General features: G+C 40.2%; 1 protein-coding gene and 1 pseudogene across 1 annotated transcript; one reads left to right on the forward strand and one right to left on the reverse strand.

Annotated features, from left to right (window-relative positions):
* Positions 1-3,763: 3,763 nt before the first annotated feature.
* LOC120236394 (cytochrome b reductase 1) lies at positions 3,764-31,368 on the forward strand. The gene is made up of 4 exons (XM_039239170.1): positions 3,764-4,072; positions 19,215-19,423; positions 29,870-30,024; positions 30,558-31,368. Exons 1-4 carry the CDS (start codon positions 3,880-3,882, stop codon positions 30,853-30,855), a joined length of 855 nt encoding a protein of 284 aa, XP_039095101.1. The 5' UTR covers positions 3,764-3,879; the 3' UTR covers positions 30,856-31,368.
* On the reverse strand, positions 10,942-18,357 carry LOC120236404 (annotated as a pseudogene).
* Positions 31,369-72,089: the final 40,721 nt, after the last annotated feature.

Raw genomic sequence — 72,089 nt, forward strand, 5'->3', positions numbered from 1 at the left:
CCTGCCCTCGAATATCTTTCAGTGCACTGGCCAAAGCCAATTGGAAGCTAATGGGCAAGAAGCCTACCAGGGCAGAAGGCAAGCCAAAGAAGGATGGAGAATGGAGAGGCAGAGTAACCAACACACAGTCAATATTTGCATATAAAATCAGTCCACTTACCCAACAAGGCAAACCACTATGCACATCTCATTATACATTAGAATAGTGGACTCTGTATGCACCAAGAGATATGTCACCATTACTCATGGAAATTCAACAGATAAATGGCATATAGAACACTTGGATCCTAATCTCATGACACATGGAGTTTGGATTTGCTTTTCCCATTCCTTAACATCCTATCTCCTTACTCTGCATTCTATGTCTGGTAGGAACAAAATTTTTAAAAAGCCTGTCAATATGTACATGTTTGTAGCATCACAGGTTTTTAGGAAGGCTATCATGTTCATTTCCCACTCTCCCACCCCCCCCCCCCATGCACATCAGGAATCCCTTTGATAGCATTGCTGACAGGTTATCTAGTCCGACTTTGGTGACAAATTGTTTACTGTCTCCCAAGGGGAACTCCTAGTATTGAATAACTCTTGTTTTAAGAAAATTAATACTAAGCCGTGATAATATTTATTAAAAAATTTCCTCTTTTGAGTGACAAGTTTTATCAAAGTGCGATCCTTAAAGGATATTAAGATAAGAAACAAAGACCAGGCTTGAAAATCCCCTGAGCGAACAAAACCAGTTTAGTTATACAAACAAAGATTAATTTAGCTCATTTTGCAAGACTGACTTGACAAAGGTCGTTTCTTGCTTATGCTTCTGGAAATCATAAGCAAAACTTGAACTGTTTCCTGAGATTGATATAACCACTGATCAATTATCTACTTTTAAAAAAATTTGAATATTAAGACCAGTCACTGTGGAAGCACCTGTGTGGCTTAGTCTGTTAAGTACCCAACTCTTGATGTTGTCTCAGGTTATGATTTCATGGCCTTGAGATCGAGCCCCACATGAGGCTCTGTGCTGAGCATGGGGTCTGTTTGGGATTCTCTCTCTCTGGCCCTCCCTCCCTCTCTCTCAAAATAAATAAATTTAAAAAACACAAACATTAACTAACTGTGAAAAAGAATCAAATCGCTGCTTTCTAAGTATATAAGCTGCTTTATAACAATATGCCTGTACCCCTGAACCTCTTTCCCTGTTTTGGTTTAAATGCTTCTATTTTGCAAACTGCCTTTTGGTGTGTGTACAATAAATAAACCTTTAGTAATCACTGCTTCCATGACTCATTGGTTTTCCGTTCTTTCTGAACTTTTGAGAACAGCTTAAAAGTTGAAAGTCTCTCAGTTTAGCTTCTGACTTCAAGATGATTGAATACCATCCATACCACTTGGCCACATTTTCATTCTCCTGAAATGTTTTGTTAAATGGAATCTGGAAAAACAGATGATTCTTCTTTTTCTTCTCCTTCTCCTTCAGCTCCATGTCCAGGATAGAGCCCAAAGCAGAGCCCAAAGCTTGAACTCACGACCCTGAGATCAAGACCTGAGCTGAGATCAAGAGTCAAACTCTTAACCAACTGAGCAACCCAGCTCCCCTCTCACGCCTCAGAATCCCAGAGATTCTTATTTCCTGCTTCTGTGGAGAAAAATAAACTCACGAGTGAAGTGCAGATGTTGAGTTAAGGGGGTGAAGAACTGGGAACAAGGAGTAGACACTTTAAGGGAGGAGAATAGGGACACAATGACATTGTTAAAAGATTGCTAAAGATCACAAAGGAAAAGCAGCAGCATAAAATTAAACAGGGAACGTTTGCAGCACTTGGGAACCAGAAAAATCTGAAAAAATAAAACCAGAAGATTCAGTGATAGTTTGTTTATTCCTACAGGTTTACTCATACCTTTTCCCACTCTGTTGTATGTCCTGGGAGGCTGACCTATACGGACTGTATCAATTATCCTCTGGCTTCTGATTAGGGTCAGCCATTTGGGACTCTGGACAGGAGATTGGAGGGGAAGAAAGTACAGCTAGAATATTCATCTTGACTCTCATTCTCCCTGTGGGGTCGCTGCAGGCTGGCTGCGTCCCTCATCTCAAGGCTATAACCTCAGTCAGGCTGAGGACTCTTTACACAGCTCTCTCTTTCTCTCTTTCTGGATTCCAGTAACCCTCTTTCCTTCAGGAATGGGCACGGCAAAACCCTTGTGGTTTCCCACACCCTGCCCACAACTTTGTAAATAGCTGTGTTCATTATTAAGTTGCCCCTTGGAGTGTGCCACCTGTTTCTAGCCAGGACCCTGATACACACAGTTTGATTCATTTCCCCCAAAAAACTTTACTGAGTAACTCTCCAGGGGGCTGTTTGGGGAGTGGAGACAGCCACAGGAACAGATGTTTATATCACATCTTGATAAATGATGCAGCCAGGCATTGGATGGGGAGGTGAATGGGTGGAGGCATAAAACAGTCAGAGGCAGGAGCAGATTCAGAGAAGGTTTCTTGGTAGAGATGGGGTCAGGAAAATTTAGAAGCAAGGATGTGGGTATAGTGGTCAGTAGCTGGGTGAGAAGTTTACAACCATGGACATCAGGGGCAGTAAGGGTGTGAAAGGATGAGAGTGGAGGGTTAGGTTGGGCCAGACCTTTAGAAAGCCTTGTACTGTGGGGAAGGGTCCTCCCTTTCCATTTGCTTATTCTTCCTCTCTTTCTCTCTCCACCAAGGGAAAAATAATGACATAGGTGAAGTCTGCAGCCTTCTACTTTTAACCCTAATCCCGCCCTACTACTAGGGCTTGACTCTCCTACTTCCTGGGCTGAAAACCGATCTTTTCTGTTGAAAATCACTTCCATACAGCACCTGCACATTCTTAGGGCTTTCAGAATGGCAACAAGACATGATAGTAAACCAGTCCTTGGAAACGAGCTACAGAAGAGGGCTAGAAGTGAATGTTCCCAAATGCATTCTAGAAGCCCTAACAACCAGAATCTCCTCCTTTTTTTAAAAAAAAAAAAATTTTTTTTTTTAACGTTTATTTTTGAGACAGAGAGAGACAGAGCACGAGCTGGGGAGGGGCAGAGAGACAGAGGGGAGACACAGAATCTGAAACAGGCTCCAGGCTCTGAGCTGGCTGTCAGCACAGAGCCCATCGCGGGGCTGGAACCCACGGACCGGGCGATCATGGCCTGAGCCGAAGTCGGCCGCTTAACCAACTACTGAGCCACCCAGGCGCCCCAGAGTCACCTCTTCTTTAACAGCAACAGAGAGCACCACCACGTTTCTTGTCGAATGGAGAACCGCTGTTACGGTTACAAATAGGTTTGTACAGGTGAGCGCATTCAAGAGCCGTTATTTCTCACACTATGTAGGCAAGTCCAGGTTCCAGGTGATGTCTGTCTGCCTTCCCTCTCTAAAGCTCAAACTGCAGGCAGTTTGCTTTGCTAGGTAGGGCCTCCTAGGCGCATTCCTGGCATTGAAGACGGTCAATCCTCGACTCTGAGGCTCAGGAGGCTTCCTTAATCCAAATCAACACACAGTCCCATCTCTTCTCATAACCTAGAGTGAGCACCACTGCCTTCGCCTCCCCACAAATAAGAGACGAGGGCAGAGTCCAAAGCAAGCGGTGGGGACGGAATCCTCCGAGCGCTCTCGCTCTCAGCAACGAACTGGATCGGTTACCGGATTCCGGACCAGGGGGCGGCCCGAGATCTCGGGGGGTGGGGCGGATTTCTGAGCGCGAGCTGCCCACCCTCGGGAGGCCCCACACGCCCGCAGGCGCGCGGCGAAGCCCCTCCTCCCGGGCGGAGACGGCTCCCAGGAGTGCCCGGAGCCCGCCGCCGCCGCCTGGCAGTTTCTGTCGCTGCCGAGGCGCGGAGTATGGGGCTCTGATGGCCATGGACGGCTACAGGGGCTTTTTGGGGCTGCTGGTGTCGGCGCTGCTCGTCGGCTTCCTGTCCGTGCTCTTCACCCTCATCTGGGTCCTCCACTACCGGGAGGGACTCGGCTGGGATGGGACCGCGCTCGAGTTTAACTGGCACCCGGTGCTCGTGGTCACTGGCTTCGTCTTCATCCAGGGCATCGGTACTGGGCACCTCCCGGGAGGCAGCGGGGAGGGACGCGCCGGCCGGGGTCCCTGACCGATTCCGGCCGAGGGGGGGCTGACGGCGTCGGGCGACGGGGTGCGAGGCGAAGCTTGGCTAGCGCGGGGCGCGCGGGGCCGAGGACCGGGAGCGGAGACGGCGGGGCGTGGCGGCGGGACGGAGCTGGGAGCCGCGGGCGCGCGAAGCCTGCCCGGGGCCGACGTGGGCGAGCGGGGAGTGGCGGCGCGGCGGCGGCGCGCGGGGCCCGGGCACCGCCGCGAGATGCTTCGCGGGGGGCGGCGGGGCGCGGCTGCCGCTTAGCGGGTGGCCCGGCGCGCCGGCCCCACTGGGTTAACTCTTTGCTGCGAGTGGCCGGGGCGCACGTGAGGCATCCCCCTGACACCAGAAAGCGGAGCAGAGGAGGGAGGCCGCAGTGCCGAGCGTCCTTAGCCCCCTAGCCCCGAAAATCGCCCCCCTGTGGACGGAGCCTGCGCAGTCAGGGGGGCCGAGACGCTCTTTAGGCGAGGCCTTCTCCGAACTTTCTTCACGGCTGCAGAGTAGAAGGGGAAGGCGGGAAAAGGTGGGGCGAGAATTGGTCTCCCGTGGTCTCATCCTCAGCCTTGAGTGAAAGGGTGAGCGAAGCATCATCTCTGGTTTCGCCTCTCCTAGAGCGTTCGTTTCAGTCCAGCCCTGGAAGCTGCCAGGACACAAAAGGGTGTTAGGCTGCCCTGCCTGGGCCGCGGACGGACTTGAACCCAACTTGTTTTTGTGGCTTCCGACTAGCGAAAGTTCCCCCCGCCGGGCTTCCTGTTGGGCGCTGGCGGCGAAGCGGGGTGGGGGCTGCCAGGTAGGGCTTGCGGCTGCCTGGCTCCCGGGGACCCTTGTGCTTGAGACAACACTGGGGTTTGCTGTGTGCACGTTTGGCCCCACAAGAGTGCAGCTCCGGGCCTGCACTCGCTCCCTGGGATGCGATTAGCCCGGAGGGAGGTTCCAGTTGATGACAGATTTTGTTTTTCTTTTTTTCTCCTGTCCACCCCCCTCCTCCCTCAATCCATGACAGTTTTTATTGTGGTCGTATAGTGCTGCTCACAGCGTCCTGACGATTTCCTTCCTCTGCTGTTTGGCTGGAGGAACCTCCAGCTAGTGGTGCAAGCGCCATTTATTTGTAGCCACTTTTCAAAAAGTGAAGTCAAGGCCTGGCTGACAAAGTATTTAGAAGAGGATAGAAAACGGTGAGCTGGGGTTATACCTCAGAAAACAAGGGACACAAGTGTAAATAAAGGCTTCAGAAAGAGGTGCCCCCGGGCTGAAACCTCTAGCCTTGGCTTGGAGCAGGCTGCCTCTTCTCCACCAATGTCTGGCTCTCTAATTCAAAGAAGCTAACAAAAAAGCTCCGACCTCATTCCTGAAGAAAAGATTTTTGTTTCCGTTCCAAACTTGTGCTGCAGCCTCAGCAGGTGTGGCCAGCATTCTCCCGCTCTGGGATATAGTGGCAGACAAGTTGCTAATGCTTCCCTTACCTGGGTTGTGATAGTCATGGGGGTGCGAGCGCCACCTTCCACCAAGTTATTTCCTTACGTAAGTCCCACATATTTTGCCACTGACCTAAAATAAGAAAAACATACTCAAGTTCCAAAGTCACTGTCATCAAAAACACTCTTTCCTTTGTGGTGCAGCCCTTAACTTTGGCTAGAGCTGTCAACATCTCCTGTTTGCTCAAAGTAGTGGAAACAGTCTCTTCATCTTTTCCAACCAGCCCTGCAGAACAGCTTCTAATACCAAGAAAGTTTCCAGAGTCTTCTTATAATTTAGGGTCAGGGAAACATAGATGATATTAGTTGTCTCCTGACTTACCAGAGAGGAGACAGTCACAAAACTATCGCTGATATTTATTGAGTGCTTTCTGTATGCCCACTAAGTGCACTCTTTCACAGTTATGTAGAATAAACAAGGGCACAGAGCAGTTAATATGCTCATTTGTTGCAGAGTGTTCTTAAGAGAAGCAAAAACTCTTCATCTCATATACACTTTGAAATGGTTTATCCGTGTTAGAGCCCATTAGAGTTTTCCTAAAAATGTAGTTTCTTGAAACTTTGGACATTCCTTAATCTGTTTATACTCACTTTTGAGCAAAAATGTGTGAATGGATATTTTGGAAATGTTCATCTGTTGCTTTTATGCAAACCTTGCATTTCTTAAGCTAAGTTACGGGGTTTGTATTAGTTTTGGAATGTTTGTCCTGTCAACATTCCCCATCCTGTTTATTATGTGGATTCCAGACTTGCAAAGCACTTTAATCATATAATGCATTTCAGTGGCAGAAACATAAGCTTTTTCATACATACAGGCACATGCATTGTATAACTGAGTTCTTGTGAATCTTGGTTCACCCAGCACTTCCTCCTATCCAGCAGTAGGAGGGAAACACCCTTTACAGACGAACCATGTTAAAACAGACGTTTTTACTGTCTCAGTGAGGAAATTTTTAGGTTTTGCTATTTCAGATCTCTAGTAATGAATACGATAAAATTGAGTTTGTGATGCACAGATATTTAGAGATGAGGAAGGGAAGGCTAAAGTCCAGTTATTACTCTGAACATGAAATGCCTTACAGATATAATACATGGACAATAGACAATATTTAAAACCATTTGAGAACAAGTAAAGAGTCCTGTGAAGCACTGTAAGTCCTGTCAGAAGTAAGCTCTGGAGTAAGCATAAAAGTTATAAAATAAATGCCTGTGTGTTGCGGGGGTGGTGGTGGTGAGGTATGCGCACACCTAAATACACATTGTCCAGATATATTTTGAGAAATCTATGTATTCTAAAATAGACTATAATAGACAATAAGATATCTAAAACTGAAATAAAAATTTAAACTAGTGGGAAACCTAGCGAACATGAATGAAGAAGAGTTTCAAAGAGAACTTTAGAAGGGGCTTTGTGCTTCTCTTAAAAGGATTGTTTCCCATGAAATAAGTATACTGCCAGGAAATCAGAGAAACAGCCCTTGAAAAGAAAGCCACAGAAAAGACTGAAATAAATAAACCCTCTCAAAGTGGCAGTTGACCTTTTAAAAGGTTCAGCAAGGTGGAATGTGTTATTTGGTAAAAGGTAGAAAATTCAAGTATATAAATTTGGTGAATAGAAGCCTCGGCAATTCTACACTCCTTCCTTTCCACAGGCAGAACTGTTTACTGTATAAACTGAAGGAAGAGAAATTGAATAGTATGGTGATCTCAAGTTGGCTTTGTGAGAGAATCTAACTACATTTAAGTAACATTTAAAAGACTAAGAAAAAGAAATTGAGTAGGTCTGGAATTAAGACTGTTGGCATAGCCTATTAATGTATCTCAAAGTGACCAAATCCAAGTCCACTTAAATGTATTTGAAAAGGCTTTTGGCGTAGAACCTGGCAAAGAAGATAATGGACAAAGTGCCCCAGATACCATCTCCAAAACCAGCCTTGAAGACACCATTAATAATGAAACCTACCAAGTTTAGGGAAGAGAGGGTTTTTACAAAGCATAAAGACACAATTCAAGGCAACCCAAAACACGTTTTGTTTTTTTTGTTATACATAAATACATGCAGATCTCTTTGTAATGTAACTAATAAAAATGTTTTAGTACTAGGCTTAAGAAATAAATGTTCACTGTTGTATATCTGGCACCTAGAATAACAACTAGGTCTGGCAAATGGTAGGCCAATAAATAGTAATTGAATAAATGAGTGATTAGTTCTGTACCATCATTAAATTCTTAGTAACAAAATGCAATTTTACTCATTTTATAATGATAATAATAGCATCTAAAGTAAATGTGCCCTCCCTCCCCCCTTTAGTGATTATCCTGTTTAGCCAGTTTGGCAACACTGGTTTATTAGGGAAGAATGGGCATCATATTATATTGGAAATGCATCTTTATTCTGAAGCCCTCAGGGTCATTAGAATGTTGCTAAGTATGACCTGTGCCTCCTCTTGCCAACCTACAGGCTTCATCACTTCAGTTCTCTCTTCCTCCTGCATCTCCCCCTGTTGGATTATTTCCAACATGTTTCTCCCCCCGTTGGATTATTTCCAACATGTTATAATCTCTATCATCTTAAAAACAACCACACTCTTAACCCATCCTTCTGGATGTTCATACAGTCATCCTGGATTCCTCTTTTCCTGTCACACGTCTCACTCAGTCCTTCAAATAATCATATAGATGCCAGACTTAAAACACAGCATTACCCAGATTCTTACCACTGACTATTTTAGTTATTTATTCACTCAGTGGCTTTTTCTACTAGAATGTAAGCTCCTTTGAAGCTCCTTTGTCTGTTTTCTTCACTGCTGTATCCATGGTGTATAGAACATTACCTAACTTGTAGTCAGCATTCAATAAATATTTACTAAATTAATGCAAGTTTGGTCAGTCCTCTAAACCAGGGGCCATACCTACAGGGATGGCTTATAAAGTAACTATGTGAAGTGGATTAGGTGTGTGGCACCCATTAGAATGTCTTCCTATGTTCAACTAATCATTCAGACACACAGACTGCCAAGACCACACTGGGCACCAGCCTACTCAGAGGATTTAGGATAGGAACCAGAGCTTGCTAGTGTGACAGCATCGGGTATTCTTTTTCTTTCTATTTTGTGTGTCTGTGATTTTTTAAAAAAATGTTTATTAATTTATTTTGAGAGGGGGAGAGAGAGTACAAGTGGGGAGAGGCAGAGAGAGAGGGAGAGAGAGAATCCCAAACAGGCTCTGAACTGTCAGCAAAACCCGATGTGGGGCTCAATCCCACAAACCACGAGATCATGACCTGAGTGGAAACCAAGAATCTGACACTTAACTGACTGAGCCACCCAGGTGCCCCAAACAGACATCCTTTCTGCAATGGTTCATGTAGCAGCCATATATCTCTCCATAAACTAGCCTCTCTCCAGGTGACAGTTTATTCCCCGGAGATGAGATCTGCATTGGAGGGATCAGAGCTTAAGGTCCCCATGTCCCAAAGGAACCAGTATCTCTTGCAATACTCCATAGACCTGGCTTCCACTCTTCCTGCAGGGGATATATAGTGAGTTGAACAGTGTCCCCCAAAAAGATATGCCCAAGTCCTATTCTTATGGACCTGTGGATGTGACCATGGTGTCTTTACAGATGTAAAGTTATGGATCTCAAGATGAGATCATCCTGATTTAGAGTGGGCCCTAAATCTAATGACTTGTGTCCTTAGAAAAGAGAAGATCTGAGACACAGAGAGGGGAAGGCAATATGAAGATGGAGACAGAGATTGGAATGATGTGTCAACAAGCCAAGCAACACCACGAGTTGCTAGTAGCCACCAGAAGCTAGGAGAGAGGTATGGACCGGATTCTCCCTTAAAGCCTCCAGAAGGAACTAGTTCAGTCAACACCGTGATTTTGGCCTTCAGAACTGTGACAGAATACATTTCTGTTATTGGAAGCCACTCAGTTTTTTGGTATTTTGTTATGGTAGCCCTAGGAAACCAAAACAGGGTATAACAGTTATCATTGCACTCTGGGAAGCCCAGAGTTTGGCATTCTTATCAGGTGTTTATAGATTTTTCATTGTTTTTCCCAGTCTAGACACAGTTTACCAATCATGGGGTTATTTTCATTGTAAGCAATGTTTCCTAATAACATTCGTGTCAAGCCACTTTATCCGTTAACTAAGACCATTAACCAAAGGTCACATCCTCATGCAGCTCAAGGCAAATGCCTTCTGTGTGTGCGTGTTGAGGGCGGAGGGAGGACTGTAAAGAATTGGAGAGTGTCTACTCTTGACAAAATAGGAAACCTCTTAGCTGCAGCAGATGGTGGCTGTATGGGGATGCCAGCCCAAAGTGGCTAGAGCTTCCCATTATCCAGGAGAATACAGATTTTTAAAAACAAGTTTAATCTAAAAGTAAACTAGCCACAAAACCAAAACAAAACCCCCTGTGCTGATCAAACAAAACACATCTATGGACCAAATTCAGTCTATACCTCCCAGGTTACAAGTGACTTTGGCTAGAGCTTTCTGTCTTGACTTCATGGGATTGAAATTTTTCCACTTAAAAATTAGAATACTGTTCTCTTTTAAGAAAATAGACCAGAAATATTTGTCATAACTTTTTTTCTTCCTGTAGAAACTTTCTTAAAAGGTCAAAATAAGCTTTGAAAGAACAGTACAGACTTTGGCTGTACTTTTCCAAGTTTGTTCATTCATCCAGTTTTCATATATCATTCTATTTAATTAACATACATTTATTAAGCACGTATTGTATGCCAGACACTGTCTAAAACAAATAAGTAAAATGCAGCCATGCCTACAAGCTGTTCCCACTTGAGTTTGTTAGAGCTGAGTTAACAGTTTTCTTTTAGAAAACTTGAGCGCTAAATATTTATAGCTGGCTAGGATTCGACATTCAGGTCCTAATTTTAGAGATTCTCTGACGAGGGCCAGACAAAAAGGTGATAATTAGAGCCAGTATATTTCTCATTTGTTATAAAATTGATGTGAAGCATAGGAAAATATAGCTCGTGTTTCTAACAATGCAGAATTTCTGGATACTTAAATATCTAGCAATTAATTGAATTTTTCTCTCTTCACACACTCTTTGGTACCAAGTAGCCACCTTTGTGGTAATTTCAGTCTCTTCAAAAGGATGCTTCAGTGCCAAGATACTAAAACCAATCTCCCAAATCATCTAAGTTGCTTCCTACATTTTGATTCTCTAAAGGTTTTTCAGTTTCATGATATTCGTGCTATTGAGACAGTTTGAATACACAGACATGTTCCAAAGATCAGATTGATTGATTGATTGCAGTGGCAGGTAGATTTTTTTTGGACTGGGACACACTGGGCACCCTCATCGTGGCAGGGAGTGGGGGTGAGATGGAAGAGAAAAATCTGATGGTCGCTTGTGGTAGAACGGAGAATTCTGGCTGTGCTGGATGAAGGAGCCAAGGGCCAGGTTGGCTGGTAGCTGTAAAGCCCAACTTTCCTGCCGGTTGCTTCTGCACAGGTCGCTGGGGAGAGGCAGAGTCCAGGGGCTGGACGCAGAGCTTGGGGGTGCATGCGGTGCAGGGAGGAAGAGTCAGGAAAACCAGTCTGTTGGTTAGTATGTTGCATCTGTTTTTGTAAGGGCTTTTGTCAGGACAGGTCGCCACCAGCCTGGAGGAACCCCACCTGGGTGGGCTGACAGCAGCTGTGCACTGCATAGGGCTGTGGCTGTCACAGGTACTGCACTGCCGGAAACGCCGCAGGTGCTCTGAGCTGCTGGCTAGGGCCGGCTAAGCGGGACCATAGCGAGCTGGGCAGTCCCGTAAGCACTGCCGAGACTACCTGTGTATTGGCCACCCTCTGGGTGTCCCTGCGAAAGCCGCTACTGAGCTCGCTTCGCGCACGGTTGTAAGCACTTGGGGTCCGAACATCTGTTTGGCTCTGTCAGCCACTATGAGGGTGGTGCCTGGGAGATTGTGCCCTCCAGGGGCCCCGTGCAGGCTAAGAGGAGCTCCTGTGTGAGCGGTCAGGCTCTGCTGGTACGCAGCTAATGTCAGCCTGGTCAGGTCACTGGGCTCCTGAAGCCTCCATTTCTCATCCTCATGTAAAACTTTCTTGAGCTGCCGGAAAAGCTGTTGCTTCTCTTCTTGTAGGGCCCAAAGCTTCTCCTGCAACCGAGATTTGTTCCTTGTTTTTCTCTAGAGACATTCTTTCTACCATATCCTTTTTCTTCCTTCGCCCTGAGCTTCCTTCGTCTTCTGTTCCATCATCTTGTCCACCTCTTCCCCCGCCTGCTGCTTGCAATCGCGCTCCATCTTGTGTGCTGCTGCAACGCCCCGGCCACGGCGTTGGGAAGCTTGGGGCGCTCCGGGAGCGCAGGCACGGTGCTTCTGGGGACGCTCCGGCCGTGGGCGCCCGGCTCTGTCACGGACTGCCAGAGCTCGGGCTGGGCCTACCCGGAGGCGGGCGTCCAGGCGGGGGTCGCGCCCGGTCTGCCCAGGCAGAAGCCCGCAGGTCTGCCCGCCGCCCGCCGCCGCAGCCCTGGTCACGTGCCCCGGCACCCGCCCGCCGGCCCGCGCCCTGGCCGGCCCAGCCCTGCGTGCTCTGCTAGCGCAGCTCTAGCGGCCCGGGTTTCAGGCATTTGTGCTGCAAAGCTCAGGTTCTCTTTGATAGCTACCGCAGGAATCTTTCCAAGAAGATTATTTTAAAGGATTCTCTGGTTTTACATTTAAACTGGAGGTCTTTGTCTAGAGTCTGGTACATTCTTGGGTGAAAGGGAAATTAGTTAATCCTGCTCTGAGTTTACACCAAGGATGTCAAAATAATACTTTATTCAAAGAGTTAATAAGATAAGCGTAATGCATACACCATATTTACATAGAGTTTACAAGTGTTTTAAAATTCCACTGTACTTCAAACAGTAATTTACCCCTATTTTATTTTGGGGTTCACTTAAAGTGTATGTCAAGCTGTTAAGTGGTCCCAGGTGTAGAATACCTTTTACTGTTTTGAAAGGAACATTTGGTCTTACATGAGCTAACACTTGGATCAGCAGTACAGATTGTCTTGAGTTTTTGATTTGTGCATTTTAAAAAAGGATCTGTTCATTTTCTGGGAAATAATGAATTACTGTACTTTTTAATTTTTTTAATTTTTTAAGTATTTGTTTTTGAGAAAGAGACAGAGCACAAGTTGGGGAAGGTCAGAGGGAGACACAGAATCTGAAGCAGGCTCCAGTCTCTGAGGTGTCAGCACAGAGGCAGATAAGGGGCTTGAACCCACACTCTGTGATATCATGACCTGAGCCCAAGTCAGGTGCGTAACCGGCTGAGCCACCCAGGCCCCCCTACTGTACTTTAAAAAATTTATTTATTCAGCTCACATTTAATGAAGTCCTACTATGTACCAGGCTGTGTGCTAAATGCTAAGATATGACATTGAACAAAATAGACATGCTTCTACCTTCATGAATCACAAGATTTAAATACAGAAAAACTAGAGTCAAATTGTTTTCTATGTTTGGAGACATTTCTCCCTCCAAGTGCCCCTCTCTTCACATGCACTTTGACATATCTAAATTTGCATTGCATGTAAATAGTTTATGGATGGAAAGCTGGTGTCAAACCAGAGATTACATCTTAGAGAATATATATTTTCACATAGTCCTGAATTGATTATGGAGCTAGGAGCTGTGAAATTTTCTAATTAAATTCAGTTCAAGTTACTATATTTTCACCTTCATTTGTCCAAGAAATAATTATACACAGATGTTGATTTCCTTTTCCCTTTCCTTCTTTGCTTTCTTTTTTCTTTCTTCTTTCTTACTGGTGTGTTCCACCACCAATAATTTTTCTTCTAAAGAAGATTTAAAATGTATTTCTCAAATATATATATATGTTCATGTTTCCCTTCATTTTCTGCAAGGAAATGGTCTTGCCAACTAGGGCCTCTAACAGAAAACCCTTGTTTCAGTTACAAGTAGCTGTTTGATGCCATTTCCCCTCCTCATGGGCTTATGAGACGTTTTTCTTCCTTTTCACTGAACCTCAGGAATGGTGTCTAGGTAAATGCCAAGCCAAAGAAGCAAGAAATATTTAAATTCCACTCTCCAGGCAGTTTTTATAGCTGTTGAGAGTAGCTTCTTGTTTAAGAAATGTGGTTTGATTTATTAAGACTGCCATTTTCTCCATGAGTCCACCATATTTTGGTTATTTATGCATCTTTAAAAACATGTAAACACCTTATGCAAATGTAACATTATGCAGTTATCCCTCATTTATCTAGAGAACACTTTGAATGATAGTCAACTATTTATATTTAGCAGAACTTCCACATAACCCGGAGAGGCAGAAACTCCAGGCCTCTCTCACATAAGAGCCCCCCTCCAGTTTCCACAGGCTGCCAACTTAGTGGTTGAGATTAATTCACGATTGGGTTCGTGAGCTTACAAAAATATTGTTTTAACTTGGAAACTAATAGGAACTCTTTCAGTCATACGGAAAGTAACATAACAGATCCCCATGTATCCATCAACCTGATTTAACAGATGTTCTGATTTTTGTCAACATAAAATGTATAAACTAGAACTCAAAGGTGGTAGGAAGAAAAGATTATACAGGATAATGGAAGGAGAGTAAGCACCTTAACCTAAGCAAGAAACTAAAAGAGGAGATTGAAGAACTCTAAACTAGACCCACGAGCTAAAACACTGTAATTGCCTGGGCCCATGTGGGTGGGAGGCAAGCACGTCTCCTGCCCTAGAAGTCCCTTAGGTCTTTCTCTACAGGACGATATATTTTACTGGTAACCCCCAATCATCAATAAAAGATTAAATTGTGTTCCATTCATGCTACTGCTGGAGAAGGAAAGCTCGTGTGCAACCAGTCTCAAAATATTTGAGTAAATGTGCAAGGTTTAAAAATCCAGTTTTAACATTCAAGGGGCAAAGACTTTAATTTTATGAGAAACTAAACACATTCCTTTGTGATGTCTGTAGTATTTAGAAGAGTAAAAGTTCTTCACTGAACATTTTTTGTAGGTAAGTTTTTATTGAAGAATCACACACATGCAGAAAAGCACCTAAATCATAAGTTACATGTTTTTATAACATGAACACACTCATTGACCCGGACGATGAAACAATATCCTAGGCACCTGGGAATCTTCCTGGTAACCGTTGTAACTTCTCTCAGTCATGATAATTACTCCTGACTTCTAATATCAGAAGTTAGTTTTGATTTTGGAAAATTTTGATACAAGAGGATCCAGATTGGAGGAAAAAAGCTGTTGTGATTTAGTGTTCATAACTTGCTTTTCAAGGAAGCATCATCCACATATTTTCTTTTCATATGTAAATGTTCAGGTTCCCTTATTATCCAGTTCCAGTGTCTGGATAATAGGATGATGATGATAATAATGATGATAAGGATGATGATGATGATGGCAATAATAATATTATTTTTAAAATGCGAATTGAGATTAAGCAAGCTACTTAACATTCCTTTGCCTTAGCTTTCTCCTCTATATAATGGTAATAGTAGTCATACCTTCCTCACAGAGTTGAGGTAAAAATTATGATGTAAACATATAGAGCATTTAGCATGCTAAGCGTTCAATGTGTGTGTGTGTGTGTGTGTGTGTGTGTGTGTGTGTAATGATGTTAACCTAGAAGAGGGTGAGATGTATTTTTTTTTACACAAATAGTTTATTGTCAAATTAGTTTCCACATAACACCCAGTGCTCATCCCCACAAGTGCCCTCCTCCATGCCCATCCCCCCTCCCCCCCACATCTATCAGTCCTCAGTTTTTGTCAGCATTCAAGAGTCTCTCATGGTTTGCCTCTCTCCCTTTCCACCACCATTTCCCCCCTTCTTCTCCCCCTTGTTCCTCTGTTAAGTTCCTCCTAATCCTCCTATACATGCAAACATAGGATATTTGTCCTTCTCTGCCTGACTTATTTCACTCAGCATAACACCCTCAAGGTCCATCCATGTTGCTACACATGGCCAGATTTCGTTGTTTCTCATTGCCATGTAGTATTCCATGGTATAGATAAAGAGGGTGAGATGTATTACTAGATTTTCATATTATCCACATTTTTATTTTACCACTGCCTGATCACACAGATTGCAAAAGGCTCCACTGTGTGGATGAAAGGTCACAAAGTCATTGGGTAAAGAGACATTTGCTTTCCTTGAAAACTGGAGAATCGTATATGGTATGCCTCTGACTCCAAGGAGAAAATGAATAAGGAAGGGAAACAGTGTCTCTGAGTTGACTTGAGTTTGACTTCTAGACTTTGATCAGCCTGCAGAAAGTATCTTACATTTATTTAAAAAATACTTAGGGGCGCCTGGGGGCTCAGTCGGTTGGGCATCCGACTTCGGCTCAGGTCATGATCTCATGGTTCGTGGGTTCGAGCCCCGCGTCAGGCTCTGTGCTGACAGCTCAGAGCCTGGAGCCTGCTTCCGATTTTGTGTGTCTCTCTCTCTGCCCTTCCCCCTCTCATGCTCACTCACTCTCTCTCTCTCTCAAAAATAAATAAACATTAAAAAAATACTTAAAGATCACACACAAATAAAATTAGTGAAATCTGAATTGGGTCAGTGGATTATACTGATGTCTTATTTCTTGGTTCTGATATTGTACTATGGTTATATAGGATGTCACCATTGGTAGTATCGGATGTTATCAGCTGTATGAAGAGTATATGGGATCTCTCTGTATTATTTCATACAACTGCATGTAAATCTACAATTATCTCAAAATCAGAGTTAAAAATCATACCAGTGGAGCTACATGCTTTGAGTCCAGGGCTATCCTAGGCTCAGGATACAAGGAGAAACAGCAAAATACATTCCTGCCCTCAGAGAGGCTGAAGTAAGGATGAGAAGGGACATTGAACTAGATTTTAAAAGTATAGTTGAGGGGCGCCTGGGTGGCTCAGTTGGTTAAGCATCTGACTTCGGCTCAGGTCATGATCTCATGGTTTGTGGGTTCGAGCCCTGCGTCGGGCTCTGTGCTGACAGCCAGCTCAGAGACTGGAGCCTATTTCAAATTCTGTGTCTCCCTCTCTCTCTAACCCTCCCCTGCTCACGCTGTCTCTCTCTCTCTCTCTCTCTCTCAGAAATAAATAAAATATTTTTTAAAAAAAAAGTATAGTTGAATCTTGAACAACATGGGTTTGAACTGTGCAGGTCCACTTACAGGCTGATTTTTTGGATAAACATAGGACACTACTGTATTTTCCTTATGATTTTCTTAACATTTTCTTTTCTCTAGCTTACTTCATTCTAGGAATACAGTCTATAATACATATACAAAATATGTGTTAATCAACTGTTTATGTTATTGGTAAGGTTTATGTTAGTAGTGAAGTTTTTGGGGAGTCAAAAGTTATATATGGATTTTCAAGTGAGTAGGGGTCATTGCCCCTAATGTTGCTCAAGGGTCGACTGGTATACCTGGTTGCACTAAATGGCTTGGAAAGACTCACTGAATACAGTAATGGTTATCCAAAAAGTCTCCATATCCTCGAGGAAATATAGTGAATCAACATTTATAAGATATCCATATATGCACTAAAGTTAGTAAGTAGCAATCCTTCACAGTTTGGATTAGATAAAAAGAATACTGTCTTAATGGTGAGGGCTGTCAAGTGTTGTAGAATGGAACCACAGAATAGGAAAATCAATATCTTTTGCTGGAAGCCTTAAAGAGGCTGAAATCACATCTGTCTTTGTAGGTTTATATGTGTTTCTATTTGAGAATGGACTAGATAATGCCATACATTTCTGTGATCCTATGAAGTTCTCTATATTTAAATTATAAATGTCTTTAGTGGGAATATGCTTCTTTTTTCTTACTAGAACTAAGCAATATACACAATACACTGCTGATGTAATGGAATCTGCCTTCCAAAGGAAGTATTTTTCAAACTTTATCCACCTGCCATACATTTTCAGATGTAAGTTTTCCTGACATGGACTGGAGGGGGTGAGAATGAGGGTAGGGGCAGGATATTGTCTTCAGAACAAAAATTGCATGCTGCTTAATGTGGCTATATAATCTATTGCTTACACCAGCATGCTTAAAAAATGCTACTCAAAAATGTTTTTGTTGAAGTTTAATCTATATGCAGAAAAGTATACATACAATGTATAGCTTGATGAATCTTCCCTCCGTGAACACCTATGTAACCAGGATTCAGACTGAGAAACAGAATATTAGCAGAAAGCTAGAAATCATACAAGGGTATGTTCCTTTCCAGTCACTATACCACTTCCTCACAAGGGCAACCACTATCCTGACTTTCCTTACTGCAGAGATGAGTTTGGCCTGTTTTTATAGTTCATATAAATTGAATCCATACAGTCTATACTTGTTATGTCTGGTTTCTTGGCACCGACATTATAGGTTGATCCACATCATTGGGTGATGTTCTAGTTATAGATCATTCATTCTCTTTGCTGTATATTATTCTGTGATGTGAATATATCACAGTTTATTTATTCCTTCTAATAACAATGGGCATTTGGGGAGTTTCTAGTTTTGGGGCACTACAAATAGTGGTGCTAATAGTCTAGTGAATGTCTTTTGGTGAACATATGTACATATTCCTTTGAGGCATATACCCAGGAGTAGAATTGCTGGATCATAAATTATACATAAGTTTAGCTTGAGTGAATACTGCTAATTTGCCAGAGTGTTTGTTCCCATTTAAACTCCCATCAGCAGAACAGAAGAGCTCTGATTGCTTACATCCTCTCCAATACTCGGCATTTTTCATGTTTAGCCATTCAGATATGTGGTGGACCTATTCTCACATGATTTTAATTTGTGTCTATTGACTAATGAAGTTGACATCTTGCCTATGTTTATCTCTCTATGTTTGGATATACCTTTTTGTAAAATATGTGGATATACTCTTGTTCAGTTAAATCTTTGTGCATGTATATATATGTATGTATGTATGTATATGTATATATATTCCTTAGTCTGTCTTTTTTTTTTTTTTTATCAAACTATGACTCATATGAAGAAACCAGGCCATAAGACTAACAATTTAGTTTTGGATGTGTTGAGTTTGAGATATTTGGAGGCATCTCTATAGAAATGTTAAGAAGCTGATGGATTATGTGGGTCTGGAGGTAAGAAGAAAGTTCTGGGCTGAAGGGGCACCTGGGTGGCTCAGTCGGTTAAACATCTGACTCTTGATCTCCGCTCAGGTCTTAATCTCAGGGTTGTGAGTTCAACCCCTATGTTGGCCACCATGCTGGGCATGGAGCGTACTTTAAAAAAAAAAAAAGTTTGGGTTGAAGATTAGAATTTTGGAGTCCCTGCCCTGTAGGTAGCATCTCAGTGAAAGAGTGAATGAGATCACCCACAGAGAGTGTAGAAGGAGGAAAAAGTCTTAGAATTGACCCTGAGAGCCACTGGGATTGGTTCAAAGTTGGAAATAAAGAAGATGCTGTTAAAAGAGCCCAAGAAGGGATGCCTGAGAGACAGAGAAGAGGGGAAAAGCAGAAGTCAGGGGAAAAGGGTTTCATGGAAGGGAGTGTTCCGTGCATCAAACTGTTCAACTTGTGTTAATTAAAAAACAACAATACCACATTCTGTCCCCTTTTGCCTCTTTCTAGCCATCATCGTATACAGACTGCCATGGACCTGGAAATGCAGCAAGCTCCTGATGAAATCCATCCATGCAGGGTTACACACCATTGCTGCCATTCTTGCAATTATCTCTCTGGTGGCTGTTTTTGATTTCCACAATGCCAAGAATATCCCCAACATGTACAGTCTACACAGCTGGGTCGGACTGACAGTCGTCATACTCTACATCTTAAAGGTCAATGTCTCAGTGTATTTATAAGCATGATATGAAAAGTAAAACAGTTCAGATACTGTAGATGTGTTCTACACGTTCATATTCTTCGAACTAATCTTCTCATTCCTTTTAGGCCTTGTTCCATTTTGTTTCCATTGTAAGTATTCTTCCCTGAGGGGCCATCAGAACTGCAGAATTCAGTCTTTAAGCTTGAGCGTGAAATTTTAAATATGGATATATCTATGTAGAGAAATTGCTGTCTCCATAACACCTAGACTGCCATTATTTGAACTTCAAGTTCCATGTGCTGAATAAACAAGCATAGGCAGGATTTCTTCCCCATATTCTCTACCATTTTACTTTTCTTTTTTGTTTTATAAAATTTTATTTTAATATTTACTTTAGAGAGAGAGCATGTGCACATGAGCATCGGAGGGGCAGAGAAAGAATTAGAGGATCCAAAGTGAGCTCCATGCTATCATCACAGAGCCCAATGCAGGAATCAAACTCACAAGCCATGAGATCATGACCTGAGCAAAAGTTGGGCGTTTAACCAACGGAGCCAGCCAGGCACCCCTCCTTTTTTTTTAAGTTTATTTATTTATTTATTTTTGGGAGTGAAGGGGGGGGGCGGCTAGAAGGGGGGAAGGAGAAAGAGAATCTCAAACAGGCTCCACATTGTCAGCACAGGACCTGATGCAGGACTCATGACCTGAGCCAAAATCAAGAGTCAGACACTTAACTGACTGGGCCACCCAGGTGCCCCTGTCATTTCTGTTTCCTAACTTTATGAATGAAGACCTGAATTTTACTTCCTTGTTAGAGTTTGAAGCCTCAGTGATTAGTTTAGTTTTCCCCTGTCTTCTCTTCACTTATTAAAAACACATACGTTTCAGAGTAGTATATTTGAACATAAGTTAATAGAGTGTGATAGGGATTTGGCTATTCTAGGACACTAAAGTAAAAGGTGAATTTTTAAAATCTTTTTGGTGGTAACCACTTTGTTGAAAAATCTTTGTGAACTATGTCAATTCACTTCTCTTTCTTAGGACAGTATATATCCAGCTACCTAATTGGGATATCAATGAAAACTTAACTTTTCTGAATATAGGAGAAGCAAGAAACTGAAGTGAGTAAAAAATAGAAGAAATTATAAGTGAAATGAAAGTCTGGTTCTTTAAAAAAAAAACTAAATAAAATAGATAAACCATTGTTTACCTGATTGAGAAAAAACAAAATATACAACCTTCAGAATACGAAAGAAATTAATCATGGATACAAATATTATTTTAAAATTAGGACAGATTATTAAATTTTAGTATATCATGATATACTTAAAAGTCTTTAAGAGAGAAAAAAGGATTATTTTCTTGCCAAATATAAACTACCAGATTTGATATGAGATGAACTAGGAAACCTAAACAGGATTGGGGTACTTGGTGGCTCAGTGGGTTAAGCATTCAACTTTGGCTCATGGCTTCAAGCCCCATGTTAAGCTCTGTTTTGACAGCTCAGAGCCTGGAACCTGCTTCGGATTCTGTGTCTCCCTCACTCTCTTTCTGCCCCTTCCCTGCTCACCCTGTCTCTGTCCCTCTCTCAAAAATAAATAAACATTAAAGAAAAAAAGAAAACCTAAACAGGACAATAAAAAACTAGATGAAATGGTAAGGTCTTTTGAAATCTATCTCTGAAAAAGGTACTGGGTCCAGACGGTTTTATATCTTTGACTTTCTAGGAACAGATACTTTAAACTATTCCAATTCCAGCGCACTGGGAGAAAAACAAACACCTCTTAGATGTGGAGCCACTGGTACTACATACTTCCATGTCTAAGATGGCGGCTCTGATGATAAACACCTTTGCTAACATCCAACAGCAAACAGCAGTTTAAACTGTGAAATATTGAAGACATTATGTTAATAAGACATTGGTGCTTGCTACCTTTGTCATTCAACTTTATTTTAGAGGTTGTAACTACAGGATAATGAAAAAATCTGTATAAGTCATAGAGAATTTGTGGCTTTTTTTCGGTTTGTAGAAAAAATACATGTACTGTACATCTAGTAACCCAAGAGACGGTTAGAGTAATAAGTATTTGGAAAGGTTCCCAGATATAAGATAGCCATGCAGGGGCACCAACTTCAGCTCACAGTTCCTGGGTTCGAGCCCCACATCAGGCTCTGTGTTGACAGCTTGGAGCCTGGAGCCTGCTTCAAATTCTGTGTCTCCCTCTTTCTCTGCCCCTCCCCTCCTCAAAAATCAATAAACATTAAAAATATTTTTAGGGGAGCGTGAGTGGCTCAGTCAGTTGAGTGTCCAACTTTGGCTCAGGTCATGACCTCACAGTTCATGGATTCGAGCGCCATGTCCGGTTCTGTGCTGAATGCTTGTTCAGAGCCTGCAGCCTGTTTCGGATTCTGTGTCTCCCCCTCTCTCTGCCCCTTCTCCACTCACGCTCTGTCTTACTCTGTCTCTCAAAAATAAATAAATGTTAAAAAAAATTTTTTTTATTTAAAAAAAAAAATAGCCATGCATAATTCAATAACTTTTGCCTAAACTAGAAATAACCACTTAGAATAAGAAGTTGAATTCATTTACAATGTGGATTTAAAATTATAAGATATGTAGTAATAAACTGAACAATGAAGGTATAACATCTATATGTAGAATATATAAAATACTATAAAATTTTATTGAAAAACAGAAAACATGGTATAATTAGAGAGATATGATAGTATTAAAAGAGAGCAATTAATATAGAAATATCTTTCCCTCTTTAACTATATTTATGTTTAATATAATTCTAATTTTAAGTCCATTGGTAGTTTTAAACTTGCAGAGCAAATATCCAAGGATAATCAAACAAATTTTGAAAAGAAGAGAAGGGAGACCTGCCTTCAAAACAAGCTATTAGTACAGGAGTAAACAAAATATAGTCATGGAAATAACAGAGAGGACAGAAACAGTCCAAGTACGTACATGAATTTTTTTCTTTGACGCTTTGGTATTTCAATTTAGTGGAGAAAGAATGCTTATTTAATAAGTGTTACCATCATAATTTGTTATCCATTTGGAAGAAACTAAACAAACAAGTGAAAGGACTCTGTATATAATACAAAAGAAAAAAGATCCCTAAAAAGCCAATGCAAAGGGAAAAAGAAAATTAGGAAGCATATAATCCGTACAATCTGAGGTTGGGGAGTCCACAGGTTGACAAGAAATCCAGAAGTCATAAAGGAAAAGAAAGACATTTGATTACATAAAATTTTAAAAAAATCATATGGGGGTGTGCCTCGGTGACTCAGTCTGTTAAGTATCCAACTCTTGATTTTGGCTCAGGTCATGATCTCACTGTTCATGAGATTGAGCCCCACATCTGGTCTTGTGCTGACAGTGCAGAGCCTGCTTGAGATTCTCTCTCTCCCTCTCTTTCTCTGCCCCTCCCCTTCTCATGCTCTCTTTCTTTCTCTCTCTCAAAATGAATAAATAAGCATTAAAAAGTTTTTTAATAAAAAATTATGTGGGACAAAACATAACAAAGTCAACAGAAACTGCACAAGGGGATATGGGGAATAATTGTGTCATGTACTAAGGGTTAATGTGTTTAATGTATAATATAAAACAACTCCTAAAAAATTATGACAAAAAGACAACCTCACAGAAGAATAAACAGATTTGAACAGGCAGGTTACAGAAGAAAAACTTAAATCACCAATCAGCATATAAAATGTTCAACTTCACTAAGAAGTTAGGGAAATAGAAGCTAAAGCAACAATAAAATGTCATTTTCCCCCACAAGACTAACAGAACAACAATGGTGATGTTCCTTGCTGCCAAGGGTGTGAGTGCTCAAGGATGCTCTCCACCTTTGCTTTTCCACTGCTGATAAGAAAATCCATTGTCACCAAATTTTTAGGGAAGTAATGTGTTAATATCTACTAAATTTAAAAAAATATATGTATTCTTATCTTTTAGCAATCCCACATTTGGGGAGAGTGGAAATAAAATACTGTCACATAAGTAACTCTCAAAAGGATTTTTTTAAATGTTTATTTATTTTTGAGAAAGAGAGAGAGAGAGAATGAGAATGAGCAGTGGAGGGTCAGAGAGAGAGGGAGACACAGAATCTGAAGCAGGCTCCAGGCTCTGAGCTGTCAGCAGAGAGCCCAGCATGGGGCTTGAACTGTGAGATCATGACCTGAACCAAATTTGGATGCCCAACCAGCTGAGCTGCCCAGGCACCCCTAAAACTGATTTTTAGTGCAACATTGTTTGTACAGGCAGGAAACCAGAAGCAACCTAAATATCCATCAATAGGGAGTGGTTAAATAATCTGTGGTAAATCCATGGTGGATATCATACAACTATCACAAGGAATGTAGCCATGTCTACCGACCAAGAGTGAGATATAGTCTTCAGTATAAAAAATACTGAAGAATAAATAAATAATAAGTTTAGTAAAATGTCATTTAAAATAAAAAAGGAAAGGGAGAAAGAAAAAAACATGTATGTGTTTATGTGTAAAGAAAAGTATGGGAGAATACACCAACCCACTACCACATTGTGGGAATGGGTGGGATTGATTTGGGGGCTTATTAAATGTTTAAGTGTGTCTTGTTTGGCCTGCCTGAACATGTGGCTCTTTTGTTTCAAATACAAGTAAATCATATGTTACATACAAAGCATATATACATAATTTTTAAAACTAAACAAGCGGGTCGCCTGGGTGGCTTAGTCGGTTAAGCGTCCAACTTTCGCTTAGGTCATGATCTGGCAGTTCGTGGGTTCGAGCCCCGCATCGGGCTCTGTGCTGACTGCCAGCTCAGAGCCTGGAGCCTGTTTCGGAGTCTGTGACTCCTCTCTCTGACCCTCTCCTGCTCACGCTGTCTCTCTCTCTCTCTCAATCTCTCTCTCTCTCTCCCTCATAGAAATAAATAAAATATTAAAACAAACAAACAAACAAACAAAAACTAAACAAGCAAACGGTGCCCCCTTAACAGATTGTGATACTCACAATGTGCTTGGTTCCTGTGGTTGTTCAAGAACTGGGTGAACAGCTTCTTACCAGGAAAAGTTGATGACATTCCAACTTTATTCCTTTGTTGCATAAAAGCTGATATCAAGTTACTTGCATTGCTTCTCCACAGACATGACAGAACAGATCACCCAGGTGTGCTCAGGAAGAAATCAATGAAAGAACATTTCCTTTCCCAGTGGAAAGAAACCAATTCTACGCTTGCTTTCTTCACTTTTGATAGGAGCTAAGCTTCCTACTTATTATGATTTACAAAGATTGCTGCCTCCATATTCTTAGTTGCAAAAATTCATGTGCCACAAAAATATGCTTTGACAGAGACATACTTCTGTCAGATTTCTTAGATTAAAAGTAAAAAAGGGAGGGGCGCCTGGGTGACTCAGTCAGTTGAGCTACCCACTCTTCCTTTCACTCAGATCATGATCCTAGGGTTGTGGGATCGAGCCCCGAGTTGGGCTCCAAGCTGAGCATGGAGCCTACTTAAGATTGTCTCTCTCTTTCTCTCTTCCCCTCTCCCAGTCTCCTGTTCTCTCTCCAAAGTAAAATAAAATAAATTAAAGATTTAAAAAAGTTAAAAGGGGAAGCAGTTTCTCTTTCTGAATCAAGATGAATTCTGGGTGGAGATTCTTGGAGCTGCCACTTGTGGGTGGGGAACAGGAAGTTTCCACTTTCCTGGAGCCTCTGGCTAAGGGGCAGGCGCGGGCTTGATGCTGGCTTACACAGCCACGGCTGCCTGCACTTCAGTCTCCAAGTTTAACTGCATCCAGACCGTTTACCCAAGTTTGTGAAGTCAGTTTGTACTCCCCTCCCCCACAAAGAACAATTCAAGAAACAATCCTACCACAGAGTCTGAAGAGCGTGGGAGAGATTGTCAAGTTCAGATCCTCTTACCTTAGCACTGTTGGGGTTTGGCTTAGCGCCTATGTTTAAAGTCAGGATTTACCAGCCATGGGAAGCTAGTGTCCAGGTGGTTTCAGTACACATAGGAAGGAGGGAAGCAACAAAGAATAGAATCAAAAAAGGCTGAAAAGTCGTCTTCTTTCCTCCTCCATGTTTACCTATGGACTGTAAAGCATTCCAAGTGTAGAATTAATTTCGGTTTGTGAGACGTAGCCTCTGGGGCATTTTTTAAAAATAACAATCGGGCTCAAACATTAGGCTGTTTTCCCTGTACGTCTGACCTCTGCTTCCCTCAGTCCTTGACAGAGGACAGGGGTAGGGGACTCCTGAGAACCTTGAGCCTACCCTAGAAGTAGAGAGCCCACCTTTCCTGAGTCCATAGATTAAACTCAGTAAAAATCTGTCTGGGTCCGCTTATGTCTTAGGTGTTCTCTTGAAAGAGGCACTTTTACAGGGAGTTGGACCAACCCAGATTGCCTCCTCCCCCTGCCATGCACTGCCCCCTTCCCCCCCACCCCATTCCCCAACCCTGAAAACAGAATCACAGGAATGATTCCCCTGCAAAGCAGAGATCCTTTATTTACTCTTTTGAAGAGTTAATTAAGCTGACATTTCTTTGTGACAATCTTCCCCCAAATTTTGCTGACACATATTTTCTTATTCTTTCTTTTCATCTCTCTGAGGTGTTCCTTCTCTCTGCTTCGGAGGCATCCTCTTAGAGTAGTTCTTAAAGTCTCCTCAGAGAATCCTGAAGGGTAGGGGAGAGTGGTAACCAAGATTATTTGGTGATCTTACTGTTCAAAGCACCTTTCATAATACTAAGATGGTATTTATCTTTGTGTCAGTTTCTCAGAGGGTTACATGGACTTTTCCAGAGGCTACATTATATGTGATATCACATAAGACTGAATGTGAAGACAAATAGAGGAATTCAATTATCTACTACTGAATCAGACTTTAAAATCATTTGTAAATATGCAAAATATGACACTTGGCTCACTATTTTTTTGTTTCACATAATACAGTTACTTTTTCTAAGACATGTTATTTATGTAAATATGTAGTGAATTTATTATCATTGTTAAGTGAATAAATACTTCTAGAAGTTTCAGCTTTAATTTCTAATATGGTAAATACCAATAGATTTATAATATAAATAGAAGCTCTTTGAGGTTCTCAGTAAAAAAGCCCTATTGTGTGTGCTTAGAAGTTATGAATCATGATAAAATTAACTCTTATGATTCCACTATCCAACCTAATTTAGAAAACATAGAACCCCTACCTACTTCTACCTCAATCCCATATCTCTAACTATCCCAACCTCTAGCGGTAACCATTCTCTGGAAGCTTTTCTGTCATTCCCTGTTTTTCTTTATAATTTTACTGCATACTGTAAATTCCCAAGAAATATGTTGTTTAGTTTTGCTTCTTTAATTTTGAAAAAATAATCTCATAATATAGGTATTCTATTCCACTTTTTTCATTCTACTGATTGAACTGTGTGGATTTCTTAGCTGTAGTTTATTCACTTGTACTTTTTGTATTCCATTGTTTAAATATACCATGAATTTACTTTTCTGTTATCCTGCTATTAAACATTTGGGCTATTTTTAGTTGTTTTCTGCTATAAACAATACTAAATTGAACATTTATACACACACACACACACACACACACACATCTCCTGGCTCTCATATGCAAAGATTACTCTGGGTGTATACTTAGGAGTGTAATTATATACTCAGCCTAAAAAAAGAAATGCCAATTTGTTTTCCAAATTGGTTGATCCCAGTGTGTGCCTTCCAGCAGCATATACGAGTGCCCATAAGGCATATCCTTGCCAATGTGCATCCTCTTCAAACTTTTAATTATTGCCAAACTAGTGGGTATAAAAAGATATCTTCTTGTGGTTTTAATGTTTGTTTCTCTGATCACTCATGTTTTCTTTCTAAGAAATACCTGCTCATGTCTTTTGTCTATTTGAAAAATGAGGGTTTTGGGGCTCTGTGCTGACAGCCAGCTCAGAGCCTGGAGCCTGTTGCAGATTCTGTATCTCCCTCTCCCTCTGACCCTCCCCTGCTCATGCTGTCTCTCTCTCTCTCTCTCAGAAATAAATAAAATATTAATAAAAATTTTTTAAATGAGGGCTTTTTTCTTCTCCTTGAAGATTTGTAGGAGTTCTGTGTCAGATCCCTTTTCATTTATATGTATTGCTTATATCTTCCTGCTTGAAGCTTATATTTTCTCCTTTGTTAGTATTTTCTTTTGCCAAAAAAAATTTTTTTAATGTTAAAAGTAACCTTTAAGGGAAGTTAAACTGCCTGGAATTCTCTAAGCAAATTTCTGGCACCCCACCTGCTTAGATCATTGAGCCCTACAAGATTACAAGAGGCACACATGATAAATCCTAAAAGAAATAAGAGAAAACAGAATCTTAGGAATGAAGAGTTAAGAGAGAAGAAATATGGAAAATACATATTTCCATGGGCAAGTCACAGAAAAGATGTGGTGACTTTACTCACAGAAGTGTGTACACACTTAATCCTTGGTGGCCCCTGCCCGTTTCCATATAGATATCACAACCTGTACATCAGGATGCTTGCCCTTTGATACTAATAGAATCACTCAACTTCACTGAAGGAGAGTTAGCAACATTCTCAGCCACCAAATAGGACCCTCTGAACCAATTCTTATAGATCCAGGCATTTGTGGCATTAGGTGGACAATAAAATATGCAAACCAGCCTATCAAATGCATTTTTTTCATTATCATTTCCCAGAAGCTGATTCTAAATGTGTTTTAGGGTCTCAGACCCATTCTGCCTTATTCTTCTGGTGTGCCCCATTAGTCCTTTGATCCCAGTCAGGAAAGATGAACAGTGATGTTGGGTTTCTCCCTGTTCTCCTTCTTTTCACCATTGTTTTTTTTGGGGAGTAGATCCAAAGTAATTACCTGGAAAAATGCCCTTTAAATTCAGCAGCTCAGTGGTCCCTAATCATCTTTATATTCTCTTGAGGAGAAGAGAATTGGTAATGGGTAGGAGATGTGGGGCCACAAAACAAATGGAAAGTGTTACCAGACTTCAGTTACATAGGAATCTTGCTATCCTCTGCAGAGAAGCATCCCACCAGGGATTTAATTATCAAAGCAATGGCATATCTCAGCAGAATTCACTTTTTCCTCATAAAATTGTAAACTTAACACTTTTTTTTTAAAGTTTATTTATTTATTTTGAGAGAGAGAGACAGAGAGAGAGAGAGAGAGAGAGGGACAGGGGCAGAGAGAGGGAGAGAGAATCCTAAGCAGGCTCCACACTGTCAGTGCAGTGCCCGATATGGAGCTCGAACTGATGAACCTTGAGATCATCACCTGAGCTGAAGTCAAGAGTTGGACATTTAACTGACTGAGCCACCCAAGTGCTCCTCAGTGCTCACTTTTGCATAGGCTTTAGGTAAATGGATTCTGGTTTATCTAGAATCTTGTACATGTGGGACTAGAGTTATTGTCAGCACAGAGCCCTATGGGCTCTATTCGTGGGACTCAAACTCACGAACCACAAGATCATGACCTGAGCCAAAGTCAGATGCTTTACCGGCTGAACCACCCAGGTGCACCAACACATAATGTGTTTGATTGAACTGACTAAATGAGTCCTATCATGTATGGTTTTAGTGACTCAAAAATCTTTTATTTCCTTTTCTACTCGGCAACCTTAAGGTTATAGATAAAAACAAACAAGAAGTTATCAGAATGTTCACTGTTGCTTTGTTAATGATAGAAAAAAACTAGATACAGGAACATCCATAGAAACAGAACTAAGTAAATTATGTTACATCCTTAAGATACAATATTAGCCATTAAAAAGAATAAACCAGATGTACATGTGTTGATATGAAAAGATCTCCAAGATATATTATTAAAATTCTTTAATATTTATTTTGGAGACAGAGCATGAGCAGGGGAGGGGAAGAGAGAGAGAGAGAGAATTGGAAGCAGACTCCAGGCTCTGAGCCACCCCGGCACCCCATCTCCAAGATATATTATTAAAATTCTTTAATATTTATTTTGGAGACAGAGCATGAGCAGGGGAGGGGAAGAGAGAGAGAGAGAGAATTGGAAGCAGACTCCAGGCTCTGAGCCACCCCGGCACCCCATCTCCAAGATATATTATTAAGGGAAAAAAGAAAGATGCAGATGCAGAACAAATATGTATAGTAAGATACCATTAATACTTTAAAAATTCTCTTTCTCCCTCCGTACACACACAGACACACACACACACACACACAGACACACATGCTTGTATAGGCATCAAAATTTTCTGGAAGGATACTCGAGAAAGTGATAATAGGTGTTGCCTTTGAGTAGTGGAACTGGAGTGGGGGAACTGGAGTGGGGGAAATTTTCATCTCCTGCCCTTGGTTCTGAAGAAGGTTTTCTCATTTTGTGTACAATTGCTTTTATAATAATTGCTTTTAAAGTTGGTTACCTCTTCAAATTAAATGATAACCTTTGTACCTGTTGATGTGTAGCTTCTCCTAGGTGTTTCCATCTTTCTGCTTCCTTGGGCTCCACTTTCCCTCCGCGCGCTTGTCATGCCCTTACATGTTTATTCCGGACTTCTCATCTTTGGAACAGTGATTGCAACGGTACTTATGGGAGTGACTGAGAAATTGATCTTTGCCTTGTAAGTTATATAGTTTTCCTAACTGGAATATTTAAGATGTTACATACTTATTCGTTGGGGGAAAATGTAACAAGATTTTAATATTAAAAGTAGAAAATGTAAAAATTTATTTTTTAACAAATGAATTATACATGTAGTATAGCATTAATAATGCTTGGAAGAAGGACCAAAAAGTTCAAAAAATTGTACTACTCTTATAACTGTTGAAGTTACACATGCCCTTTTAATCTTTTTGATGTACATGTCTTATATTAACTATAATTATGGAGTATATACAGTTTTGTATCATCCATTTTTCAATTTTTAAGTGTTACTGGTATTCCAGGTGCTATATTATTTTCATACTTCTAATTTTTAACAGTGCTATACTATTTCACTGAGTTATCTTAGCATAACTTAAATTTTTCTTTAATATTACACATTAAGGGAATTTATTAAGCAGTGGGCATTTTTTAAGCAGATAGATTCAACACTGTTTGACATGCTGCTACCTCACCCTATTTGTAATTGGACATACTCTCTCTCTTTTGTAGGAGCGGTTCTAAGTACAGTACATCCCCACCGGAAGGTGTTTTCACAAATACCCTTGGCCTTCTGATTGTGGTATTTGGGGCTCTCATTTTTTGGATAGTCACCAGACCACAATGGCAGCGTCCTAAGGAACCAAATTCGATCTTCCTTCAGCCAAATGGAGGTTCTCAAGAGGGAGTGGAAGGCTCGGCAATAAACTTTAGCAACGTGGACAAATCAGATTCAGAATTAAACAATGAAGCGGCAGCAAGGAAAAGAAACTTCATCATTGATGAGGCTGGACAGAGATCCACCATGTAAAGTATCGCAGAGAGGTGGCCATATCACTTCACTTTTACAAACTAGCTCTACAGTGTATAGCTTCTCCTATCCAGCCCCAAGATGATTGGGCCACAGAGTCAATATTTATTTTAATCATAAAGTAGGATTCCTTGGAAGAGTTTGTATTGATTGAGGCCTATGAACTTATCTGAATTAGAAAGGAGATGATCAGTGTAAATAATAGCAGATATAAATTGTGGTTATGTTACCTCTTCTTGCTGAGGACCAAAACATTTAGCACAGTGCCTTGCATCAAACAGTTGATCAAAATGTGTCTCTCAAAAACAAACAAACAAAAAATAAAAATGTGTCACTCTGTTGGTAAATTTCATCAATGTAGGCATCTCTTGCTTCTTGTCATGCAGTCATTTCCTGTTAATTCTGGGATTCCAGTCCTAACATTTTAGAATTAGATCTGGAGTGGGGTGCCTATGTGGCTCCATCGGTTAAGCGTCTGACTTCAGCTCCGGTCATGATCTTACAGTTTGTGGGTTCGAGCCCCGCGTCAGGCTCTGTGCTGACAGCCAGCTCAGAGCCTGAAGCCTGTTTCGGATTCTGTGTCTCCCCTCTTTCACTGACCCTCCCCTGATCACGCTGTCTCTCTCTCAGAAATAAATTTTTAAAAACCTTTAAAAATTTTTAAAAGAGAATTAGATCTGGAGCAGGGTTTATGTTACACAGAAAATGTGAGTACAGAAAGGAAATTATGAATTTTTGGGGGGAGAGCCTAAATGGCTCTCCCCAACTACCTTGGGCTCAGATTGGCCCAAGAGACCAGAGTTATATTAGAACATTTTGGGCAGTGACTGAGCAAACATAGCGAAAGAAATCTTCTTTTGTCAGACCTGGAAGTTTTTCTAAAACTCCACTTCATCCCAAGCTTTCCCTGGAGTTTGGTGTACTTTATAACCCCAGATTCCAAACCTAATTAGAATAGAATATGCCAGAAAGCTTCTGTAGTATAAACTGCTCTACAAACCTCAAAGAGCATTTTTCCCTCAGTTTCTTTTTTCATTTTAGAGAGTACTTACATGGCACTTACTACATGCCAGAGACTATTCTAAGCACTTTATAAATATTAACCTGTTCAACCCTTAAACTTTACTTGTTTACCTTGGTAGGTACTATTATTGTCTCCATTGTGCAGTTATGAGATCTGAGGTTATTTTACAGGTAACCTCAGAAAGGTTAGTAACTTGCCCCAGGGTCACACAGCTCATCAATGGTGGAACTGAGATTTGTCACTTGGCTGTCTGACTCCTTAGTCCAACATCCTAACCACTTCACTATGCTGTATCTTCTATTATATACTAGTTTGTACACTGCTGGAGTGCAATGGAGTTGTTAAAGTTTAACTTCTGACTCTCTTTTCCAAGGCAGATTCCTCAAATAACCAGGGAAATAGGCCCACCTATGCCTGGAAATAGATCATGGCACCCTGATGCAGCCAACAAGCCATGGCCTACCTCGATGCCCCTTTGATCTTAAAACTGCGGCTTGGTAACAAAGAAAGATTAGGACAAGGATATCTGTAACTTTAAAGATTAATCAATTACAATTTTTGTTCTTCAGGATCTTAGTGGCTGAATAGCTTTCGGTTTGGAGATAGAGAGACTCACCTTCCTGGCAGCAAGAGCTAAGGCCCTTCCTGATTTGGGTGGAATTTTAGGGGATGTCTAGAGTTTTGAGTTCTCAGTAGTGAATTGCGACTCAGAGGTGACATCTTAAGTGCATGGAAATCTCTGCCTTGACTCTGGCTGACTTAAATTAAGACCTAGAGTAGTGCCTTTGCTGAAAGGATGCTTTTCATTTGGGGGTTGATTTTTGGTTTCCCTACAGTTTTAAACTGGGGCATTTTAATGTGAGTTTATAGTTTATACCAAATTCAGTTTATACCAAATATACTTTTTTTTTTAAGTAGGCTCCCTGCCCATTGTGGAGCCCAATGTGGGGCTTGAATTCACAATCCTGAGGTCAAGACCTGAGCTGAGATCAAACACTTAACCAACTGAGCCACATAAACACCCCTACACCAAATACACTTAATTTTTGGTGCTTCGTGGACTTCCTTTTAAGTTAAGTGGTAATTACCTCCTTAGACTGAATATGAGCTTCTCTCCATCATACTCCTTAAGCTTCACACCTAACCATTCAAGATTCCTTTGCCAAAATACTGTTTTCTTCTTATTCTGTTTCCAAAATTGGTAATGATGTCTTAAGTATCCCCAGTGCCCAGCCCAATGCCTGGCATGTAGTGGGCACAATCAAATTCAAAATGGGCAGAGCATGCTACAAATTTTGGTGTTAAGTGAAAGGAGTAATCACATTGTCACATACAAACGTATTTTTGATAAATGGATGTTTCATTACATGGAAGTGCCCCAAATTCTGGGTGTTTTAGGGGTTATATGGGTCAGCAACAGTTCCAGTGACCGAAGTTGCCATTCCATTTTATGTAGGCCAAGGAAGAGGTAACTGGTGAAAAGTTAACTACGGATTTGGCACAAGAATATTCCATTGCGAAGTCTTTGAGCACCCATCATCTCAGCCCTTTATTCTCTCTCTCGTGGGCTAATGTGAGGGCATTCTTACAGATATTATAAGAACTTCTTTCTTTCTCAACCTTTATGAAAACAATGCATCGTAAAATATATCTATAAAACCTTTCTGAGACTCTTCTTTTAATGGGATTTTTATTCTAATGGTAATTGTACCTTTATCTTTAAAAAGCTGGTATTTCCTACCTAAAGCCATCTCTCCCCAAAATATCTCATTAAAAAGTCCACAAAAAGAAAAGGGGAGAAGAAAGCCTTAGGTATCATTTCCAAAACAGTGATTGAAATCTTCCCAAATAATTATAGCTTATATCATCTGCAGAGATAGTCTGGCTTGGCTTCCCCCATAATCTAATTTCAGGGGGAAAAAAAAAGCTTTTATTTTAGCACTCATCTAAATCAACACTAAAGCCTTTTCTCTGGATGGGTTTTATTGAGAAACTCAAAGGAATATACTTTTTGAATTAATGTTCTCAGATGCCTACAGCTTCCTGTGCTTCTTGTGTCGGACTGATTTCACCCTCCGGAATACTTTCCTTCCCATTGCTTGTGTGGTTTCATTTAAGCTGTGCTGGTTAGAAACAGCATCTCAGACCTTACAATCAAATGACAAAGAAAGAAATTGCACTTTTTAAGCGATACTGACAAGTGGTTCCCTATTTTCTAAAGGACAAAATAAAGAGAATATCTTGTTTTTAATTAGGCTCTTTTCCCTGCTGAGTTGAAAATTGCAGTGCAATACTGACTGACCACAACGCCAGATCTAAAAGCTCAAAGAAAGAAGTAAAGTGTTATGCTAATTTCACTGCAATATGATAGAATTTTTATCTTGTTATGTCCTTCTTGGGATAACTCTGACAGAAAACTGTTAACTGCTATGTCTTAGAGGTACACATAGGAAAGCAGAGAAAAAAGAAAACTATTATTCTTTGTCCCTTAGATCCCTGAACATTTTTAAGTGGAAAAGATTATTATGTTTAAATTTGCCTTCTTATGGATAAATATTAAATAGCCCAAATATTATATAATTTTGTAGAAAAAATATGCACCTATTTTTTCTTGACTTTTTTTATATAGTAATAAAAGTTATTTTGGAAGCAATTTGTGTGTTATCCATTTGTCCAGGCTAGATGGTGTAGGCATCGTTCTGCAAGTTTCTGTCCTACGGTTGTTTGTTTGTTTTGTGGAAAAAAATTTTTAAGTTTCTTTATTGAAAATGCTGTCTGAGTACCACACCTTTTCCATTGCTGGAAGAATCAGAGGATTGTTTCAAAACTGCCAGCGTATCCTACTCAGCACAGGATCTGAGCTGGAGCCATACTTGTAGTGCAAAAGGGAGCCATGGGTGTAGGCAACCAAAGCAGATACAGGGTAAGTTGGAAAAGCATGGACGGAGAGCCTATTAAGAGAGCCGGTTATTACAGAACTCTGTGGTTACAGTAACTCGTCCTTGAGAAAGTATATAACTCATTATGGACGAAATGTTGACTTTTTTTTCCAAATCAGAAGAAAGAATTAGTCACATCTAAGTAGCCAGTACTCCTCCAATCTTCATCACTTACTTAGCCTTTTTTTTTGTCTCCTGAGAAATGTTAATGGTATTTTATATTGTGTAGCTTTAATAGCACCATAATATTATATATACTGTTATGCAATAGAGCTATAATATTGCATGTGAATTGAATTTTTATGTTCCATATTTTCTCACCAATTTGTATTCTTAATTTCAGGGGACTGTATATTATTTCAAATTGATCTTAATTGGCAAGTACTTTTGATACTTTATAAATATATGCCTCAAATACATTAACATGTAATTTTACATATATTAGTTCATTTAATTTAATTTGCAGTTGTACTGGACAATTACATTGTCCGCCATGCCCAGTCTTACGAACACAGCTGTGTTTTTTGGCTCATGTACCACCCGCATTTCCTCAGCCACAGCTAACTGGATGTAGTGGGAGAAAACACATTACCCATATGTAGACTTTCCACAGCTCACCAACACACTATGAAGTGGCCTGGTATGAAATGAAAATGTCCTCTTTCATTTCCTTTCAGATTGAGGAATGAGGACTTCAGAGGATTTGGATTCTCTCCTTTCCAAGAATTTGAATTGGGAAATACTTCAAAAATAAGTCAGAGAGAACAGAAGTTAAATGAATGATTGGATACAGGAGCCATGAGGAAATCTAGACCAGGGATCAGGAAATTGTCTGTAAAAAACCAAATAGGTTTGTGCACCACATGGTTTCTGTGGCAAATACTCAACTAATGCCATTGTAGTCAAAAGAGACCACACGTAATAGTAAATGGATGAGTATGACTATGCTCCAAGAAAGATTTATTTACAAAAAACAGTGGCAGGCCACATTTGTCCCACAGGCCAAAGTTTGCTCATTCCTGGTCTAGACCATGAGGTAGGGCCATGATAGTTCATGACAGGCTAAAATGATAAGAAATCAAGAATTATGTGGTAAAGAGAAAAATATTGATAGTAGAGAGGAAAGATTAGCAGGTCATAATAGGAAACACAAGTGGGCAGTGGAGTAGCCTTGGGGAGGGTGGCCAACTCAAATTAATGGCAGGTACTAGAGTGAAGAGCCATGAAATCCGGCTGAGTATTCCTCATGGTTGCTATGAATTCAGTTCCAGTTCCCTTGGAGACTGCTCCTCGGAATCATGGGAGATCTCAGTCTCTTTTTTGGACCTAAATAAAATTTGGTAAGTTAAATACCATTAATCCTGCTTTACAAACAAGGAAACTTAGGTTCAGAAAGGGTAGGGGGTACCTGAGTGGCTCAGTCGGTTGAGCATCCGACTTCGGCTTAGGTCATGATCTTATGGTTTGTCAGTTTGAGCCCCACATCGGGTTCTGTGCTGGCAGCTCAGAACCTGGAGCCTGCTTTGTATTCTGTGTCTCCCTCTGTCTCTACTCCTTCCCACTCATGCTCTCTCTCTCTCTCTCTCTCTCTCTCTCTCTCAAAATAAACTTAAAAATTTAAAAAGAAAGAAAGAAAGGAAAGAAAGAAAGAAAGAAAGAAAGAAAGAAAGAAAGAAAGAAAGAAAGAAAGAAAGAAGAGAAGGAAGAGAAGGAAGAGAAGGAAGAGAAGGAAGAGAAGGAAGAGAAGGAAGAGAAGGAAGGAAGGAAGGAAGGAAGGAAGGAAGGAAGGAAGGAAGGAAGGAAGGAAGGAAGGAAGGAAGGGAGGAAGGGATAGGTGTTTTCCCAAGTCACCTAGCTGGTGAGCAGTAGAGTATACACATAGGTCATCAGATTCTTAAATTTAGAATAGATTTCACTATACCCTCAAACCAACACTTCAGTGCACTTCAAAAGTCGCTACTTAACAAAGTTCTATAATCTGGAAAATAAAGGCTGATATTGTAGGGTAAACAACCACCTATTTCTTTATAAAGTTTATGTATCTTTAATAAGGCAGAGTGGAAATTCTGGTATGCCACCATGATAGATAATCTCCAAAGATGACCACCATCAGTTCCTCTTCTCCTCATATGCACACACTGCTCCTTATACCGGGAGATAAATCTACTTCCTCTTCCCTTGAATCTGGGCTGGCCTTTTGGCTTCCTTTGACCAATGGAATGTAGAAGTGACATTCTGAGAATCTGAGCCCACGCCTTAAGGGAACTCACATTCTATTTCCTCCTTTTGGAGCCCATTCAGTATGCTGTTGAGAGAGTCTGGACTAGGCCACCTGAAGGCCACCCAAAAAGAGACCCTAGAGAATAAGAAGTCATCTTAGATGTTCCACCCTTAGATGAGCTCAGATACATGAGAGCCAAATATGATCAGCAGAACTACACAGCTGAGCTCTGGTCAACTCACAGAATCATGAGAAATAATAAATGAGCCTTATTTAAGCCACTGTGTTTTGGGTGGATTTGTTATGCAGCAATGCACTCTTATTTTAAAAATCTAATTGGGTGTAGACTAAATCCAAATAGGAAATATTTTCCAGAATGTATTCTGTAGGGTTTATTACATTTTCCTTAAGAGTTTTGTTTATTGTGTTTTGCTCAAAAAAGAAGTTTGGGAAACACAGAATTAAACAAAGTTAAACAGTTGTTTTTAAGGTGGGACTTTGCAGATCTTTTCCCCAACATCTTATGAATTTTCAATCATACAGAAAAGCTAAAAGAATTACAGAATGAACGTACACGTACCTACCACCTAGAGTCTATAATTAACAATTTGCTATGTTTGCTTTATCACATTTCTGTCTATTCATCCCTTTCTTCATCAAATACCCCATCTTAAATTTTTTTACATTTCAAATGTTACAAACATCAGTAAATTGGCAGAGGTAGACATTCTTAGTTTGTTCACTATCATAGAGGAAAAGCATTCAATATTTTATCATTAATTATGTCATATGTCCCTTAATCAGGCTAAGAAATTTTCATTTGCCGAGTTTTTTTTTTAAAGCATGAATTAAATAGCTACAGTTTGTCAAAGGATTTTTCTGCATCTACTGAAATAATCATATTGTTTTTCTCCTTAAGTCTGTTAATATGGTGAAATACACTGATTGGTTTATGAATACTGAACCAACTTTGTACTCTCCTCAAATGTGTTACAACTACATATATTATAAACCAATAACAGAGTTAAAAGTTTTGCTTTATATAATCATATGTATTTTAAAGAAATAAAGTACTGTACCCGTGTTGCTCAGACTATATTTCAAATTTAGAAAGCCTTCTTACCAAAACAATAAAAAAAGAAAGAAAGAAACGAAGAAATAAAAAATATAGCCTTTAAAAAATTACCCACATATTTATCGTTTCTAGTGTTCATCATCCTTCCTGAAATCTCCGTTTCCAACTGGCATCATTTACCCTCCTGCTGTAGAACTTCCCTTACTATTTCTTTTGTGCAGGTCTGCTGATGATAAAGTCATCTTGTTTTCATTTTTTTTTTAAATTTATTTCTGAGAGAGAGAGAGAGAGAGAGGCAGCATGAACAGGGGAGGGTCAGAGAAAGAGGGTGACACAGAATTCGAAGCAGGCTCCACGCTCTGAGCTAGCTGTCAACACAGAGCCCGACGCAGGGCTCGAACCCACAAACTGTGAGATCATGACCTGAGCTGAAGTCAGATGCTTAACTGACTGAGACACTCAGGCACCTCTTCTCGTTTTCATTTTTCTGAAAATATCCACATAATTTTTATTTTTGAAGAATATAGTCACTAGATATAAAATTTTGGGTTGGCAGACATTTTGTTTCAGCACTCTAAAGATGTCCTTCTACTGTGTTCTGGCCTCAGTAATGTTAAAACAGAAGTTCTTTGTATTATTGTTCCCTTGTATATAATGTGTCTTTTGTTCCTGGCTATTGTCAAGATTTTCTCTTCATTTCTGGTTTTCAGCAGTTTAATTATGATATGTTTGGGTGTAGGCTTTTTTTTTTACTTAAAAATTTTTTAATACTTATTTATTTTTGAGATAGAGACAGAGTGCAAGTGGGGGAGGGGTCAGAGTGAGAGTGAGACACAGAATCAGAAGCTGGCTCCAAGCTCTGAGCTGTCAACACAAGCTCCATGTGACCTTTAACTCATGAACCATGAGATCATGACCTGAGCTGAAGCTGGATGCTTAACCGACTGAGCCACCCAGGTGTACCTCGGCTTTTTTTTTTTTTTTTCAAAATCAGGCTTTGAGTTTATTGAGTTCTTGAATTTATAAATTGATGTCTTTTATCAAATTTGGGAAATTTTTACCTATTATGTCTTCAAATATTTTACTGCCCCATTCTCTCATCTCATTTTAGAATTCTACTTATAATGTGTTTGAGTTTTTGATATTGCTCCCAGGTCATTGAGGCTCTGTTAATTTTTAAAAACTATATACAATTTTAAGTAAATGAAAACTCAAGTCATTTTACATTTGTATAGATATTATATATTCCTTCTCCTTTTAAAAGAGGGAAAAGTTTTAAAAGAACTTTTGATTTTCAAATAATTATAGATTCACAAGAAGTTGCAAAGATAGTACAGAGATGTCTTTTATATTCCTAAACCAATCTGCACACCAATGGTTATATCTCACATAAGAATAACACATATAAAAATTGACATTGGCACAATGTGTGTATATGATTCTATGATAATTTATCATATGTAGACTTTTGAAACCACTACCACAATCAACATACAGAACATTTTTTTACTTTATTTGTTTGTTTATTTAAAAGTAGGTTCCATGCCCAAAGTGGGACTTGAACTCACAACCCTGAGATTAAGAGTCGGATGCTCTACTGACTGAGTGAGCCAGACATCCCCAAGAAGCAGAATTCTTGGATCACCACAAAGATCTCTCTCATGTTACTCCTTTATATGCATACCCATCACCTCTCCCCCCACACCATTTACATCCCTTTACCCTCTCCATATATAGTATAGTTATCTTAAATATTTCCTCTACCGATTAAGAATCACATCAAACAGTATTATAATTTTTGTTTCAACTATCACAAAAAATTTAGAAAACCCATTAAGGAGGAAAGTTATACTTGCCCATCTATTTACTCTTTCAATTGTTCTTCCTTCCTGATTGATGTTCCAAGATTCCTCTCAGTTTAGAGAACTTTCTTTAGCTATCCTTTTAGGGTACGTATTCTGGCAACAAATCTCTTAAGTTTTCCTTCATCTGAGAATGGTTTTATTTCCTCTTCATTTCTGAAAGATATTTTCAGTGAATATTGAATTATGGATTGATAGTTTTTCTTCTAGCACTTGAAAAATGTAATGCTGTTCCTTTTGGGTTCCATAGTTTCTAATAAGAAATCTGTGATAATTTAAATTATTTTTCTTTTATAAGGAGGATAAGGTTTTTTTCTCTTGTTGCTTTCAAGATTTTGTCTTTGTGTTTTTTCTTTTGGAGGTTTGCCTTATCTTTGTCTATTAATAACACTGTCGGGATCATTTTGAGATAGTTTCTATTGATTGCCCTTTTCTCTTGAATTTGGGCTACATTTAGCTATTTCTTTGTATGTCTACCAATTTTTATTGTATGCTGGACATTGAGAATGGTTGAAGAGTCTGCAGGTTATGTTATATTCCTCTAAAGAAAATTGACTTTTGTTTTAATAAGCAGTTACATTGGTTAAGACTCAATCTGTACACTGTTTACCCCAAAGCAAGCAGCAGCTGAAACTCTGCTCTGTTCTTTTGGTCTTAGATCGGTTACTTAGTCTGCCCTATGCTATGTATAGTTCAGGGTTAACCAGAGATGTGAGTAGAGTTTTTGTGCAGAATTTATTTATGCTTGGAGGCTCTCTTCTTTTTTTTTTTAATTTTTTAAAATGTTTTTTATTTATTTCTGAGAGAGAGAGAGAGAGAGACAGCGTGAGAAGGGGAGGGTCAGAGAGAGAGGGAGACACAGAATCTGAAACAGGCTCCAGGCTCTGAGCTGGCAGTCAGCACAGAGCCCGACGCGGGGCTCGAACCCACTAACCATGAGATTATGACCTGAGCCGAAGTCGAACACTTAACTGACTGAGCCACCCAGGCGCCCTGATCCTGATCTGGGTTTTAGAGGAGATGCTGACTTTAGCAAGGCAGACAAGGCATGGTGATCTCTGGGTCTGCTTTACCAGATCCTGACCATCTTGTAAGCTATTTTAGGACAGAGATTGGTCCTAAGCTTAGCAAGGTATTGCCACTTAGGAAAAACCCTTCCTGTTCCTGTTTCTTCTCCTTTGCCCCTTCTCCCACCACCCCTTGGTCTGAGTGAAGCATTTCTCCTCAGAGCCTCAAAGAATCCTGTTCCTGTCACCAGCTTTTTTTTTTTTTTTTATCAGATTGTATCTACTGCTCATTATCTCTCCCTCCCTGATTTCTATAAGTGTTGGGGAGTTGGGATTTGTACTCCCAGGCTTCTGGGAGGGCCAGATAGATATATGCTGAATATTTATGAAAGGTTAATCAACAAGATAAGCAGACTATGATAGCAAGAGAGATGGTCAGTGGTGGATAAGAGAAACAAGCATGGGGCAGCAGAGCTGGAGAGTTCTGGTCTCCCTTTGTGGCCAGACAGGAGGGATCGTTGATTGGCCCTAGGCTGAATTAAATCTCCCTTCTGAGCTCACTGGCATTTTAAAAAAATCTCTTTACTACCTAGTTTTTCAGTGCTCTAACCCTACTATTTTTGTCTTAGCAAAAGCCATTTGCATTAATCGCATGGCAAGATGGAGACTGGAAAGGGCACCTCTAATATGAAGGAATTTTCTTGGAACCACTTGGAGAGCTTGATATGTGTCCACAGTGGACCAGTGTCTGCCTCTACCTGAAAAGCGTAAAAGGTGGAGAGACAGGCTAGCTAGCTGTTCAAATGGTGAGGACAGAGAGGCCACTGCTCTACTGTGAGAGGTCTGCAGCTCCAGAGGCTGTTGGGCAACAAGTTCATCTCCAGTCCACAAGGCACTTACCTTGTCTTCCGCCAGCACCTAGAAATCTGGAGATTTCTATGCATTTCTCCTTTAAGAGGGTCTTCTGCCTTTTTAGGTAGCCCTCTTAGAGAAGACCTAAGATGACTTCTGGCTGTACTTCCCCTGGGTTTATATCTCTTCTTACAGAGATGTGGACTTTGGTCCATGATCACCTGCATATATGGTTATATGGTTCTCACTGGGACAGAGTGGGATAATGGGTATTTTAAATATCTCTCTTTTTGGGGCGCCTGGGTGACTCAGTCAGTTAAGCGACTGACTTCAGCTCAGGTCATGATCTCACAGGTCATGGATTCCAGCCCCTCCTCAGGCTCCGTGCTGACAGCTCAAAGCCTGGAGCCTGCTTTGGATTTTGTGTCTCTGTCTCTCTCTCTGCCTCTCCCCTGCTTATGAATACTCTTTCTCTCTCTCAAAAATAAATATAAAAAATTTTTTCAAATATCTCTCTTTTTGTTTATCTGTATTTCCTACAATCAACATGTATTACTTCTATACTAAGAAAAACATCACAAATATTTAAAAATACGTATTATCAAAAATCCATCTACATGGTTGACTTCATCCAAATCTTTGTCTAGTCTAATTTAACAAGAAAAAGAAGACAATATTTTAAAAATCAAACTAAGTGCTTTCTCAACACCAGGAAAGAGGAACCAAAGCATTTGCCACGACCACAACTTGGTCAGACACCAAACTGGCATGAAGAACCACTTGCTTTGCAGCACTGATTATCCTTGGATCCCAGAGCCACCAACATCCTCAAGGCTTCCAAAGGTAATGTAAATTACTGGAAGCTGGTCAGTATCGAAATCACCTGAACTGGATAAAACAGAAAGATCTGGATTCTTGTAAGAACTCTGTCATGGTCCAGGAGTATAACCTTGGACAAGCCACTTGATCTCTCCATCCTCTGCAAAAACAGGCCTTTATTTTTTACTCACCAATGATTTATGGAGGCGCTCCTGTGTACATAGGCATTATTCATAGGTACTGCCGTAGGCTCATGCCAGAATGCTATGAATCTATATTATTTTATGTTATTTTATAAACTTGCCCTCAATTTAATTTATACCACCACTGCCATGCTTCAGCACAGAGTTATTCAGAATTTTCAAAACTTAAGAGTGGGGCAGAACTTTGTAATCTAAGCACTGAGAGTTCCAGGGAGAGGAGAAAATTAGCGTGGGCTTTTTAAAGGTGACAAGAAAGTCGAGACTAGGGCAAGGGGTAAACTGAATGAAGAGTTAGAGATGGATGAGATTGTAATCCACTTGGCTTAGAATAACTTGGAGGAAGGGGGCAAAAGGAGATCCCTTGAGAAAAATCAATGGGGAAAATTATAGATGATGGTAGTAAGTTCCCAAGCGTAATAGTCTTATTCCTTCTCAATGTACAATTCATTCTTTCCAGGCTAGAACAATCTGATCCAAACAATGGTTCTGTGTTTTCCTTTTTGCAAGAGAGAGAGAGAGATTAAATCAAACATCTTTGTCCTTGAATATTTAATATCGGACATAATGGTAAGATCACAGGATTTGACAATTATAGAAAACATGGGCCCAAATCAATAGACAGGTGTTTTATTCCAGAAAAACTGCACGGAATAAACATGACCATAAAGAACATAACAGTGTCAGGAAAAGTAATTTTTACACTTCTCAGAAGATATTTTGATACATTGCTAAACATAGCATTTTGGTTTGGTTTTGGTATAGCATAATTTGATTGCTTTTCTGCATTGTACAACAACATGTTTACCATGAAAATTCAAAGGCCCACCAGTAGTAAACAACTAGAAAACAAACTGGTTGAAAAATCCTCATGTAAAGACATGTACTCACACTCAGATGCAAACACACACAGACACAGATAAATGTCATGTAAGAAAAAGAAATATGAGGTATTCAATAAGGAAAACTGCTAATCAGAAATATAACTATGAGAACAAATTTTCTTTGGGCATAAGGTGGTGAACATATTCCCTCTTTATGAGACTCCAAAGAGCCGGATGTCATGGAAAACAAACTAGCTGAAACAATGTTATGTTATTTTAAAGAAACACCACTGTGCTCAGTTATCTTAGCCAAATATAAGGGTAGTAAAGCCAAGTGCATTGTACATCAAAGTAGAGAGTGGTTGATGGGAAAATCAAACCTAATTAGATGCTCTGAGGTCAGGATTGAAGATATTTCAGGCCACTATGACAGTTTGATCCATTAAATGAACACTAACAGCAAAACGAACTCATTTTTCATTGTATTAAAAAGCAACAATGTTCCTTGATTCATAGCCACATGGTTCTTTTACTTGGGTTAAGAAGTTAAGAAACCTCAGTTGAGATCATACTAATATTTACTCTTTGGAATCCAGAAGTATGCCATCTGAGGATTTTTGCAGCTATTACATGCACGGACGGGTGCCCTGTATATATTCTAACATTACTGAAGTATTTTGTATGTGCAAAGGCCTGCTAGAAAACTTCTACCCTTGCCTCTCTCTCCTTCACACATCTACATCACAGCTTTCCTAAGTAAAATGCTGTAGCATTATAATAGTTTATGGATTGTACATTATCTATTATGTCATTAGGTATGTGAAGTACACTTTATGGTCCCAAGCCTTATCACTTACTAGTTGTAGGATCTTCAGCAAGTCAGTTTCTGAATTACAGCTTCTACTCTGGAAAATGGAGCTAAGAATGCCTTCTTATTGGTGATATTATACAGTTTTTGAAAGTTTTTGACACTCTTCCCATTGAAAGGTGGAGTTCAGTTTTACTCCCTTGAATATGTGCCAGACTCGGTGACTCAGGTCTAAAGAATGAAATGTGGCAGAAATAATACCATGTGACTTCTGAGACTGAATGTTCCCTGGCTCTCTTCCTTGTAATGATTGCTCTTGGAAGTCAACCACTTCACCATTTGGTAAAAGCCAAGCCACCACAAGGAGAGGTCATGCATAGGTATTCCAACATTTCCAGATAAATTCGCAGATGACAGCCACATCAGCTAACAGACATGTGAGTGAGTGAGTTTTCAGACTATTCTAGCCTCCACTCTTTGAGCCATCCCAGCTGACACTGACCACAGCAGAGATAAACTGTCTCCTCCAAGTTCTTCCAAAATGATTAATGAGCAAGTAGATGTTATTACAGTTTTAAGCCATTAAGTTTTTGGGTGGTTTGTTATGTAGCAACAAATAATTGCAACAGACTTTGGTAATATAACAAAACTGAAAACATGCGGCCATGACTTCAGGACTGGTCAGAAGGCAGAATTTGGGAAGGTCTTCAAGAAACTGTCAGTGGAAGCTTCACGGTTTTTGAAGACATCATTGGATAGGGTTGACAGAAAAGTGAGGAAAATGTTATTGAGAGTCGTCATATAGTGGTAGAAAGCTCAGCAACACTATCATCTGTGGTAATTTGGAAAGTAGAAAATATACAAATTAACTGAATGACCAAAGGAGACTTTCAGTGAGAGGCCTGAGGTGCCGCCTGGGTTTTTTAACTGACTATAGTAAAACACAAAGGGAGAGAGATAAGAAAGAACTGTTACATATTATAGGAGGCAGGAATTTTTAGACCCAAAAATAACAGCTCCAGGGGCACCTGGATGGCTGTCTTTTAAGCATCTGACTTCAGCTCAGGTCATGATCTCACAGCTCGTAGATTCAAGCCCCATGTCAGGCTCTGGCTAACAGCTCAGAGGCTGGAGCCTGCTTTCTAGTCTGTGTCTCCCTCTCTCTCTGCTATTCCCCGACCTGAGCTCTGTCTCTGTCTCTCAAAAATAAGTAAAATATTAAAAAACAATTTTGTTTTAAATAACAGCTCTTCTTTCCTGGCCTCTCCAAATGGCCAAGGAAATGGCTTCCAGGTGAAGATCAAATTCAGAGTGTTATCAGGAAAACACAGCTCAAAGGCAAAGCCACCAATTGACCATAAAACTGGCAAGACCTCACAAAGATTTCAGGTATTGCTTCTTCGACCTTTGCAAGCAGATGAACGGCCTACAAAACTGAAAGACAACAGTTTTGGAGAATCTAAGGTAGAAAGGGGCTGAGAGACGTTTATGGAAGTGGCTTTTGTCTGAGTTACTTATCCACTGATTGATAAGAAGCCTACAACGTTTTTTAAAGGAATTACAATCAGTTTGGACTGAGAGGGACATTCAGGACGTTGGCTCCCCAGACTTCTAAGGACCGAGAGCTGCCTAAACAACTACTAGCTGCAAACACGTGCTATTTTCAGAGGAAAAGGCGGACGGGCTCCAAGCGCGGGACCGAGAGCGCGGTGGGCGGAGCCAAAAGCTACTTCCCGGAAGCGGGACTGAGGCCGAGTTGAACTGGCGCCGGCGCGCTCAGGTGAGTATCAGAGCTGCTGTGTACCAGCGATGGCTGCATGCCTCCCATTTTTGCCTTTTTTGAACAGAGGTGTGCACAGTGCTTATCCTTGGTGTGTCCCACCACTGTATATCAGATGTGGCTGGCAGATGGCTTGTCTCTTGATTCATGGGTCTTCAGATGGCCAGGAGCTTCGTCCGAAGAACAGTACCCAAGGAGCCTCCACTCCTCCTGGACCTGATTTACGTGTCTAGATCGCACCCTCAAGCCTGAGTGGGAGACTATAGCAGGTGCAGTGCTTAAGAGATCTAGGTACAGGGCTAGGGGAGTGGTTGAGGGGTGATGAGTGTACTTTGCATGTAGGACAAAATGTAAATACTTTATGTTCAGTGGGTGAATTGTGATAATCTTAAAACATGTCCACAAATTATTTGAAATTCTTCCCAACAAAAAGTACAGCTTAATTTCCCCTTTTTTTGAACTATAGTTGGCCTCAGTGACTTGCTTCTAACAGGTAGAATACACTGTGTGACTTCTGACAGCATCACAAAATGAGAGACAGCTTTCAACTGTTGTCTTTCTTCTTGGGATGTTTGCCTTTGGAACCCAGCTACCATTTTGGTAGGAAGCCAAGCAGCCACATGGAAAGGCCTTGGGTAGGTCCTCCACCCAGGTCCTGGCTCACAGTCAGTATCAACAAGCCAGCTAAGAGTAAGCAAGTTTTCAGATGGCCTCAGGCACCAGTCTCAAGCCACCCCAGATGATGGCGTAGGACAGAAACTGTCCTTGCTCAGAGCTGCCCAAATTACAAATTCACAAGAAAAATAAATGCATTCATTGTTTCAAGGCGCTACATATGGCTTGGGGTGGTTTGTTATGTAGTGGCAGATACCCAGGTACTGATATGGAAATATCTACTAAAATTATTCTAATACCTAAACAAAACCTTGCAACAGTTACATCATTTTATGCATTATAAGTTGCAATTGCTTTATGGTCCCTAGCTTTATCACTTCCTAGCACTGGGGCCTTTAGTAAGTCAGTCTCCTGAGCTTCGTTTTCTGCAGCTGTAAGACAGAGATAGAAATACTTGTCTTTTAAAAAATCATTTATGAAGCAACAAGAAAAATGATGATCTATTGTAGGTTATAAAACTAGATTCAAATGATTACAACTTTAAAAATGTGCGGGTGAGAAATAGGTGGATTATATTCGTGAGCTTGAAAGCAACTTTTCTTCGGGGCACCTGGGTGGCTCAGTCAGTCAAGCGTCCGACTCTAGTTTTTGGCTCAGGTCATGATCTCAGGTCATGAGTTCGAGCCCCATGTGGGCCTCTGCACTGACAACGTGGAGCCTGGTTGGGATTCTGTCGTCTGCCTCCCCCACCCCTCCAGCTTGCTAAACGTTTTTTAAAAAGTAATTTTCCAAATTTCTGTAAGATTATTTACTTTAGTAATCCAAAAAATGTTAAATGTTAAAAAAAATCCCATTGTGCATTCCCAGCCCAAACCCAGGGAATGGGTTGGGTTATTTCTTCTCACTGACCTCCCTGCAGGTTCAATCATGTAAAGTGGTTTGGAAGAGGAACAGGACAAAACAACATCCTGTTACTTGGGGTTTGGAAGTCAAGGAAGGGTTGACTCCAGAACCCAGATTTTTCTGCCTCCCCAGCCAGTGCACCATTCCCTCACACTGTACCTCTCAATACTAGTTAGTTTTCACCTATATGGGCTACACATTAAAACCAATGTCAAGTTAAAGGCTCATCTTTTAAATAACCAGAAGTCGCAGCTATCTGAGCTCAGAGGTCACGTAATCCAGTGGTCAGGGAAGTTGGTCAAAATGCCTGGGTTGGAAACCTGCGTCCCTCACATATTATATGGGGTCTTTACAGATGTATGTAAGGATTTTTTTTTTTTAAGAGACAGAGAGAGTGCAAGCAGGGGAGGGGTTAGAGGGGTAGAAAGAGAGAGAGAGAGAGAGAAAGAGCAAATGTTAAGCAGGCTCCACATTCAGTGTAGAGCCTCACACGGGGCTTGATCCCACCCCCTGGGATCATGACCTGAGCCGAAACCAAGAGTCAGATGCTTAGTTGCAACTGACTGGGACACCCAGGTGGGCGCCATAAGGATCTTGAGAGGAAATCATCCTGGATTATACAGATGGGCCCTAACTCCACTGATTAGCGTTCTGATAAGAGAGGAAGACACAGAGAGCAGAAGCCCATGTGAAGATGGAATAGAGATTGGGGTTTTGTAGCCACAGAGTGAGGAATATCTGGAGCCAGTAGAGGCAAAGAAGGGATTCCCCCTTAGGGCCTCAGAGGGAACACAGCCCTGTGGACACCTTGATTTCAGGCGTCTGGCCCTCAAGACTGTGAGAGAATACATTTCTGTTGTTTTGTGGCAATTTGTTATGGCAGCCCCAGCCAACTACTGGAATGGATGAATCTCACAGTCACAACTTCGAATGAAAAAAAAAAAAACAAAACACTGAGGTTACAGGGGGAAAATGATATTTAAATTAAGTTTTTAAAACATGCAAACTGATACTTTATATTATTTATAGGCATATATGTTAATAAAAGCATAAGGAAACAAATGGGAATGATAAACATCAAATTTAGGGTTTGGGAACGATGAGGAAAGAAGGGAACACGATGGGGGTGCACAGAAGGCTTCAGCTGTATTGATAATACTGTTTCTTTTTGAGAGACAGAGAGAGAGTGCAAGTGATTGAGGGGCATAGAGAGAGAGAATCCCATAAGGGGCAGAGAAACAGAGAGAGAGGTAGAGAGAGAGAAGTGGGACTCACCCAAAGCAGGTTCAAGTTCACCTGATGTGGGACTGGAACTCATGAACCGTGAGATCATGACCTGAGCTGCAGTCAGATGTTTAATGACTGGCTCACCGAGGCGCCCTGATAATACTGTGTTTCTGAAGCTGAGTGGTAAGGTCAAGCATGATCAATATCATATTTTTAATACCATTGTATAGGACTAAACTATTTCGTGATTAAATTTAAAATAACATTTGAAAGGACAACGGGGAAGGACAAGAAGGGAAGTTGACAGTGCCTCGAGGGTGAGCTTCTTTCCTGGGCAGCACATGACCTTTCAAATGTCAGCCAGAACAACATGATTTGGTGCGAGTGTTACCTCCCGACACTTAATAAGCAGATGAAAATCACTTTGTTAATATTCAGAGTTCTGATGTCGTTTATAAATAATTCCAACAGTAACCTTTTTCATTGGAAAAACACCTGTATAGTACTGACTCTGATTACTCCCTGTGGATATTGCTTAGCTAAAAATTAATATATCATACTTTCTAGAATGACAGACTGTGGGCTGGAATAAGAGAAAACAGTAATTTATAAGATGGAGTAATTACTGGACGATCCAGGTACTATTTAGTGACTTTCTTCTTCTTTGTTCTCAAGCCAGCAAAATTATCGAGTCCACATTCCCAGAGTCCTTTATTAGCCTTAATCTTAGGTTGTCTATCAAAAACAATACTGTCGTGGATTAATAAATACCACAAACCCATAATAAGCTGCGCAGGCCCTTCGTCCTCCATGGTAATAAGTGAGCTCAGCTGAAGCATTATCAAAGTGTGACTGACTAGCTGGGCTGTTGAGCACTTACTCCCTTGGCATGGCTGAGGCCACCTCCGTGGCTGTGCTATTTGGAATATCCACCAGGTGGCAGCAGCTCCTTGGCTGCCAACCAGTTGCCGCCATGGGCAACTGAGGCGCCATTGACTTCCTCCTCACCACTAGGGTGGTAGTGGTATCAAAGTTAGACTTAGTTGTTTCTTTTAGAGCTGGGATTTAGAAAAGCATTGCGACCACTTTCAATTAGAAATTATTCAGATTTTTAATCAGAACTAACATAAACAATAATTTGATATCTGATATACACAGTCTCACACTCTTTCCTTTTTCCAGTACACTTGGTGAAATACTTTATTATTTTTAAAACACCTATTTCCCACAGTGCACTAAGCATGTGACCATTTTAAATAATGAGACATTTATATTGTGAAGGTACGGTGGAAGTCAACATCTATAATAATCAAAGAAACATAATCTTTCCCACAATTTGAATTTTATGAAAGGCAGAATCATGACAGCAGGTAAAATGTGGCTGGTTCCAGTGGTGTCTTCTTGTAGGACACTATTGCTAAAACCCAGATTCAGCTGGGAAATGTCATATCAAGTCTCTAGTTTCCTTTCTATTTACAGTGCCCTGATTCAGAAGCTCTGAACCCTTGAGCACCTAGGTCCCTAAAAGAATGATTAGATAGCTGTCCCAGAAATTTCTGAGCTCACACTGTCCAATTTTCAATTTAAGGAAGACTCTCTCACATCCCTCAGATATAAAAATTCTAAGCATGCTTGAGATGTGTAGAGAAAAGGACAGAACCATGAACTAGGAAAATGCCTTCTCTAAACATAAATGTAGAACACTAGAAACAATGTGGTGACAGAGCTAACACTGGCTTTGGCATCTGACTGATTTGAGCCCTTTTCCTAAGGAACCATGGGATCTGGGATATCTCTTCTGTGTAGTAGATTTAATATTTTCTCTCTTCCTGACCTCCTGGATCTGTGAGACTCACACAGAACAAATCATTTAGATGCTCAATAAATGTTTGTTGACTATTATTAAAAATCAGTATAAATGATGGTGCCAGGACTTCAAAAGCTATGGTTTAATAAACAACCTTAAATATATAACCATAGGGTTTTATAACTAAAACATAATGTAGTGATGGTTTTCAGAAATGACCTATGGATATCCTTCCATCCATACCGAGTAGTGGTTTTCAACTCTGGGAAGTTTTTCATGAGTCCCAGTGCCCAGGGGTTTTTAGGGTGGGAACAAGCTATTGTTTCTGTGTTGTTTGGTTGGTTAGTTGCTTGGCTGGTTAAGCCGTCTGGGTGATAATAATAAGCAGCCAGGATTGAGAACCACTGTTCTAATGCAAAAGTAAGTTAGTGTCATTACTGAATATTGGTTATAAATGAATCAGAGTAGAAATGAGTTTCTAGTTGAAAATACTATTTATGGCCAGAAATACAGGGCTATGTCTAAATCACTTCTCTTTGTTACCACATTTACTTTTCTATTTCTCTTTGTACAAAAGAAAAATTGCTTGATGCAGAAAATGTGAAAAGCACAAGAAAAATAAAACAAGAAAAATAAAAAAACACTCCAAATCTGTAGCCACTGAACATATTGGGGCATACCCTTGCAGTTTCTTTTTTCTTGTGTATATATGTGTACTTTTAACATGAAAATGGGGGCACTCAGTCGGTTAAACATCCAACTTCAGCTCAGGTCATGATCTCACAGTTCAGTTCGTGGGTTCGAGCCCCTCATGGAGCCCTGTGCTGACAGCTCAGAGCCTGGAGCCTGCTTCGGATTCTGTATTTCATTTTCTCTCTGCCCCTCCCCCACTTGTGCTCTGCGTCTCTCTGTCCCTCAAAAATAAATAAATATAAAAGTAAAAGTTTTTTTTTAATAAAATGAAAATGGAATCAGGCCATGTTTTATAGCCCGTTTGTTTACTCGGGAATACAATGTAGACATCTTTCCATACCTATGAACTTTCTTCTGTGACATGGATTTTAATGGCTACTTTGTAGCTATTAGATACATGATAATTTAATTTCTTATTACCATTAGATTGCTTTCAATTATTCTATTATTATGAAAATATTATGATAAATTCCTGCAATCCAATTTTTGCACAAAGCTCTGGTAATTTCTTTGAATGAATACCCCACCTTTTATATTTACTCCTGATCAGTTTGGGCAGGCCTTAGATGAATCGACAAACAGGAACACGAGGTTCTTGAAGTACTGGTACCAATGACCTACCTCCACGTTGCAGGAGTACCTTCAGAACAGCTTCTTCACTAATACTGTCAGGTAGGAAAACTCAGATCAGCCGACTCTTCACTAGATCAGTGGTTCTCAAAGTTTAATGTATACATGAATCACCTGTCAAATGCAGAGCTTGTCAAACGCGGATCTGGGGTTGAGGTTGAGATTCTGGTTGTCTAACAGGCTCCCGGGTGATGCTGCTGCTGCTGCTGCTGCTGCTGGTCAGTGGACCACACTTGAGTAGCAAGGACCAAGATTATATTCCCATTAGATCGAGTACACCTGTGTCTCATCTTTGGGTTTCCTCATAAAACACAATGATATCCACAAATAAAGGGGGCAAAGTTGAACTGAATAGCTACTTTCAATAACATATTTATTCAAGCCAGTTCATTTGAACCTTGCTTTTGAAAGAAAAAATTTTGCTCTTTATTTTTAGCATCCGCTTTAATTTCCAGAAGACCAGAGGCAGCTTTCCTTTCAATATTAGAAATTCTACAAAAGAGAAAGCTCAAAGATTTATATCTGAGACTGATGATGTATCATGGATCCCAAAGGTGAATAAAGCAGCATTACCCTTTCATCCATTCATTATAGGAACCTTTCTACTTTCACAGGGCCTATTGGAAATCTGCATTGCAAAGAATATGCTTAGCGATTGGTGGGATTTTCCAGGAAATGTCACATTGTTTTTAGACCAGGAAAAACTAAATAAACAAGTACTTCACAGTTTTTGTTTTAACAAGGTAAGGTACCCCACCGTATACTTTGAATATTGACAACACTTAGCATTTAAACAACTTTTTAAATTTTATTTTTTATTAAAAAAATTTTTTTAAGTTTATTTATTTTGAGAGAAACAGAGACTGTGTGAGTAGGGGAAGGGCAGAGAGAGAGGGAATCCCAACCAGGCTCTGCACTGCCAGCACAGAGACCCATGAGAGGCTCGAACCTACGAACTCTAAGATCATAACCTGAGCCAAAGCCAAGAGTCGGACGCTTAACCAACTGAGCCACTCAGGGGCCCCAAATCCAAGACACTCTTAAGAATTATTTCTTCTTCACGTTCTGTGACAGTCATATTAAATATGTTTTCTTTGGGGAAAATTATTATTAAATCACCTAAATTTTTATAATATTTATTGTCATATTAAAATTTTCTACTTGTTTGTACAGGTGGAAATTTAATTGTTTAATGATTTTTAGTTTTTTTTTTAAATATCTGTTTAGCATCCCTTCCTTACTGAGTTACCAGCCCACAGTACAAACTAATTAAATTAATTAACCCCTGCATGTGAGCTCACATACTGTGTTCAATCAGTTAAAATACCAAAGGCACTGCAGAATAATTACTAGAATCATGATTTGATCAGTGTTTCAGACTTTTCAATAGGTCCACATACGGATATTTCATATGTACTTTATTGTGTTGTCACCATAGCAACTCCGTGAAACGTTAATTTTATCTCTGTTTTATAAGTGACAAAGCTGAGGTGCAAAGATGTTAAGTGATTTACTAAAAATCTCACATTCAGGGAGTGGCAGAACAGTGAAAATGGTACCTTTTAAAAATTTCTACTACCAACTCATTTTCTTCTTAATTTCCCTATTAAAATGTTCATAATAAAAAAGCCTTCATTTAAAAATATAAGAAACAAAGATGTAGATGTTGATGCTTCTTGTTATGCTGTAATAGATTCCTTTATCCCCGAAAATAAAATAAAAATATAAGATACAGAGGGCACCTGGGTGGCTCAATTAGTTAAGAATCTGACTCTTTTTTTAAAAAATAGTTTTTTATTTTTTGAGACAGAGAGAGACAGAAGATGAGTGGGGGAGAGTCAGAGAGAGAGGGAGACACAGAATCTGAAACAGGCTCCAGGCTCTGAACTAGCTGTCAGCACAGAAGGCTCGAACCCACAAACCGCGAAATCATGACCTGAGCCGAAGTCGGATACCCAACTGACTGAGCCACCCAGATGCCCCATCTGACTCTTGATTTCAGCTTTAGTCATGAGTTCAAGCTCTGCATGGGTATGCGCTGAAATTGTGGAGCCTGCTTACAATTCTCTCACTCCATCTCTCTCTCTCTCTCTCTCTGTCCTCCCGCACATACTTACTTGCTCTCTCTCAAAATAAATAAACATACACACACACACACACACACACACACACACGGATGTATATATATGTATGATCCATCTGAGAACCCTGCGCTATCTTTTCAGTTTTTCTGCAAATCTAAAACTGTTAATTTTTTTTAAGTTTATTTATTTGAAAGAGACAGAGATAGAATGAACGTGAAGGGGCAGAGAGAGAGGGAGAGAGAATCTCAAGTAGGCTCCATGCCATCAGTGCAGAGCCCAGCATGGGGTTAGAACTCACAAAACCATGAGATCATTACCTGAGTGGAAACCTAGAGTCAGACGTTTAACCAATGGAGCCACCCAGGTACCCCTAAAACTGTTCTTAAAAAGTTTATTTAAATGTATCAAAAGAGGGGCACCTGGGTGGCTCAGTCGGTTGAGCATCCAACTTTGGCTCAGGTCATGATCTTGTGGTCCATGAGTTTGAGCCCTGCATTGGGCTCTGTGCTGATAGCTCAGGGCCTGGAGCCTGCTTCAGATTCTGTGTCTCTCTCTCTGTCCCTCCCCTGCTCATGCTCTGTCTCTGTCTCTCAAAAATAAATAAACGTTAAAAAAATTTTAATGTATAAAAATATAATTTTATAAAATTACACATATCATGTCAAAATATCTTTTATGGAAATAGTTCTTTCCTAATTTCCATTTCTGCCTCCACAGCTTTATAATCCTGTGATGTCCTGCAACCACAGACCTCCAGTCCTCTTGATACTCAAGACTAGACTGCTGAAACCTTCCAGCCAAGAGACACATCCCGTAGAATCCAATTTAAGTATATGTGCTGCTGAAGCGAGCACCTGTAGAATCCATAGTCTCTCAGGATGATGAAGCATCTTCTATAGTGTGGCCAAAGACATATTTCCCATCGAGGTTTCTAATTCTTCCATTCCCAGAAATATGCTGGTGTCCGTCAATTACATTTCACCCTTTGGAACATGAGTATTGCCAGGGGTGATTGCCGTAGCACACTGGCCCAGTTCCACATGCACGTGTCCCCTTGCTGTCCAAGAGCCCACGGCATTGCCTCAGGCTTGTCTGGAATTGCACAACAACCTGCTGGAAAGTAGCACAAGATCAGGTCAGTTTGCCTGCCTGATGGCATTATACTAAAAGTGATCTTTCTTTTAAGTGTAACAAAATTTAAGTGTTTAGCGACCCCTTTGTGTTAAAAAGGACCCATCCTTACCTACTCTTTGCCTTTCCATCTTCTGTTTTCCAACAATGGATCTGCCAGACAGGTTCTTGAGAGCATTTGGGAACTTCAGTTTGGAGGAAAGACTGAGGACATGAAGCACTCAGGTTAGTTATGATAGAAAAATTTCTCAGAGCCTGATATTTATGTGGGCATGTGACCTTCCAGAACCTCTATCTGTCTTGCAGCTAGGCATGGTCCTATGGTGTGGTCATATGACTAAATTTGGCCAATGAGATGTGAGCCAAAATAATGTAACTTCTGGGTTCTGCCTTTAAGAAGGGGTGTGTCTTCCCTTCTCTCCTGCTTTTCTTGTTTAATTTTATTATTATTATTAATTTATATCCAAGTTAGTTAGCATATGGTGCAACAATGATTTCAGGAGTAGAATCCAGTGATTCATCCCCTACATATAATGCCCATTGCTCATCCCAACAAGTGTCCTCCTTAATGCCCCTTGCCCATTTAGCCCATCCCCCCTCCCACAATCCCTTGAGCAACCATCAGTTTGTTCTCTATATTTAAGAGTGTCTTATGTTTTGTCCCCCTCCCTGTTTACCTTTTTTTTAAATGTTTATTTATTTTGAGAGAGAGAGAGTGGGGAAAGGGCAGAAAGAGAGGGAAAGAGAGAATTCTAAGCAGGCTCTGTGCTGTCAGAGCAGAACCTGACATGGGGCTCGATCCCATGAATCATGAGCTCATGACCCAAACTGAAATCAAGAGTTGGACTCTTAACCTGACTGATACCTAGGTGCCTCTCCCACTTTTTGCTAGCAGAAATATGGGTGTGGGAATGGACCATCCTGGTCAGGAAGATGAGGGCAATATCCAAGAGATAATAGAAAAACAAGAGAGAAAGAAAGTGGGCCCTTGACTACTTTGCAAAGGAAAGCCACCAAACTTCAACATGAGAAAGAAATAATCTTCTAACTGATTCAAGCCATGGCATAACATTCTTACCTGCTTGAGTGGATTTCCTCCCAATGTCTATATCTGTGTCAGTCTCTGGAGTACCTTTCAGGCTCTGGGCTCTCCCAGCATCCCCTACCCCACTATGATTAACTAGGCCAAGTTTAGGATACTGCAAGGTACAATTTGTTCTGTACTTTCTCGACTCTCTTTTTCTCCTGTGGTTCATAGATAGGTTCTCTGTGAAAAGCATTACACAGTGTTCTTTCATTCTGTTCTCTGCTCTAAGCTTTCAGTCAGTCAGTCAGTCTTTCTCACTCTCTCTAAGGCTTTGTTATTAAGTTCACCACCTTTGTGCTGTTGGCATCTATTAAGGCTGGAATTCTGTGCTTCTGCTGCTCATTCCCAGCTGACTTGTTGCATAGTAGAATGGGGCAATTTATTGCCTTCAGAAAATTTTATCTGCACCCACATAGGAAAAGGACAGGCTCTCATGTAAAACCACTGGGAAGATTACTTTCCCAAGGAAAACAAACAAATTCTCACTGTCATATCTCATGACATAGCCACTCTCGCCAGAAGTCACTGGATCTCAACCAGATCCAGAGACTGAAATGAGCCCCACCTCATCCCTGCAGAAAAGATGGCAACTGTGGGGGGTGGAGGGTCAATCACTCAAGCCAGAAAAAATTGTATCTTGAGGCAGAACAATCGGGAGTCCAGGCAAGCCATTGGTGCCAGAAAGATGCTGCAAGAATTACAGGCGTGTTTATTGGAGAGAAGAATGTGGCATTGAGAAATCCAAGAGCAAGTTCTATTTGGAGAACGAAGCAGGCAGTTGGTACTAGAGAGGTCTGTCAGCAGATGGCAGGACTCTAGGCATCAGGCAAAAGTTTAATGACAGGACTTTGGGCCCTAGAGTAGTGATTCCCAACTAGAGGTGAATCTATCTCTCCAGGGAACATGCGGCAGTGTCTAGAAATATTTTTAGTTGTTATAATTGGGGAATGCTAACGGCATCTAGTGAATAGAAGCCATGGATGCTGCCCTCTATAATACAGAGAGCAGCCCCTACACTCAGACATTCACAATAAAAAATTGTCCGGCACAAAATGTCAATAGTGCCAGTGTTGAGAAACCCTGCTCTAGAAAGACTAATATTAATAGGGCAGGACCCCTATTTCAGGAATGACAGGGTTCCTAAGCAGTCTGCTAAGGCACAGGCTCAAGAATAGGGAAGTAAGACTTAGCCCCAATACCAAAGCTAAGCTGTAGGTCAGAGAGGCAGGACTGAATTCCATGTATTAGAACTGAGGCACAGATTCAGAGCTAAGTAAATTCATACCGAATCCCTATGTCATCCCACTAGAACTGCTCAAACCCCTCTAGAAAACTAGGAGGATTGTTTTACAGCAGGATTCTTAACCTGGCCCCACAGATCTTTTGGAGGCAGGGGAAGATCCATGCCCATAGATAAGGGGATCTTGACCTTCCTCAAATTATATGCAAAATTATGTGCTTTTGCATCTTCTTAAGGTAAGGATCGAAAGCCTCCTTCAGGATCTAAATGTGGGTATAAGATCCAGAAAAGGTCAAAACCCACTGTTGATGGTCTAAGGCTTCGGGCTGAGCCTGTAGGAGAGAAACACAAGGTCTTATGGAAAGAGGAAAGATGAAAAAGTAATGATAATGGCTAGTGGTACTTAACTATATGCCTGGTACTGTTCTGTTGCCTAACTTGGATTAACTCACTTAATCTTCATAACAATCTTAGGAAGCACATACTTTTTCAATCTCATCTCAGAGATGAAGAAACTAAGGCTAGACTTTTCTAAGACAGTGCTTCCTAACTTTCTTTATAGCACGGCACACACACACGCTATTATATAGAAAAACTGTTAGAATTAATAAGAGAGTTTAAGTACGCTCATCATAAATAAGATCAGTAAACTACAGTTGCAAATCTATACTTAACAACAAGTATTTCATAAATACAATTAAAAGAAAGATGCCAGTGTTGATAACAAATTATAAGGCACCTTGGAATAAATCCAGCAAAACAAATGCAGGATCTTTATGGAGAAATCAAAAAGTATAGTAGTGTATGTCAAAGGCAGAGTGGGGTAAAGGGACAAAGATGCTTATGACTGGAGGCGACATGGCCAGGGAATCTTGCAGCCCAATGTCTATTTCTCACCTGATGGCTTTGACCTCTTCAGGGCTAAGGGTTTTAAATCTCTGAAGCCCATTCAGGGCAAAAGACATACATAGACACTTTTTCCAAAGAAGACATCCAGATGGCTAACAGACACATGAAAATATGCTGAACATCACTCATCATCAGGGAAATACAAAACAAAACCAAAATGAGATATCACCTCACACCTGTCAGAATGGCTAGCATTAACAACTCAGGCAACAACAGGTGTTGGTGAGGACGCATAGAAAGAGGAACCCTTTTGCACTGCTGATGGGAATGCAAACTACTACAGTCACTCTGGAAAACAGTATGGAGGTTCCTCAAAAAATTAAAAATAGAACTACCCTGCAACCCAGCAATTGCACTACTAGGTGTTTATCCAAAGGATACAGGTGTGCTGTTTCGAAAGGACACATGCACCCCAATGTGTATAGCAGCGCTATCGACAATAGCCAAAGTATGGAATGTTCCAAATGTTCATCGACAGATGAATAGATGAAGAAGATATGTATATATAATGGAGTATTACTTGGCAATCAAAAAGAATGAAATTTTGCCATTTGCAACTATGTGGAGGGTTCTGGAGGGTTATTATGCTAAGCGAAATTAGTCAGAGAAAGAAATATCATGACTTCACTCATATGTGGAATTTAAGATACAAAGGGATGAACATAAGGGAAAGGAAGCAAAAATAATATAAAAACGGGAGGGGGGACAAAACATAAGAGATTTTTTATAGAGAACAAACTGAGTGTTGCTGGAGGCATTGTGGGTGGGGGAAATGGACTAAATGAGCAAGGGGCATTGAGGAAGATGCTTGCTGGGATGAGCACTGAGTATTATAAGTAGGGGGTGAATCACTGGATTCTATTCCTGAAATTATTGTTGCACTGTATGCTAACTAACTTGGATATAAATTTAAAAACTACTTTTTAAATGACAGTAAGGAAAAAAATCTCTGAAGTCCATTCAGAACATATCAGTTTGTTTGCATGGAACACCAGATAGAAGACTCTGCTATTAGAATTAAAGAAATTTAATTATAAATCTTCCAACAAAGAAAACACCAGGCCTAGCTATTTCTAATGGCAAGAACAGTAAAACATTTAAGAGACAATTTCAATCATCCATGAAATCTTGCAGAATAGAAAAAGTGGGAATAAGTGTCTACCTCATTATCTGAGGCTAGTGTAACCTTGATACTAATACCAGGCAATGATTGGAAAAGAACCTTTCAGGCCAATACAAGGTCAATAGATAAAACATAATTGCAAACCTACACTTTAGCAACACATATACAAAAAGGAACAATGCTAACTACAGCAGCAACAAAATGTAGAAGAAGTCTTGGAATAGATCTAACAAAAGTGCAAATCCTTGATGGAAAAAAATCATAAAACTTCAGTAAAGGACTTTAAAGAAATAAACAGTATTTCCCTAAAATGACCTGTAGGTTTAAGAATATTCTGTTCATGGAACGTGACAAGCTGGTCCTAAAATATAGGTGAACAATGAGCTAAAAATGGCCAAAACAATCCTGGAGATGGACAAATAGAAGCAATGACTCTACTATCAGCTGTTAAGATTTGTTATAAAGTCATTAGTAATTTGGAACATGTTATCAGTTCAGAGATCAATCAGTGGACCTAAACAGAATCCGGAGTAAGGCCCACAAATAGAGGAATGTATGGAAAACTTATCTATGGTATTGCAGATTAGGAGGAGGAGGAGAGACCCTTCAGTAAGTGTTAATTGATTAGCCATAAGCAGGGAAAAGTTAAGTGAACTCCTACTTCACACTATACACAAACATCAATTTTAGATAGATAAAAGGCTTATTAAAGACAAAACTTTAAAATTTTAGAAGAATACATAAAATATTATCTTACTAAGTTTGAGGTAACAAAGGATTTCTTAACATAAAACTGGAAGCACATAAACTCAACTGCATTAAGATAATAAAACTGCGGTTCCTCCAAAAATATCAAGAGAGAGGAAGTAGAAGCCAAAAACTGGAGGAAGAGACTCACTGCACCTAATGTAGACTCAGGTTCGGTACTGAGACATAAGAGTTCCTTTGAATTTGAATAAGAAAAAGATAAAAATCTATAAAGATGAACAAATATAAGCAGCTTTGACTAGAACACATGTAGGTGGTAAATAAATATATGAAAATACGCTCACCCTCGTTAGTTACAAGGGAATTACAATGAGTTCCCATTTTATACTCATCAGATTGGCAAATATAAAAAAAAGTCTGACAATAGCAAGTATTGGTGAGAATTTGTAATAATGGTAACTGTCCTATACACCACCAAGTGGTGTCCCTTGTGGTGTGGTAAGCAGACTTTCAGGATGGCCCCTAATGAGCTCCACCTCTCAGTTTCCAGGCCCTGTGTGTAATTCCCTCCCCATAAGGTGGGCTGCAATAGTAACTTGCTTCTATTGAATAGAATACAGCAAAGGTGACCACCTCTGAGATGAAGTTTCAGAAAACTAACTTCTGCCTACCTCTTATCCTTTCTCTTGCTTACGTGTGAGAAGCAAGCTGTACCCATTGAGAGACCCACATGGCAGGGGAAGAGGGTTCCAGCCAACAATCAGAGAAGACCTAAAGCCTTGAGCCCAACAGTCCAGGAGGAACTAACTTGCCAAGAACTCATGTAAGTGAGCTTGGAGGCAGATTCTTCCCTAGAAGGTGACCGCAGCTCTGGCTGACAGTAGCCTTGATAGCAGCCTTGTTCGAGCCCAAAGCCAGAGGCTGCAGCTGAGCCAAGTCTGGATTCCTGGCCCATAGTCACTGTGAGATAGTAATGGTATGTTGCTTTAAGCTGTTAAATCTGGGGGTAATTTTTTATGCAGTGGTAAATAACTACTACATCTGAGTAAAAGCACATTGGTATGCGAAGTATGGAGTACAGGTGAGCCCAGGATGTTGATCCTTGGGGTCGCCAAGAGCAAGTAGTTCAAGGCAGAGCTGGGATAAATAGAGTTCAGGAGCAAGTTAGCCCCAGCCAACAACAGCCTCCATTGTGCCATACAGTATTATGGGGGTTTTGCGTATGTGTGTCATTATGTCAAAAAAGTAGGAAAGCACTAGACTATAAAATAATTTCTGTTTCTTATGAAGTGTGTTTGTTAATTTATATTTTCCGGGACAATGCCTTCAGTGTTTGATTACCTGAGAACTTGCTAAAAAAGCAAATGTTCAGACTCCCGTATCTCAGATCTATGAAATCAGGTAATCTTGTGGGGTGGTGGCAGCGATCTGTGTTTTTTTGTTTTTTTTTAAGTTTTTTTAAAAGGTTTATTTTAATTTATTTATATATTTTTAAATATAGCTTATTGTCAAGTTGGTTTCCATATAACACCCAGTGCTCATCCCAACAAGTGCCCTCCTCCATGCCCAGCACGCCCCTTCCCCTCTCCTCGACCCCCATCAATCCTCAGTTTGTTCTCAGTATTTAAGAGTCTCCTATGGTTTGCCTCCCTCCCTCTCTTTAACTATTTTTCCCCTTCCCTTCCCCTATACTCCTCTGTTAAGTTTCTTCTGTTCTACATATGAGTGAAAATATATGGTATTTGTCTTTTTCTGCCTGACTTATTTCACTTAGCATAATAGCCTCAAGTTCCATCCACATTGCTACAAATGGCCAGATTCCATTCTTTCTCATTGCCAGGTAGTATTCCATTGTATAGATAAACCACATCCTTTTTTTTTTTTTTAATTTTTTAAATGTTTTTTTATTTCCGAGAGAGAGAGAGAGACAGCATGAGCAGGGGAGGGTCAGAGAGAGGGGGAGACACAGAATCTGAAACAGGCTCCAGGCTCTGAGCTGGCTGTCAGCACAGAGCCCGACGTGGGGCTCAAACCCACGAACCATGAGATCATGACCTGAGCCAAAGTCGGACGCCTAACTGACTGAGCCACCCAGTCTCCCCAAACCACATCTTCTTGATCCATTCGTCAGTTGATGGACATTTAGGCTCTTTCCATTGTTTGGCTATTGTTGAAAGTGCTGCTATAAACATTGGGGTCCATGTGCCCCTATGCATCAGCACTCCTATATCCCTTAGGTAAATTCCTAGCAGTGCTATTGCTGGATCATAGGGGAGTTCTATTGTTAATTTTTTGAGGAACCTCCACACTGTTTCCCAGAGCAGCTATACCAGTGATTTGTCTTTTTAAAAGATTTCCCAGTGATAACAATATAGGCAAAAGTTGGAGAAACATTGTTGGAAGGATCTGTGCATTTCATCTGTTTTCAAATTTATTGGCAAAGGTGTCCCAAATACTTTCCTAAATCCTTTTAGCATCTTAAGTTATATTCTCTGTTCACAATTGTGTTGTTTGTGTTTTCTCCTCATTCTTGGTCAAGCTCTCTGAAGGGTTGTCACTACTGTTAGTATTTTCAAAAAATGTGCTTTGCTGTTTCTGTATTTTCTGTTTCAGTAATTTTTTCTCTTAATTTCCATCCTTCTACTTTCCTTAGGTTTATTCTGTTATTCAGTTCCTGTTAACAAATATTTGGGAGCATTTTTAACCCAATATTTGTCTTAGATTTATTAGGGAGTAGTTAACACAGATGGTATAAATCGTGGCCCCAAACATGTTGTAACAAATTTGTGACTAGATATTCTCCAAGTATTTTCCCTCTTTTTTACTTTTTACTAAAGTCGTTTTACATTTTACTAATGATGACAGGGAAGTTCCCCTCACTATCTCTCTCTGTAGGGTACCCCTACACCTTCCAGCCCCCAGTTCAGCCATCTTGAATGTACCTTTCTGGAATTCTGGGTTCATGTGGAAGTTTTTGAGTCCATCCTCGCAGCATTTACAGGCCTTGTGTTTTTGTTTGTCCCCTTCAGCATATGGCCACCAAAGTAAGTCAGAAACTTCCGTGGCAAACACCAGCATCAGATGGGCCTACCTCTGTGAATTTTTACTTTTTTAAAAAAAGATGTTTATTTATTGAGAGAGAATCTCATACAGGCTCCACACTTAGTGCAGAGTCAACACAGGGCTCGAACTCACGAACTATGAGATCCTGACTGGAGCCAAAGTCAAGAGTCAGATGCTTAACCGACAGAGCCACCCAAGTGCTCCAGACTTTTACTCTTATTACCTATGGCAAGGATAGTCTTCCTTTTTGCGATAGGCCAGCCAAGTATTTTAGAAGATTTTTTAAAATATGTTTTATCCAGATTTTTATTTTATTATCTTTTAAATTTAAATTTTAGTTAATATACAATGCAATGTTGGTTTCAGGAGAATTCAGTGATTCATCACTTGCACATCGCTTTACAACACCCAGTGCTCATCACAACAGGTGCCTGCCTTAATACCCATCATCCATCTAGCCCACCCCCCAACCACATCCCTCCTGCAACCCTCAGTTTGTTCTCTATTCTTAAGAGTCCCTTGTGGTTTGTTTCCCTCTCTTCTCTTTTTTCTCCTCCTTCCCATAGGTTCATCTGTTTTGTTTCTTAAGTTCGACCTATGAGTGAAATCATATGGTATTTGTCTTTCTCTGATTGACCTATTTTGCTTAGCTTAATGCATTCTAGCTCCATCCACATTATTGCAGTGGCAGGATTTCATTCTTTTTGTGTTTTATCCAGAATTTTAAATTCCATACTGGAAGACTTTCTCTGGACATCTAGTCTTTTACATAGCTAGAAGTAGAAGTTATCCTATTTATAACATAAACATCTTTGTCTTTACTTTTTCAGTTGGATGCTAGTTTCACTTTTAAAAGCTTTCTTATATTTTTAAATATTTTTTGCTATACATTCCCCTCTGAATTCACTTTGCCCTGAAATAATTAAGATAAAATTTCATTACTTACTATTACTATGCAATATTCTTTGCATAGATGAGTGTAACATGATCTTTATGTATTGTTCCGTTAATCTTCACAAACCCCAAGGAGATCTGTACTATTATTATTCATCATTTTATCAAAAATGAGTTCTTACAACACTTTAATCTAGCTTATGAAAAAAAACCGGAGGGGGGATATTTGAGAGGAGAGTGAAAAGGAAAAAACCGACATCATTTGAAAAAGGTGCAGGTTGTTAAGGGGATAGTAGCCATCCAACCCAGCCTCAGAGAACATGGAGCAAACTGAGAAGGTGGCCAAGCAGTAACAGGTGTGCACAAGCACTGCCTGGGCTCTCGGGTGCTCTGACAGAAACCCAGCTTTCCCTCATTCAAATCTTTATTAATGTGTACTTTCTTGGCAGTATCTCAGCTTATGGAAAAAACAATGTGTAATCCAAATGGCCCTCTTTATAATGGACAGAACCATCATGAACCAACATATTTTTAGCCCCAAACAAAATAGTCTCTTCTGCTAATCCCAGACCTTGGCTTCAAGCCAACTGGCTTCTTGCTTTTATTATTTGAGACAGAATCCAGGATTCAGAGTGAATAAAAGAGCCGAACAGGAATATAACTCCTGATAATATTGTCTCTGCGCCTTGTGCACTTATCCTTTTTGTCTCTCCCCAGGGGAAAAGCAGTTTTTCTTACTTATGCTAAATCCAGTTGTTCCCCACAGCGGCCATGTAAATCTTGGCACCGAGTACGCAGCAGAATAAAAAGTCAAGGCTGTGGGAGGTGCTCACACGAGAGCAACAGGCGGCCACAAAGCCCCAAACTGTTCCATCCATTTTCTGCTAAAAATAAAGGGTTCTATTCATCAAAAACTTTTATATATTCTTATGATTTTTCTTACAAAAAAAAAGCCAACATGATATGCAGGCAAAGAAGAACAACTCTCGGTTCACAGCCCAAGCCATCCTTTCATTTCTCAGAGTAAGCAACCCAGACACAGGACAAGCAGGAGGGGCTTGGCATTTGCCCAATGTACCAGACCAAAAAAAGTCTTCTGCAAAAAGGGACCTGACCTCAAATTAGGCATTGAAATTGTTCAGTTTGAGGGAAACGATCTCCTTTCTGCACACCCGTTTAATCAAATGAATTACCCAAAGCCTGTATGCAAGGCATGTTATAGCTTTGTTTTAATGTGTTTTCTAAACATTATAGGTTTCTTATCATGTTTCCTCAGCCAAGGAGAATTGGTTAGAATTTACTAAAATTGAAAGATGATTTAGACCTGATTCTTTTTTTTTTTTTTTTACAAATAGTTTATTGTCAAATTAGTTTCTACATAACACTCAGTGCTCATCCCCAAAGTGCCCTCCTCCTTGCCCATTCCCCCCTCCCCCCCACATCCATCCATCTGTGGATGGACACTTAGGCTCTTTCCATGTTTTAGCTATTGTGGAGAGTGCTGCTATGAACATTGGGGTCCATGTGCTCCTATGCCTCAGCATTTCTGTATCCCTTGGGTAAATTCCTAGCAGTGCTATTGCTGGGTCATAGGGGAGTTCTATTGTTAGTTTCCTGAGGAACCTCCACACTGTTTTCCAGAGGGGCTGTACCAGTTTACATTCCCACCAACAGTGTAGGAGGGTGCCCGTTTCTCCACATCCTCGCCAGCATCTAGAGTTCTCTGATTTGCTCATTTTAGCCACTCTGACTGGCGTGAGGTGGTATCTCAGTGTGGTTTTGATTTGTATTTCCCTGATGAGGAGGGATGCTGAGCATCGTTTCATGTGTCTGTTGGCCATCTGGATGTCCTCTTTGGAGAAGTGTCTGTTCATGTCTTCTGCCCATTTCTTCACTGGGTTGTTTGTTTTTCGGGCGTGTAGTTTGGTGAGTTCCTTATAGATTCTGGATATTAACCCTTTATCTGATATGTCATTTGCAACTATCTTTTCCCATTCCGTTGGTTGCCTATTAATTTTCTGGGTTGTTTCCTTGGCTGTGCAGAAGCTTTTAATCTTGATGAGGTCCCAACAGTTTATTTTTGCTCTTGATTCCCTTGCTTTTGGGGATGTGTCAAGTAAGAAGTTGCTGCGGTGGAGGTCAAGGAGGTTGTTTCCTGCTTTCTCCTCTAGGGTGTTGATAGTTTCCTGTCTCACGTTCAGGTCCTTTATCCATTTTGAGTTGATTTTTGTGCATGGTGTGAGAAAATGATCTAGTTTCATTCTTCTGCATGTTGCTGTCCAGTTCTCCCAACACCATCTGTTAAAAAGGCTGTCTTTTTTCCATTGGATATTCTTTCCTGCTTTGTCAAAGATCAGTTGGCTGTATACTTTTGGGTCCACTTCTGAGTTCTCAATTCTGTTCCATTGGTCTATGTGTCTGTTTTTGTGCCAATACCATACTGTCTTGAGGATGACAGCTTTGTAGTAGAGGCTGAAGTCTGGGATGGTGATACCTCCCGTTTTGGTTTTATTTTTCAGTATTACTTTGGCTATTCGGGGTCTTTTGTGGTTCCATACAAATTTTTGGATAGTTTGTTCTAGTTTTGAGAAGTATGCTGGTGCAATTTTGATTGGAATTGCATTGAATGTGTAGAGTGCTTTAGGTAGTAATGACATCTTAACTATATTTATTCTTCCTATCCATGAGCATGGAATGTTTTTCCATTTCTTTGTGTCTTCTTCAATTTCCTTCATAAGTTTTCTATAGTTTTCATCATACAGATCTCTTGTATCCTTGGTTAGGTTTATTCCGAGGTATTTTATGGTTTTTTGTGCAATTGTGAATGGGATCAGTTTCTTGATTTCTCTTTCTGTTGCTTCATTATTGGTGTATAAAAATGCAACCGATTTCTGTACGTTGATTTTGTACCCTGCAACTTGGCTGAATTCTTGGATCAGTTCTAGTAGGCTTCTGGTGGAGTCTGTCGGGTTTTCTATGTAGAGTATCATGTCATCTGCGAAGAGTGAAAGTTTGACTTCCTCTTTGCCAATTCTGATGCCTTTGATTTCCTTTTGTTGTCTGATGGCTGATGCTAGGACTTCCAGCACTATGTTAAACAACAGTGGTGAGAGTGGACATCCCTGTCGTGTTCCTGATCTCAGGGGGAAAGCTCTCAGTTTTTCCCCGTTGAGGATGATGTTAGCTGAAGGCTTCTCATAGATGGCTTTGATGATGTTTAAGTAGGTTCCTTCTATCCCAACTTTCTCGAGAGTCTTTATTAAGAAGGGATGCTGTATTTTGTCAAATGCTTTTTCTGCATCTATTGACAGGATCATATGGTTTTTATCTTTTCTTTTATTGATATGATGGATCACATTGATTGATTTGCGAATGTTGAACCAGCCCTGTAACCCAGGAATGAATCCCACTTGATCTTGGTGGATGATTCTTTTGATATGCTGCTGGATTCGATTTGCAAGGATCTTGTTGAGAATTTTTGCATCCGTATTCATCAAGGATATTGGCCTATAGTTCTCTTTTTTTGTTGGATCTCTGTCTGGCTTGGGAATCAGAGTGATGCTGGCTTCATAAAATGAGTCCGGGAGTTTTCCTTCGACTTCTATTTTTTGGAATAGCTTGAGAAGAATTGGGATTAATTCTGTTTTAAATGTCTGGTAGAATTCCCCAGGGAAACCATCAGGTCCAGGGCTCTTATTTGTTGGGAGATTTTTGATCACTGATTCGATTTCTTCACTCGTTATGGGTCTGTTCAGGTTTTCTATTTCTTCCCGTGTGAATTTTGGTAGTGAGTGTGTGTTTAGGAATTTGTCCATTTCTTCTAAGTTGTCCAATTTGTTGGCATATAATTTTTCATAGTATTCCCTGATAATTGCTTGTATTTCTGAGGGGTTGGTTGTAATAAGTCCATTTTCATTCATAATTTTGTCTATTTGGGTGCTCTCTCTTTTCTTTTTGATAAGCCTGGCTAGAGGTTTGTCAATTTTGTTTACTTTTTCAAAAAACCAACTCTTGGTTTCATTGATCTGTTCAATTGTTTCTTTGGTCTCTATGTTGTTTATTTCTGCTCTAATTTTTACTATTTCGATTTAGACCTGATTCTTTTACTGTCTCCCATATTCTCTCAGTCTTTAAGAACGATGTTTTTGTTGTAAATCCAAATGACTGTAAGCTTTAGAAAGTTTCCTCTACTAACACAATAGTATTAACTAAAACTTTTAAAGAGTTAAAAAAGTCACAATCCCACCTCACTAAAACAACAGCTGGTTTCCATTTTCTAGGCTTCTTCTCTGCCCCAAATTTGTATGCGTTAATCTTGTGTACATATATGCATAGTTGTAATCCTAATATAGATTGCATTTTTAAAATACCTAACATTTTATCATGTCCTGTTTTCTATTTCTTTCTTTTGTGTTTTCAGATCAGTTTGCCTAGAGAAGGAATTACATTGGTCCAGAAGCTACTCATTCTTTGTAAGTGTTCCGCACATGTAAATCCTACCTCTCTAACAAGGCCAGAAAATCTTTTGGGCTTTTTTCCTCTTTCCTTTTGAGCTTTCCACAGACTCTGGGAGAGTGTTAAGTACCTAGAGAGTGCTTCAATGATGGGATGTTTTCAGTTGTTCATTCGGTCTGCTAGATGTTCACTTAATGGAACTGAAACCTTATTGAATTGAATTTAAATTCCCCATTAATAGGGGCATCTGGGTGGCTCAGTTGGTTAAGCATCTGACTTCGGCTCACGTCATGATCTTGAGGTCCATGGGTTTGAGCCCTGCATCGGGCTGTGTGCTGACAGCTCAGAGCCTGGACCCTGCTTTGGATTCTGTGTCTCCCTTTCTCTGACCCTCCCCTGCTCATGCTCGCTCGCTCTCTCTCTCTCTCTCTCTCTCTGTCTCTCTGTCTCTCTCTCTCTCTCAAATAAATTAGCATTAAAATTTTTTTAATTTTCTATTAGTAAGGCAGTAATTACTTGAAATATACAGGAATTTGACTAACGGACACCTCCAGAGCTGTGAGTCACTGTGTGCATGGTCTCTCAAACATACCACCTTCTTCCATGCCTATCTGTTTGTGGTTCTGCTACTAATCTGGAAAGCACATTTTCATTCTTTCAAACGGTTGTACAAAGTCCACCTTTTTAAATAAAGTCTTTCATTAACACCACCCCAAGATATAAACCACCAGTCTCTTCTTCAGGCCATTCTAAACTTTGTACTTATTTTATTATAGTAATTTATATATTATATGACCACCTCCCCATAAGAACGTAAGCTACCTGAAGTCAAGAACTTTATTCATCTTTATACTTCTAGAATCTCCTATGGTTCTTTGGATGCCATGATCAATTCGGAGTGTACATTGAATGTTAGATGGTTAGTGGACACCTACCTTAGTGGTCTTACAGTTAATGTAATGGGAAAGCAAGTTTAGGTAACTTGTCACAGCATGAGAAGCAAATCAGAGAACAATGCAGCTCAATGTGATGCCACCATTTCTATGCTTCAAACATTCTGACATGGGGAATAAAAAAAATGACAGCAAAAAAAAAAAAAGCTCCAAATGGCTTCAGACCTATTCTATGAATCTCAAAGGTAAGCCAGTCACTTTTAAAATGTTTCTTATGGAAAACTTCAGACGGTAGTTTAATGGAATGTCAAACATCAAGAGTTATCAACATACAGCAAAAATTGCATGCCGTTTATGTCCTGACCCATTTTGTCTCCCTACTGGATTACTTTAAAGCTAAATCTAGACATCACATCATTCTTTTGTAAACATTTAAGATGTATCTCTAGAAGATAAGTGATCTTTCATTAGACACTAAAATAATGTCACTATTCCTAAATAATAATAATAATAATAATATTTTCTTAGTATCATCAGTGTAGGTAGGTGTTTTTCTTAAGTCTCTTTTGACCTGTCTGTTCTCCCTCCCTCCTCTTTTGTCCTTGTAATTTATTTGTTGAAGGAGCTGGGTCATTTGTCCTGTAGTTCCTCATATTCTGGATTTAGGGACTGAACCCTCATACTGTGTTGTGCACATGTGGCTATTGCACTAGTGTCACTGAGGCACTGAATTAATTAATTTTGTTCTAATTAACTTATATTTACACAGCCACAAATGGCTAGTGCCTGCCATATTGGAGAGAACATACAGGTTAATTGAAATGGAAGTTCAAATAGACACACGTTGCAAATGGTTACTGTACTGGATTCAGGTTTGCTGGTTTATCAAGAATATTGCATAATGGTGAATTTCCACTAGGGGGCGAAAATGGTTGTCTCTGAAACAGCAGCCCCTTGATGATCATGGTCTCTACCCATTAATTCATTAGAAGGTTGCAAAATGATCGTATTCTATTTTTATCATTCCTTCTTCACTTATTAGCTTAACTCTATCAAGAAAACTTCCTCTTGTCACCAATTTTATTGTCCTGAGGCATAATTTGTACAGAAAAGACAGAATAAATGCTTGTTCCCTAGCATTTGCCAAAGACGATCAATTTTTTTTGTTTAGCATCATTATAAATTCACTGATTTAAATATGTTTCATTCCATTGCATTTAATACTTATGCTTCTTGATACTTAAATTGTCCCATTTTTGGCCCATGGGAACCTCAAATTGGCTTCTGAATCCTTTTATCATGACCACCATAGTTCTTCACAGCTTCCTTGCTTTCTAGTATGACAAAATATTCCAAGCTCATCATAATCATTTCCTACCCGAGTTAATTAGCCATTCCCCCAAGAGGCCCATTCCTTTTGGTGGAAAGTTGTATTTAGAAACTACAGTCTGAGGACGCCTGGATGGCTCAGTTGGTTAAGCATCCTACTCTTGATTTTAGCTCGGGTCATGATCTCATGGTTTGAGTTTGAGCCCTGCCTTAAGCTTTGCACTGACAGTGGAGAGCCTGCTTGGGATTCTCTGTCTCCTTCTCTCTGCCCCTCCCAGCTTGCACTCTCTGTCTCTCTCAAAATGAATAAAAGTAAGTACAGTCTGGGTGCTATGGGAGACCAGTGAGCCTGGGTTCATCCTTATCTTAGACTTTTCTAGTAGACAGAAACCAGGAAATATTTTTTTAATAGAAACTGAATCATGCATTTATATTTCTAATTCAAATTTAGGATTACATGGTTTTTATTTAACTTCTCTGATTTTATATTTGTAACTTTTCTAATGTTGACCATCTTGGCTCCTTTTGAATCGACATAATTACTTATTTGCTTTCTCCTATTACATACATAGTAGTTTAGAATAAACTATGCCAATATTATTATTAGCAATATGACTACTGGAAAACATTTAAGTTTGTTCACTTTTGCAGTTATTTTTGTCTTAGAGTACATCCCAAATTATTATGTTTTAAAATACCTTGAGGGTGCCTGGGTGGCTTGGCCATTAAGCATATGACTTCAGCTCAGGTCATAATCTCATGGTTCCTGAGCTGGAGCCCTGTTTTGGTCGAGCTCATGTCCCGCTTGGGATGAGGTTGAGCCTCGCATCACGTGAGCCCGGATTCTCTGTCTCTCTGTCTCTTCCTCTGCCCCTTCTGGGATTCTGTCTCTGTCTCTGCCCCTCATTCATTTGGTGCCTTCTCTCTCTCTCAAAAAACAGAAAGAAAAAATAAACCCTTGAAATAGTTCTTCTCTGTACAATAAAGCTGCCCACTCAATACACAATTATGTTTACTCACCTCATTTTTTAA

Source organism: Hyaena hyaena, unplaced genomic scaffold, assembly GCF_003009895.1.
Source record: "Hyaena hyaena isolate Hyena2069 unplaced genomic scaffold, ASM300989v1 scaffold_154, whole genome shotgun sequence".
NCBI classification, from domain to species: domain Eukaryota; kingdom Metazoa; phylum Chordata; class Mammalia; order Carnivora; family Hyaenidae; genus Hyaena; species Hyaena hyaena.

Coding starts and splice junctions, on each gene's coding strand:
- LOC120236394 (XM_039239170.1), top strand. CDS start 3,880: ATGGCCATGGACGGCTACAGGGGCTTTTTGGGGCTGCTGGTGTCGGCG. Junction 4,073..19,214: donor CGTCTTCATCCAGGGCATCG/GTACTGGGCACC, acceptor GCCTCTTTCTAG/CCATCATCGTATACAGACTG. Junction 19,424..29,869: donor TCATACTCTACATCTTAAAG/GTCAATGTCTCA, acceptor GTTGATGTGTAG/CTTCTCCTAGGTGTTTCCAT.